At 43.6% G+C, this 72089-nt stretch overlaps 1 protein-coding gene across 1 annotated transcript; it reads right to left on the reverse strand.

Moving 5' to 3' along the window:
* Positions 1-2751: 2751 nt before the first annotated feature.
* LOC120989898 (5-hydroxytryptamine receptor 3A-like) lies at positions 2752-38450 on the reverse strand. The gene is made up of 9 exons (XM_040418338.1): positions 38227-38450; positions 26517-26751; positions 23201-23245; positions 19792-19901; positions 10017-10186; positions 8810-8967; positions 6108-6318; positions 4838-5068; positions 2752-3035 (listed from the first exon to the last, which is right to left on the reverse strand). Exons 1-9 carry the CDS (start codon positions 38448-38450, stop codon positions 2752-2754), a joined length of 1668 nt encoding a protein of 555 aa, XP_040274272.1.
* Between the last annotated feature and the right edge of the window lie 33639 nt (positions 38451-72089).

The following is a 72089-nucleotide window of genomic DNA, read 5'->3' on the forward strand; positions in this document are numbered from 1 at the left end:
ATCTGCCATAGCTTGTGCTGTTCACACGCCACAAACTGAAATCTACTCTGGCAATGTGCTTATCAAAAGATAATATTGCGCGGCACAGACTGTATCCACTGTGAATTGTACTAAATACATTTCTAGATAAGGGACCAATGGATTGAAATGGGGAAAACTAACTGATTGTTGGCGGTCCAACTGCTGGGACTGTTATCGATCGCGAGAGCTGTAGTCCCGTTTCTCCCATTCTGATGGATCGGCAGGTCGAGCATGTAACCTACCACTCCATTCATTCCCATCGGAACCACTGGAAACTGCTGAGCTCTGTTCTCTGAGCTCTCTGGTACTTCCATAGAAAAGCAATAAAATGGCAGGTTGCATGCCCGACCTGCCACTCCATTGGATTTGGGGAACGGAACCACCATTTTCATGATCGGTGGGGGTCCCATCAGGTGGACCCCCACCAACCAGTTAGTTATCCCCTAACCTGTGGATGAGTGAGCTGATGCATTGTGATCAAAATGTAGACAAATGGTCTTCACAACAGTTTATAAATGATGGCACCGTATACAGTTTATATATGATGCTGAGAAGCAATGGAACATGACACGTGAATGTAAGATCCATGTTCCCTTTTTTTATGTTTTTATTTGACATGTTACATGTGTAGCCAGAAAACTTCAGCAATAACTGCTGGTTCCCAGGAGCTCCTGGAGCTCAACTTGTGGCGATTAGCTGATCACATAGCCAATTTCAACATCAAAGTGTACGTACAGTAAGTGTTTGACAGTATACTATTGTAGAAAATGACCATTTAGCATTTAATATTTTTTTTTGTAAGTATTGATGAGCTAATGTTCAAGATTTGGATTCTCCATTGATCCACTATGACTGACCATGAAAAATCAACGCTGCTATCTTATATGCTTTATCAATCTTATATGCTTTCCTTAACAGTATCAATCTTATTCATACCTTCAAAATAAACCTGAAAACCCGCCTCTTCAGACAAGTCTACAACCTACAATAACCCTGCTGCCATTAGACCACCGTATGACCAGCTTTACCCTTGCCTACTGTGTCCTTTCTCCATCCCTTGTAGATTGTAAGCCCTCGGGGGCAGGGTCTTCCTTATTGCAATGTTTGTGTATTATGTATATGACCCCTTTTCATATGTACAGCGCCTTGGAATGAATGGTGCTTTAATAATAAATAATAATAATAATTGATAATTTGGAAATTTTTCATATTTTGAATGTTCAAGAATACTGTCATTTTTATGTATTTAAAAATAAAGAACTAAGGGCTCTTTCACACTTGCGTTGTCCGGATCCGTCGTGTACTCCATTTGCCAGAAGTGCCCGCCGGATCCGTAACACCGCAAGTGAACTGAAAGCATTTGAAGACTGATCCGTCTTCAAAATGCGTTCAGTGTTACTATGGCAGCCAGGACGCTATTAAAGTCCTGGTTGCCATAGTAGTAGTGGGGAGCGGGGGAGCAGTATACTTACCGTCCGTGCGGCTCCCGGGGCGTTCCAGAATGACGTCAGAGCGCCCCATGTGCATGGATGACGTGATCCATGCGATCACGTCATCCATGCACGTGGGGCGCCCTGACGTCACTCTGAAGCGCCCTGGGAGCCGCACGGACGGTAAGTATACTGCTCCCCCGCTACCCACTACACTTTACCATGGCAAACAGGACTTTAGCGTCCTGGCAGCCATGGTAACCATTCAGAAAAAGCTAAACGTTTAGCTTAAGGTCGGATCCGGATTAATGCCTTTCAATGGGCATTAATTCCGGATCCGGCCTTGCGGCAAGTGTTCAGGATTTTTGCCCGGAGCAAAAAGCGCAGCATGCTGCAGTATTTTCTCCGGCCAAAAAACGTTCCGGTCCGGAACTGAAGACATCCTGATGCATCCTGAACGGATTTCTCTCCAATCAGAATGCATGGGCATAATCCTGATCGGGATTCTTCCGGCATAGAGCCCCGACAACGGAACTCTATGCCGGAACAGAACAACGCAAGTGTGAAAGAGCCCTAAATCAGCAATGTTTTACTTGTATACAGTCTGCAATATGTTCATACAACACTGTATAGTAGATTTCTTTAGGCTTTATATTAGATATATGTGTCAAAAGTAGCGTATATGGTGATGAGCTAATGTTCAAGATATTGATTCTCTATTGACCCACCAAAAGGTGAATCACTGATTTGCTGTGACTGACCGAGACAGTTCAACGCTTCTACTCTACCTCTATTCATATATGCTTATCCTTAAAGAAGCACTCCCACAAAAATCTTTATTCCCTGGACCATTAAAAAGTCCCATGAAGTAAACTGTAGTGAAGATAATCTTACGACTGACTATATTTGTCAGTTATAACCTCCTTTCTGATCCTCAGCTGTGTCATGTGACCAGCACTCAGATCTCCAACTAACACAGGACTATAAATCCGTCATATCTCTCTTACCTATGAGACTGACGTTGAGGCTTCCATAGGAATACATAGAGAAACTTGCATCCTGTCCACATTAGGATGCTGTGTTATTTGGAGAGTCAGTGTTGGTCACATGACACAGCTGAGGGAAGGGAGGTTATAACTCACAAATACAGTTACTGCTAAGAATATTACCTTCATTACAGATTTCATCACGTACCTTTCTAACAGGTCAATCAGGTCTTAACAGTATCAATCACATTCATGCTCAGAAAACTCCACAAATTGATTTCTATAGGGAAAGTTAACTATAAGTGAAAATATTCTTAAGCCTGCTGCCAGTAAGACCACATAGTCGCCAACGTAACTGTGTACGCCAGCACTGCCACCAGATAGACACGGAAGAGAAGGACATCGAGGACATATCCAACTTGCAACCATTCCATGGCTATATCGTGGTATTCATCTCTTTTCTCTAGATACTGCCGTATAGATGCAATCTCATGGAGGATGCTGTCCACCACAATTGAGCTCTCTTTCATAGGTAGAATGGCTCCTTCTGATCTTTCATAATCTTTAGCATTTTCGGAGTTGTAATGGGTCAGTTTAGCTGTTAGAGACAAAAGCATTTGGTTAAAACAAACCAGTCTCCACACTTTAAAAAATAAAATGGCAACTATTATATTGGTGCTGAGACTTCCAAAAATTCTGAACTTTAAAGGGGTTGTCTCATCTCACACATTGGGGGCATATCACACATTGGGGGTATATCCTAGCGATATGCCACCAATGTGTGAGATGGGACAACCTGATAAGGACTTTTGGGACCCACACCTATCTCTAGAACTGAACTTGCAGAATAAAGGAGTGTGGACTGCATTCATTTCTATGGAAGTGCTGAAAATAGCCGAGCGGCGCAGTCGTCTATTTTCGAAGTCCCCTAGAAATTAATGGGAAGCGCTGGGGCTGACGGAAATAGCCGGGTCCACGCTCAGCTATTTTCGGCAGTCCCAAAGAAATTAAAGCAAGGTGGCCAAGCATAAGCAGTTCGCTCTCCTTCACTTTGAGGGCTCAGTTCTATAGATAGGTGTGGGTCCCAGAGGTGAGACCCACACCTATCAAACATTCGTGACATATACCAGCGATATGCCACCAATGTATGAGATGGGACACCCATTTAACATGGAGCATATATAAATTCTGCATGGATTTTGTCTACTCATTTTCAGTGCTTGACATTTTTAGCATTATAATTAAAGGGCTCCTACTACGAAAAAATATTCATTCACTTTTAGACCAGGCAAAACACAACATAAAATAATACTCTTGTGCCTAGATATTGCTGTCGGTCGGGAGGAATAAAGCTTCTCCATGTGGAGACTTCAAGTTGGCGCAGGGAGTCTGATTGGTCAGGCAGTTCTCCTTGGGAAAAAGGGACTGTAAATAAGCTGTTATCCCGGAGGACAAAAGCTGACTCTCTAGTACCACCTATTGGATCACTACATTATAAGTCAATGTCTGACCTTGGAACATGACTTGGAATATCAGTGAAAACTGAAAACCAGTATTTTCTATAAAGAAAAGACACCCATCTACAGACAGCTGTTTGGGGGGTTTTGCCCCTGGGCAGTAGAGACGAGTAAAGTTTTTGAAAATTCGATTCAGCTGCTTCGCCAAATTAAAAAAAAAAATGCTTTGTGACGAACAGGAAGCTGCGATAGCGCCGCTCCCCATCATTGCACCCCTCAAATGCCGCGTTCATACTTGATTGCGGCATCTGAGAGTAAAAACTGTGTAAAACTAACAGAAAAAAAAGTAAATCATACTTACCGCCTCCATTTGCTCGCGACGGGCTGTCCGCTGCAATCTTGCTTGAAGATCTGGCGGGAAATCTCACGTTGCCCAAGATGACATCGTTCCGCCGGCCGGTGTGGTGATGTCATACTGTATGTCACCAGGCACGGGATTTTGGAAGAGATTTTTAATCAAGATTGCGGCAGCCGGCCCATTGCGAGCAGATGGAGGTGGTAAGTATGATTTGTTTTTGTTTTTACACTATTTCAGGTTAAATCGATTTGCTACCACAAAACACGAGGGAATTTGGCTCCATGATGAATTGACTTTATCCTGAAATTCCACTTCATTGGATTCGATTCGCTCAACTCTACGGGGCAGTATACATAGTATCAATACTGCACCTGAGGCAACACAATAATAGACTATAGAGATGGTCACTGTCTCTGTGTACTTAGCAGAACAAGTGCTCTAGGAATACAAAGGACGCCTAGTAAATGTCAGGCCAACAGTGCACTCCTAAAATTAGGCTTTTGGCTTGATCTACAGACCAACACGACATATTACTATAGACTCATTTCCAGATTCCAATCATTTATGGATTTAAGTATACCTTACCAGTGCTGCTGTTCTCCATTTGTTTGGACATACTAGAATTGTGGTTATGAGATGCAGTAAACTTCTTATTGTTTCGGATACATAGCAAAACTGTAATCTTTTCCAAGACCAGTTTCTTTACCCATTCAGGAACATGAGGCTGAAGGTCTTGCTTGTGTACTAGTCGAACGATGAGTATAGTCTCTGTCAGACTGATGACCAACAGTGCCATACAGACCACAAAATATACACCTACAAAACAGGACCCAGCAGAAATATAAAAGAGGTAACAGAAGGGCAACGTATTACAATAGATACAGAAATACAGTACATATGGACATCAGGTCCATCAATAGCAGCTTCATGATGACATATAGGAGATTTCTTGTGCTAAGCAAAAAGTAGAGAAATAGCTAAATAGCATGCTGATTTGAGGACAACACTGCCAATAATATGCAGAATTTCATATCTCAAGAAGGAACATTTGAATTCCAAAATCAAATTGGACAATACTTGGCCATTCACCTAGAATAGCTTGTGACTCCACTCAACCAAGTGTGCATGTGTGTTCTGTGGGAAGTAGGGAGAAGCTGCTATCAGGTACCTTTGGCGGCTGCTTTTCTCTCCTGAAAAAAAAGGATCAGGAGCTGAAATACAACATGCCTGATCCTTCATCTGTCAGGAGAGAATTGACAAGATAATTGGTTAGTCTCAAGAAAATTTACTTTACTCTTAAGTGTATGGCCACCTTATGGAGTGTTTTTGGCTTCTTCTGGATCAACTATAATTTTAAAAGGTTGCCCTTTATGGACATATGTATCTATTCAACCCAAGTACCATGATAATGGTTGTGTCAGGAGCAGGTATTGATATTCTGCTAAATGCACTTTCATTTGTTTTTGCTTCAGCAGCAGATGTTCTATTTTTTCTTTCTTCTTTCTCTAATGCGCTCTTCTTCATTACATCTGTTTTCCTTTTATTACCTCCTAGACATTGATGTATCTGTTCAGATCATTAATTTTTATTGTGCTTCGACATCTCAATAATATTCAGACATAATTTTACTATTTGATTGTTCTGTACTGATATCGTTTCTAGCTGCAATAAAATCACGAAAGCCTTGGAAACATAATTAGACTCAGGGACACAATGGACCATGGTAGCTCAAGGAGAGAAACCAGGACGTTCAGCAAAGAGTTTAACATTTTCTCACTTCTAAAATGGGTTTATTGTCAAATAGTGAAACAGACTAGATATTTGTATAGTGGTCAAATAGAAAATCATAGGTTACCTATCAATGGGGTCCCAATGGCTGTAGCTGGCAGTGTGTCAGATACAATGATGAGAAACACAGAGTAGCCTAGAAGGAGAGTGATCTTGAAGGAAACCCTTTCTCCACTATCCGGAGGCAGATAGAAACCAATAATATCCATGACCATGAGGAACATGCTAGGAAGAAGTAGATTTACAGCATAGAAGAGGGGTCTTCTTTTGATAACAACCTGTGAAAAAAAGAACATGAGGGAAATTCGCTAAATTATTCATCGCAGTTTAATCTCTTTGTGCCCCCTGATGTAATAGTATGTTAGCAGGGCACGAGAAGTGTATGGGGCAGGTTCATCAGCTGATCACGCACCCTACATGGCGGGTACCAACTGTGTATTACAGACAACACCTGGCCACAATGACTGGGATCGGAGATAATACTGATCCTAGTCATTTAACCCCTCAGATGGAACGGTCAATAGCAAGTTAGAGAGAGGTGGCTATGACAGCCTGGGTTGTGAAGGCTCCCAGGCCTGTCATAGTGAGCAGCCTGCCAAGCACAGGGCATGGACTGACAGGCAGCCTGGCAAAATCTCATAGTATTATATTGCAGTCAATGGTACAAGCAATCAGGGCATCACATGTACAAGTCCCCTAAGTGGACTAAAAATTACACAAAAATTACACAAAAATATAAAAAATTCAAATCACTACCTTTCCAAATTTACATATAAAAATAAAGAAATAAAAATATAAATAAACATAACAGGTATTGCTGCATCCAAAAGTTTCTGAACTATTAAAATATAAAAATGTTTTTATTCCTTGGTATATGTCATAATAAAAAAAAAATAATATCCCGATTTGCCATTTTGCAGCAGTGACATCACTTTGACAACATGTGACCACTGCAGCTAATCACTGGCCTCTTTGATACAATGCTGAGGCCAGTGATTGGCTGCAGCAGTCACATGTTATCAACATGATGTCAACGTTGCAGCTGGGTTAACGGAGCCTTTGCCAGGAGAACCAGAGCGACAGGAAAAATATCTTCCTGTCTAATAGGACCCTAACTCTCTGAGGCTCTCTCTCCAAGGGTCCCATAAGCAGCTGTTTCAACTGTCTCTATGGAGAGTAGAGATAATCAGTTAAGATAATGATGTCCTACTTTATGATGGCACCATTGTACCAACTTTTTCAGGGATTTAGGCATGATGTCAATAGTACATAGAATTTAGTTTGCTCATGTGTTAATAGGTTTCTGTTAAAGGGATACTTCCGTCAGATATGGGTATTTTTTTAAATTCAACATTCTTTGAAAATATTTTTTCAGTAATTTTATTTTTTTCTGTTTCATTTTGACAGTACTGTGACATTGAAAATTAAATACAAAATCTGTGACAGTACAGAGGGATGAAACTCCTATACATTGTCAGTTTACTGCTTCTGTGAGGGGAAGGTGTTATCTGCAAGGTAATCCTCATCATAGTAGATGTAGAATTGGGATAAAAGTATGACTGTTGTTCACTTCATAGGCCTAGATAGAGATGTCCATAGAAGAGCATTGCATTTATCAGTGTAATGTGTGATGCTCTACCTGAGTCACTGATCGGAATGAATATTCGGAGAAAGTCAAGCGTGGCTGTTTGCTATGATAAATGTTCAAAGGAGGACATTAAAGAGCCAGGATAGGAAGTAGAATACATGGAGTGACTTCCCAAAAATATATCCAGAAAACCATTCACACAGTTTTTATTTTAATTAAAGAAATTTTTGGATGGAAGTGTCCATGAAGGGACACCAATTGGTGAAGATCACAATACTGCTAGGTACCAGAATTGTGGATGCAAGCAGTGATGCAGAGGAGGTGTTTTATATATATACTAACTAGACCATTAAGTGTGACAGGACATGTGTCCCTGATGCTGGTTGCCAATGGAGGGGTCTACAAGTCACTCTGCCTTGATGTTTACACACTGGGACAGGGCAACACATAGGGGCAGATTTATCATTAGCTCAGGTCAGAATAATGGAGTGAAAAAGTCCCAAAAAAATGCGCAATCACTAAAACTGCGCACAAATTTGCGACTTTTTTCTGCTCTGCACTATGCTCGCCAGTTTTCTGAAAGTGGGCGTGTTTTCTTATGTAAATGAATCTCTAGACAGATTTACTATTGGGACTATTTAAAAAGTCGCAAAAAAGTCGCAAAAAAATGCGCAATTTCACTCCAGTGAGGACCATGCTTATCTTATGAGACTTTTTAATAGAACATGCGACTTTTTCGTAAAAACGTGCGACTTTTTCGTAAAGATGTGCGACTTTTTTTAAAGCTGCTTACTGACGGATAAACTGCTACAGTCAAACCACATTTATTACAGTCTTAAAGGGCCGATCATAAATCTGACTTGGCTAAAACTGACTTTAGCCATATGTGAAAGTGGAGTGAGCTGTCAGAGTAATGATAAATCTGGCCCATAGAATTTTGCTCAGGGTATTGGAAAGCCTACTAGAAACTCAGAATTAGACACACAGGGGAAGATTTACCAAAACTGGTGTAAAGGAAAACTGGCTTAGTTGCCCATAGCAACCAATCAGATTCCACCTCTCACCGCTCCTTTGCTATGGGAAACTAAGCCAGATTTCCTTTACACCAGTTTTGATAAATCTCCCACCCAGATACTAAAAGGAAAGACTGTAATGCTGATCGAAACTCATACAGAACTCACATGGAACTTCATTTCTGCAAAGCTGTCCTCATGTTCCACAAACATCCGGTATTGGGACAACACATACAGCAGCTCCCACTCGCCTTTGTTCATGAACACACTCTTGTCTTCCTTCACTTCTTCTGGTGTCCTCCATAAAGACACATTGATGTCCTGAACTAGACAAAATTTGTCAAAGTGCCATCAGTCTGTAATACAGTTAATACTCACTTGGAGCACATTGTGGATATTTTGAGCTTGTAGACCTCCAGCTGTCATTAAATACACTCAGACTTCATGCACACGACCATATCCGTTTTGTGGTCTGCAAATCTCCTCCCCCTTCCTGCAAAATGACCTCTGCATATGCCTCAGAGCATGTCTAGAAAACTCCCGTAAGGAAATCAGGGAACATCTCCAGACTTTTTTTTTCCTATGGTCTATGGGGTTGCAGTGTATAATATATATATATAATCTGCCGACAGCAGCTCAGGTACGATGAACACCGTAATCATGTACAGAAAATTATATAAATGTACAATCAGAAAATTGTTAGAAAAGAAATAGAAACTAGACATTCCCTTTAAAACCCCTTCTACTTAATCTGCTAACTAACTTCGAAAGACCCACATTTTTTTAAATCTGGTTTATAAGGCTAATGGTTAAAAGTCCTATAAATATGACAAAACTTAAAAGGGTTGTCCTATTACGAGAGCTTATCCCCAATACCAGATTGATGGGGGTCCGACCACTGGGAGCACTGTGTTCCAAAGTTTGAACAGAGCTGCGGAGATGCGCTACCGCTCCATGTGACTCTGTCAGGCTAGCGAATATATTGGAGCATTTGTAGTTATCTCCTGCAGTCCCATAGGGTTGAGTGGAATATTTGTAGAGGAGTTTGGAAATATATGATGGCATGCACTTGGAGGGCATCTGTGTTTCATGGATCTGCGATTTTCCGACCGCAAAACACTTATGGCCGTGTGCATAAGCCCTAAGGCATATGTATCATTCAGTGACTAAAATATCCTACTGCCCAAAATGCCATCACTGCATCAATACAGAAGAAAAGAAAAAAGATAGCCTATTCTGTTCTTGGTCCACAATGTCCAACACTGTAGCATGTGTGTGATGATTTTGTGGGTGACGCAAATATGTTGCCTATAGTTCTATTATATGTATGACCTTTCTGTCAAACATGCAGATTGAGAGCAAATATGAGACATACTTGTATGTAGCCAGCTGGTGAAGGTCAAAGAGCAGTTCTGTAAGTCAAATGGGAAGTTGTAGATATTAAGGCTGCAGGCCGTCACCACTTGGATAGGCTTGTAGTTCTGCACCCGGCCTTCATGGTTGACGTAGACATAGGGAATATCCGGAGACTTTCCAACATCCACACTGAGTGAAATAAAAATATTTATTTTCTTAAAAAGACTTAAAATATCCCAGTACAACATGGAGGAGAGCGTCTATTTATCCACGTCATTGACTGCTTGTACCAAAAGTATATAATGCCCAAGTAAGGAGCAACAAGGCACTTAAAAGGGTTTCGTGAGATAACACCATTGGTGTCCTATATTTAGGATAGGTAATCAATATCAGATTGGAACATCTGGCAATTAGCTGTTTGAAGAAGCCATGATGCTTGGGCAGGTACGGCAGGCTCTTAATTTTTATCACTCTCTGTCTTTTTTGTAAGGGACTCTGTATACCACATGGTATGGAAAATTGGTTTCCTCTTAAAGGGGTTCTCCAAGAAAACTTTAAAACAGCCTCTAACAACCCATCCTAGAATGTGAATAGGACGGGTTGCTTCCAGCTTCCAAGCTGCGAGGGGTTGCAGAGCCTCATTTCACTACACTGAGCTCCACACACTACAGGGGTGACTGTCAGGCTGCTCAGCCTGATGGCATATCTATTGTAGAGCAGGAACTCTATTCTACAATATATGTTAATGATGTGATCTTATGTACCCCAATGGTATAGACATGAATAATAATGTACCAGACAGGATATCAGATCATCATATTGATAAATCCCAGTAGTGCATTTCTGTATCTATGTAAAATCATCATGTGTCAGTTAAGCGTTGAAGCCAATCATTTAGTTCTGTAGTCAGAGCAGCAGGCATTGAGGATAGCCTTGTATGAGTACTTAAAGGGAATGTGTTTTTGGAAAATGACTTGTTGTTTAAATTAAGTTTTTATGTTAAACATATTTTAAACAAATTTTTTGCAATGTTATTTAAAAAAAAAAATCTAAAATCCTGTAGTATTCACACTTTTCACCAAGCCTAATAATAAGTTTCACCTCTCAGTCTGTACAAATTACTTTTCAAGCAATTATGTTATTATCATTAAAGGTAGAATTTCAATTACAGATATCACTTATATATAGATAACACCAGATCTACCATTCACAATCGGTGATATAACAGCTTATCGACTTCCTGCTGACCTCTGCAGACAGAGGTCACAGAGCTTGCCTAGAGAACTCTCCCATAAAAGTCAATTATGTCCCCTCCTAACCATTGTGTCTATGGCCCATGGTGGCTGCTGTAAAGCATCTCTTTAAATACTGTTAACAACAGATAAGATATCAGCCTCCATAATTATGTACAGAAGGTAGAATTAAAAAAACTACAAATTAAGAAAATAAAAACTGATTAGAAAAAAGGATATATGTCACCACCTAGTTTTAAGTGATAGAAAAAAATATAGATTACTCATTCCCTTTAAGAGTACATTAAGAGCATACTCCCTCCCCCCCCCCCCCCCACACAGGTAGCCCAGGCTCACAACAGGCCAGTCACAGAGCTCCACATCATCATGTCATAAACAGAGCTGATTGGTCCTTCAGAAGCTGGCTTAGAAAAGCTTGAAGGAGTGTGACCTTGTTACTTGTCAAGATGAGGAAGCCACCACATTCCCTAGTCTCCACGTAGGAAAATATGCAGCAGACGGGTCATAACAGTTTGGTTGGACTTCAAGAGTTACATCATCAGCCCATAGAATGCTACAACACATCCCAGACGGCCTTCTCATGAAAATCAATTCTCTCGGTGCACGAATGCCCCGGAGAAAACTGACCGAAGTCCCAGGTGAATAAGGTCCAGCAGGTCAAATAGCATCCAATTAAAAATTCAGGGCCATATTTATTATCCACATCAAGAAATGAGTCTGGCAAAGACTTAAAATCCAACGAAATCTTTAATTTCATACTTACAGCAACACATTGTGGGAAGACAGCACCCCGAACTCTGTTTACGCGTTTCGGACAAATCACATCTTTAGTCGTCCTTTCAGTTATAACTAAGGAGTAAGGACATGTCATTTTTCTGAAATGTCAATGTCAATGAAGTTCAGGGTGCTGTCTCCACACAATGTATTTTGCTGTAAGTATGAAATAAAGATACTTTTGGATTTTAAATCTGTGCCGGACTCATTCCTTGATGTGGATTAGAAAAGGTCTTGAATCAGAGTTCCGAGCAAGATTGTCTTCCGGGATCAGGTGAGCTGGAGCACCTTTTTTGTTCTTGCATATTTATCATAGCTTGGCGGCGAACGCCTTGTCATTAATTAGGCGCAGCATCCAGCAGTCCATGTACCTGAACTGAACTCTACTCCAGCCCCTGGCTGGCGTAGACTTCAATATTCTTTTACTCCAGAAAACTGCCCCCTTTTTGGGAATGTGACGAGGCCGGTCGAAAAACAGTACTTGCACAAAATGGTTTTGTGCAAGCGCAGTTAAAAGAGTCGCAATCGTGCAGTTTGCAACTTTTTCTTGCCACAAAAGTGACCTATCTTTATGATATATGTGCCCCTGAGTCTTTATTATCCAAAGTTAAAACCTCCAGTTTGAGTCATGATAGAATCTTAACAGCTGTGGAATTTTCGAAAAAATTTAGCTCAATGGCCGTGCGTACAGTATATAAGACTCTCCTAATGTAAGGGATTAATCTGTGTCCCATATAAGCGAAAATAACAATAGTTCCAGTGAGGGGGTCTTCAATCCTTCAGTTCTGGGACAGTCTAACAATGTCTTGACTCCTATAGATTATATTCATTGCAATGTATTATGGAATTTGTAAAATCAGCCTTCCAATATATGTGATGATACTAGCAAAGATTTTTATATGCTCAAGCTTGAGTTTGACCATGTGGCCTCCAGGTCAGAAGCCCTCAATAAATTATAAATTTGAGGAGTTAGTGGAGAACGATCTGGTGAAATTAAGTAACTATACTCTTTGGAAATATAAGCAATGTGGCCTTGGCAGAAAAAAACTGCATTGAAACAGTTACGTATGTAAGAACAGGAGAGTCCAATAAAGGTGGATCTACTGCAATTACGGATGCTACATTATATAAAGAAATTGAATGAAATTGTTTTGACAGATATTACCACCTATTGGAAATTCGCTTCTGGTCCCACAGATAACTGTTTCAACAAATTAAGAACATTGTTGGATGAGGTTCATGAGGGTTTTTTTTATGAAAAATATTATCTTTTTGTTGATAGACTTACTACTCCAATTTTCCACTCACTGACTAGCATGCACAAGAACATTTTTCCTCCTCCCATGAGGTCCATTATGGCTGGTATAGGATCTTTGGGAGAACACCTTGGGTTGTGGGTGAATCATTGCCTACAGCAGTTAGCGATAAACTTTCCTGGGTACATCAGAGGGAAGAAGGGATGCAAATGAGCTCTTAGCAAGCTCTGCCTCTGATGCAACCAGAAGTAAGGTAGCTATCCTATAAAACAATGTTCAATCCTTTAACTAGGCCTTGGGACATGACTCGGATAATAAATAAGCCAGCGACTCATCTACAGACAGCTGATTCAGGGTGATTGCTCCTCATCAGTGTAGAGTAGAGAGTACTGGCTTAAATGGTTGAGAGGTCTAAGTCAGGATTTGTGGGGTATTCACCTTAATCAGCGTGAGGAGACTTATAGGCCATACATGCACCTCTGGAATTATGGTAAGAAAGCATGCAAATGAGCACTTAGCAAGCTCTGCCTCTAATGCTACCAGATGCTCTGCACTCATGAGGGGCAATTACCCTGAAACAACTGTCTGCAGATGAGGTGCAGGCTTTATTATCAGAGTCATGTCTGAAGGTCTATTTAAAGGGTTGACCATTGGAGGTGTGATCTGATACTGAGTCTCCACCATTGGGGTTCAGATGTGATATCGATGCATACATACTGTCAATATTACAACCTCAAGGCATGTCACTCCAATATGATATGCAGTGCATTATGCTGAAATGTGTTATGTGCTGGGTAAAAACACACAATGCAACAGCATATCTACAAACACATATAATCATGTAAATACAATAGTGCCATACTCAAAATAGAAAATGTACTAATGCTATGTTATAAATTTGGGATTCTTGGCAAATACATTTTGTACAAAATTATTTGTGCATGTCCGCCAATGTCAAGGTGATCTCTTTTTTTTTTTTTTTTTTAGGACAGGAACCTACACTAAATACTACCTCTGCATGTGCCATACTGGCTTCCATTAAATTCAGGGAATGCAGGTTCCACATGCATGGTAAGCCCATACTGTATTATACCTCTTTTGGTGCCACAATGGCCTAAATTTAATTCAGGGAATGCAGGCTCCACATGAATGCTGAGCCCACTCTATATTATACCTCTCCTGGTGCAAAATGGCCTCTATTAAATGGAGAGCAGGCTACAGTTAATACCTGCACTAATTAAAATCAGCCTATGAGACAGGATATTTAGGACTGCACGACTAATGAAGTCAGCCACACCTTCAATGCAGTCTGCAAAGAGGAAAATGGGGGTTAGTCAGCACATACCAGTGCGCAGGTGTACGTCGCCATGGCTGAAAGCACAAGAGCAAAAAGAAACAATCCAATAGTACTCTGCAAACACAATTAATAAAGTAAATACAATAGTGCCATACTCAATACAGAAAATGTACTAATGCTAAGTTATAAATGCGAGATTCTTGGCAAATACATTTTATGCAAAATTATTTGTGCCTGTCCGCCAACGACAAGGTGATCTCTTTAGGACAGGAACCTACACTAAATACTACCTCTGCCTGGGGTATTCTATGAATATGCACTCAGGTTTTATGCACTATGGATAAAATATAGGATCATTAAAACCCACACTGTGTCTGGTAACTAAGTGCATCAGAAACAGTTCACTTGAGTGAAGCAGCTAGATGTATAGTTTTTGATCATCAGCCAATATGAGTCATATGTAGTTACACCCCTTTCCTCAGATGACCCTAGCAGCACTCTGAGAACAGCTCCTATCTATGGATAGGGTGAGTATTGTTTAATACCACTGGGTAAATTAGAGTTTACAAGTCCTAGGTAAAAACTGAGAAGTACTGCAGCATCCCGATGGAGCTTCATGTCCAATCAGAGGTTAGAAAATGTCATATCATCCCTACGGGAATCTCAGATCCTATCCACTCAATAAAGCATGTAAATGACAGCTGTTCCTCCATCCCCCATGGGCACATAGAGTAAGTTTCTTTCTTTAGAATCTCCTTTTGCCGGTCACCGCTTCTGATAGGGAGCCGTCCTCCATCATTGACCTGGAATCTGAGGCAGTTACTGTCTTCATTGTGAAGTTTTTGCACAAGTTTGGCCATTGGTTGTATCCCTTTTATTTTCTATGTGGTCCTTAACTGTGTGCCTGAATTGGCAGGTAATTTTTCTGATATGGCTTTTTTTGGGCGGTCACAGTTAGTTAGACATACCACTCCTGTAGTTCTACAGTTGGCAAGGTCACGTTTTTATATAGTGGTCTCATGTACTAGCACTCATAAATGTGTTTCCAAACTTGTTGTACATGATCCACATCTGGATGTACCGTTAGGTTGATTACTAGGAGATGAAGGATACGTTTTTACAACTTTATCCTGCATATTTTTACCCCTACTGTATGTCACTGAGAGAACTTTTGGCAGTCCATCCATGGTGTCTGGATCATTCTTTATAATTTTTCATTATATGTTTAGCATTGCTGATTAGCTCATGATTTTTTTCATCTTCCATTCCTATTCTAGTCTAGTGATTCCATCTCCTTGTGTTTAATTCATCCTATTTTTGGATGATTTTTTTGAAGATCTTCTCTTTTGCAATCCTGCTGGTAAGCTTCTTCTAATATTTCTGCAGGAAACCCCCATGGCCTGAAATCTAGTCCTTTGATCTTTTGCCCTCTGTCTGAATTCACCCTGCCTCAAACAGCAGATATTGTCTTTTGGTATTCCTTTTTGCCTATTGTACTATGCAATTGTAAGAGACTGTAGGTAGCTTTTTCCTTTTTGTCGATAGTCATTTTAATCTCTTCATTTCAAGCTTTCATGATTTTTAGATGCCTAAGAAATTCTGCTTCAATTTAATTTGTGAACTGTAAACCCATATCATTTTGTTTCAGAGCTGTTACAAACTGTTCTGGGTTGGAGGTCCAAACTACTTTCAGTCACCAGCTATTGATGATGACCGTTCTTGATGTTGCTCACTAAAGACCACCTAATCCTCCCATTAGGCCAGGTATAGATTTGCAAAAGTTAGTGTACAGGGATTCCCCATAGAGGTACCACTAAGCAGGTCTTGAAGAATGAAGAAGTTGTGTTCCAGGACAAATGTCAAACTGAAGTTGTGTGCCCTTACTGGACAAAATTAACTTTAATTTCTTTATGTGCCTTACAGTGTGGGATTAGTGAATACAAGTCTCAATATCCAGACTAGCCAGATAATTTTTAGGTTAGATCACCTCTGGTCATTTGAGCATATCTACAGTGTCCTTTAATTTAGCACATAACAAATAACCAACTGAGGGGGGAACAAAGGGGTTCATTTGCTAAGCTGAAATACGCCTATGTTAGACGTATTTCAGGCGCAGATGGCTGTGCAATGGTTAGTTGCGCCACCATCTGCAACTTCACCCCGCTCACGCCAGGTCTAAAAAAGGTGGGCGGGGAAAGGGACGGGCTGGCCGACCTGTCTCATTAATCATTTTCTACATCTGTTTTAGACGTAGAAAGTGGTCTAACTGTAAGACAGCAAGGAAGCTGCCTTACATATAGAAGTGGCGGAGGATCCGCTGAAGTTATATAGAGGCCGGTGGCTCATCATAACTTCGGCAATCCACCACTAGTGCAGGGCTTTATTAAGATGGCATCTAAAATGCAGGTCTTAATAATTGCTCTTTAAAGTGTCCAAGAAAACCTTGTCACGCTCTTACAGCACAAAATATATATTAGCATAGTGCACTAGATATCAGATTAAAGCGATATGCCCTGAGGTTGTAATATTGACATACCCAATGGTATACATCAATATCAGATAGGAGCTCCGATGATGAAGTCTCGATATGAGATAGGAGCACCGATAGTGAAGTCTCGATATCAGATAGGAGCTCCGATCGTGAAGTCTCGATATCAGATTGGAGCCCCGATGGTGGAGTCTCCAAATCAGATAGGAGCCCTGATGGTGGAGTCTTGATATCAGATAGGAGCCCAGATGGTGAAGTCTCGATATCAGATAGGAGCCTCGATGGTAAAGTCTCGATATCAGATAGGAGCCCCGATGGTGGAGTCTCCATATCAGATAGGAGCCCTGATGGTGGAGTCTCAATATCAGATAGGAGCCCTGATGGTGGAGTCTCGATATCATATAGGAGCCCCGATGGTGGAGTCTCGATATCAGATAAGAGGCCCGATGGGGGAGTCTCGATATCAGATAGGAGCCCTGATGGTGAAGTCTCAATATCAGATAGGAGCCTCAATGATGGAGTCTCGATATCAGATAGGAGTCCCGATGGTGGAGTCTCAATATCAGAGAGGAGCCTCAATGGTGGAGTCTCGATATCAGATAGGAGCCCTGATGGTGGAGTCTTGATATTATCCGGTAGAATGGATGTTTTATCATTACCATCAATCTGTCATCACCTAACAGCATGTTGTTCTATTCAGCACACTCTAATATTATGGTCTTATGATGTAACACTTGATGTTCAGCCAAACTGTTATGACCCAGTTGCTGCATATTGTTCTACATACTGACTCACCACTGAGACTTCATCCTAGGCAACGTGGCGGCATCCTGATCGCAATGGTAACAAGGTCACATACCTTCATTCCGAGCCAATGAATATCCTAGAGGGCCCTGTTTTGCATTTTGCGGACAATTTACATTAGCACATACATGTAAAACTGCTCTAGAGGCTTACATGAGATGTCTGTGATAAGAAAAAAATAACTATGTTCCACAATAAAATAATTTCCATCTCTCAGGATTGTATAGCATTAAGATGCAGCAGCGCCCATAACCTGTGTACAGGTGCAGCACCGTTTCAGGAATAATGCAGACAAATTCTTATTCTTGTTTTGTTATTAGTACATTTTCTAAAACAGACATGTCAGGAAAAGCGACAGGTCCTGTTTAAAGGGTAAGTGTCATATTTTTTTTTATTTGCTAGTTTATTAAAGCTAGGCATGTATACCTGAATTAGTCTGTCAATGATTGTCAAAAGATCCGTAATTACCTTATAATAACAGTTTTTATTAATGTCCTCTGTCCCTTTCCACTGATCCCTTAAAAGACTGAGAGTTGCTAGGGCTTGTCTGTCTTCCTTTTAGTATAAACAGAAGACAGAGGGGCTGCCCCTCCACACTGCATGCCTGCATTAGGCTTCAGAGTGAGGAGGCGTGTCTCTCAGTAATCCAATCTGATTGGCTGGCAGGGAGCTGCTGGCTACAGCAAGTGTGTATGGGAAGTGAGATAAAGCAGTTTTAGCCTCAGAGAACTGGCAGAGGAGCCATCTTGAGAAGGTCCTCATATTGTAAATGTTTAAACAGCCGTAACTAAGGGAAAAACTCAAGAAAAACTGTGGTATGTGAAGAAACTAAAGATTGCTTTGTGCATAATGCTGCTGCTGCAGCAGTAACATGTGCTAAAAAAAAAAAAACATTTTTATGAAAACATGACAGTTACTCTTTAAAAGGCATATGTCAGCAGATTTTCCACCTATAAAACTGTCTGACCTGCTGCATGTGCACTTGGCAGCTGAATGCATCTCTGTTGGTCCCATGTTCATAGGTGTCCATATTGCTGAGAAAAATGATGTTTTAATGTATGCAAATGAGTTTCTGGGAGCAATGGGCTCAGCTCTCTCTGCAATGGCAATGCCCTCATTGATTCTAGAGGCTCATTTCCATATATTAAAACATAATTTTTCTTAGCAATGTGGGCACATATGAACACGGGACCAACACAGATGCCTTCAGCTGCCAAGAGCACATGCAACAGGTCAGCCAGTGTCATAGGTACAAATCTGATGACAGATGCCCTTTAAAGAGGACCTTTCATCAGGCTAGCTCTAGTCTAATTATTATCCTACCTTATATTGCGGCCCCCACTGATGCCATTGCACTTTTTTTTTCTACAGAACCCCCTGTTCGTCGGCTTTTGGATCATATATTTTGGTGCCTTATATTATAATAAGGCGACTCGGTTATACTAGGCGGAGACTTGTATTTTCCCTGGGAGTGGTTATCTTCTCCCTGGCTGTGAGCGCATCCAATCAGAGCTCCCCGCTCTTAGCCAGGGAGAATTAACCCAAGTTTTAGCGAGAATCGCGAGAACTTGAGCGTTTAGACATCCTTGAGCTCATTTTCCCTGGCTAAGAGCGGGGCGCTCTTATTGGATGCGCTCAGAGCCAGGAAGAAGATAACCACTCCCAGGGAAAATACAAGTCTCCGCCTAGTATAACCGAGTCGCCTCATTATAATATAAGGCGCCAAAATATACAGGGCTAACAGCGGACGAACGGGGGGTTCTGTAAAAAAAAAAAAAAAAAGTGCTATGGCATCAGTGGGGGCTGCCCTATAAGGTAGGATAATAATTAGATTGGAGCTAGCCTGATGAAAGGTCATCTTTAAGTAATTCTACAACCTGAAAGAAAAAAACTATATAATTAACGTTCTTAGGGTTACCTACAATTCATTGATCAGAATGTCGGGGACCCAGATCTTCTCAGTAGGGATGGAAATTTTTGACACATTTTCATACTTTTTTGGATCCCAAGTAAGAAATTCATCAACCCAAAACTGTTTAGAATACAAAGAAAAACCCTTCAGTCGACAGTATAAAAAGGTATGCTAAAATAGTGTATAGAGGGTGCTCTCACAGTGATGTACTGGATAATGGAGGGTGCCCTATCTAGCGGGTCACCCAATTCCAGTAAATAAATAGAATAGACAATAGCGGATATATAATAGGCACTCCTCCTTCTGATTTGTATGTCTAGCCCAGATGTATCTAGTTCAAATATTTATTTGTACAAAATATATACATATTATCTAAAAAAAACATGATTACATTAAAATAAATATAAAAATACCCATAAGGTAGATAACATGATTCAATTAAAACATTACATAGTATTCGGGGCCCCAAATCTATATTGCAATATTTGATGTTTAGCCACTGCAGTAATGATGCTCATATGATATGTGAACCATCAAATACCACAATCTAGCATAAAGAGATAAAGATGTTTCCTTAATGTTGGTAAGTATAAAAAAATGTCATTTTTTGAAGATATAGAATTGATAATAATTAAAGTGCAACATATGCCTGATTAGCAGTTCATACAGTAAATGTACATCCACTGCAGTCACTGTACTTCCTGTAGTATCCTGAAAAATGCAGCACAGTTTGTATTGATAGTCACTAGAGATGAACGAATTTGCGCTTATGAAATTCGTTCACACTTTAGTGGCAAAAGGTGAATTGCGTTATGCATTCCGTTACCACGGACCATAACGCAATTCTATGACGGAATGCATAATGGAATGCCTTTAGAGGCATTCCGTTGTTCATTCCGTCATAATATGCAACGTTATGCAGCCCATAGACTTCTATTATGACGGAATAAATAACGGAATGCCTCTAAAGGCATTCCGTTATGCATTCCGTCATAGAATTGCGTTATGGTCCGTGGTAAAATTCACTCATCTCTAATAGTCACTTATAGTCGCTGGTCTGTAGATAGAATAATACAGATTATGTAGCGCACCTTATGTCCAGTGAGCAACTGACATTAGCGTCTTGCCTTGTGCTCTCCCTCCTCCACTTACTTGGCTCCAGATGAACAGCTTCTAACACGGAGCTGTACGGGGCTACACAGGGCTAGCCAACTGCCCCACCTCCTCTTACCCAATCGATCTCTCAAAGTGATACCGCATGGAGCCTGGCGGTCTCCCCTTCCCTTTTGTTAGTTCACAGGTGGATTAACTTCTAGGGGGCTACTTGCTACAGCAGTCAGCTCCTCCACTCGCTAGATCATATAGCAGTGAGATTAGGCTGGATCAAAGTTCTCCGTGGGTAAAATGGATCTATTGTATATATAGATTCAACTTGATACTTGCATGCAAGAAAAAGGAACAATAAAAATAAAAATAAAAATAAATTCCAGACGCGTTTCGGAGCACTAGCTCCTTCCTCAGTGGCCAAAATGAGGAAGGAGCTAGTGCTCTGAAACGCGTCTGCAATTTATTTTTAATGTTCCTTTTCGTTGCATGCAGGTATCAAGTATACAACGGATCTATTTTACCCATGGAGAACTTCGTTCTAGTCTAATCTCACAGCCCTGTGTAGCCCCGTACTGCTCCGTGTTAGAAGCTGTTCATCTGGAGCCAAGTAAGTGGAGGAGGGAGAGCACATGGCACAACACTAATGTTAGTTGCTCACTGGACATAACGTGCGCTACATAATCTGTATTATTCTATCTACAGACCAGCGACTATAAGTGACTATCAATAGAAACTGTGCTGCATTTTTCAGGATACTACAGGAAGTACAGTGACTGCCGTGGATGTACATTTATGAACTGCTAATCAGGCATATCTTGCACTTTAATTATTATCAATTCTATATCTTGGAAAACTGACTTTTTTAATACTTACCAACATTAAGGAAACATCTTTATCTCTTTATGCCAGATTGTGGTATTTGATGGCTCACATATCACATGAGCATCATCACTGCAGTGGCTAAACATCAAATATTGCAATATAGATTTGGGGCCCCGAATACTATGCAATGTTTTAATTAAATCATGTTATCTACCTTATGGTTATTTTTATATTTATTTTAATCTAATCAAGTTTTTATTAGATAATATGTATATATTTTCTTGTACAAATAAATATTTGAACTAGATACAACTGGGCTAGACATACAAATCAGAAGGAGGAGTGCCTATTATATATCCGCTATTATAATAGTATAAAAAGAGCTGGAAAAAACTACCAAGTAAACAAAAACAGAAATGTAAGGCTAGTTTCACACTAGCGGCAGGGGACTCTGACAGGCTGTTCCGGCGGGTGAACAGCCTGTCGGATCCGTCCTGCCGGTAGTACACGCGTGCCCCCGGACTACCGGTACGGCCCCATTGTATATAAAGGGGGCGAGCATGTCGTAGTTTTATTCCGGCTGCCTCTCGGCATGTGCTGCCGTGCTGCCACCGGAACTCCGCCCCGGTAGTCCGGGGGCACGAGTGCACTAGCGGCAAGACGGATCCGACAGGCTGTTCACCCGCCGGAACAGACTGCCAGAGTTCCTTGCCGCTAGTGTGAAACTAGCCTAAGTAATAGTATATATATTTAAAGGGGTTTTCCAGGATCAAACTTATTTTTTTAAAACAGCTTACTCACCATTACTAGCTGAGTCTATGTTCCCCAGATGTTTGTAGGTAGCTTTTATACTGCAACATGGATCCTACAGTCCCCAACAGATTGTTTACATATCTGTTTATCTGTGCGATCACTTCCTGCCGCACTACACTGTGGGTCCCAGCGCAGCGCGGCATCTTCCGGTTTCTACATTCTAACATCGCGTCTCTGCACCCGCCCCCCTCATACATATTCATGCCTCATGCACTTTACATGGGAGGAGTTTTCTAACTAGCATAGTGATCTGCCTCCATTCATTATAAAGCTCCATGCCAGGTGACGTCACCGGGCCGGAGGGGCGGGGCTTAGCGCGATGTCGGCCAGCCTAGTCACCGCCCCTCCATCCACTCTGCATAATTACTTATGCTGCCAGTGACGTCACCGGGCTCCCTGAGCAGCAGAAGAGGAGGCTTTGCTCGCCTGCAAGGGACCCGGTACGTCACTGAGAACAAGAAAACAGTCACTTCCGCCCAAGAATTTACTGGATGAAAACGGGGCTTGAGAAATATGTGCAAAAGGTAGTACATGCCTGTTTGTAATGTGTAAGGCAGTCTAGTACTATTAGACCAATGTCCCCAATCCCAGACAACCCCTTAAATGAAAAATGTAAAGCTGTTGGCATTGTAGCTGAACATACAAACATAACTGATCATTCCATCATTTCTCGTTACCTGTCTATACCATATGTACGTTGTCAGGACTTGGTTCTTCTCATCCTACGAAGATAAATAATGGTTAAAATGAATTAATGATCAAATCTTGAAATAAAGAAGGCATTTCAAAGTAGTCCCAGTTAGCAGATTATTATTTTATACACTGCGTGCAGAATTATTAGGCAAATGAGTATTTTGACCACATCATCCTCTTTATGCATGTTGTCTTACTCCAAGCTGTATAGGCTCGAAAGCCTACTACCAATTAAGCATATTAGGTGATGTGCATCTCTGTAATGAGAAGGGGTGTGGTCTAATGACATCAACACCCTATATTAGGTGTGCATAATTATTAGGCAACTTCCTTTCCTTTGGCAAAATGGGTCAAAAGAAGGACTTGACAGGCTCAGAAAAGTCAAAAATAGTGAGATATCTTGCAGAGGGATGCAGCACTCTTAAAATTGCAAAGCTTCTGAAGCTGATCATCGAACAATCAAGCGTTTCATTCAAAATAGTCAACAGGGTCGCAAGAAGCGTGTGGAAAAACCAAGGCGCAAAATAACTGCCCATGAACTGAGAAAAGTCAAGCGTGCAGCTGCCAAGATGCCACTTGCCACCAGTTTGGCCATATTTCAGAGCTGCAACATCACTGGAGTTCCCAAAAGCACAAGGTGTGCAATACTCAGAGACATGGCCAAGGTAAGAAAGGCTGAAAGACGACCACCACTGAACAAGACACACAAGCTGAAATGTCAAGACTGGGCCAAGAAATATCTCAAGACTGATTTTTCTAAGGTTTTATGGACAGATGAAATGAGAGTGAGTCTTGATGGGCCAGATGGATGGGCCCGTGGCTGGATTGGTAAAGGGCAGAGAGCTCCAGTCCGACTCAGATGCCAGCAAGGTGGAGGTGGAGTACTGGTTTGGGCTGGTATCATCAAAGATGAGCTTGTGGGGCCTTTTCGGGTTGAGGATGGAGTCAAGCTCAACTCCCAGTCCTACTGCCAGTTTCTGGAAGACACCTTCTTCAAGCAGTGGTACAGGAAGAAGTCTGCATCCTTCAAGAAAAACATGATTTTCATGCAGGACAATGCTCCATCACACGCGTCCAAGTACTCCACAGCGTGGCTGGCAAGAAAGGGTATAAAAGAAGAAAATCTAATGACATGGCCTCCTTGTTCACCTGATCTGAACCCCATTGAGAACCTGTGGTCCATCATCAAATGTGAGATTTACAAGGAGGGAAAACAGTACACCTCTCTGAACAGTGTCTGGGAGGCTGTGGTTGCTGCTGCACGCAATGTTGATGGTGAACAGATCAAAACACTGACAGAATCCATGGATGGCAGGCTTTTGAGTGTCCTTGCAAAGAAACGTGGCTATATTGGTCACTGATTTGTTTTTGTTTTGTTTTTGAATGTCAGAAATGTATATTTGTGAATGTTGAGATGTTATATTGGTTTCACTGGTAAAAATAAATAATTGAAATGGGTATATATTTGTTTTTTGTTAAGTTGCCTAATAATTATGCACAGTAATAGTCACCTGCACACACAGATATCCCCCTAAAATAGATAAAACTAAAAAACAAACTAAAAACTACTTCCAAAAATATTCAGCTTTAAAATTAATGAGTTTTTTGGGTTCATTGAGAACATGGTTGTTGTTCAATAATAAAATTAATCCTCAAAAATACAACTTGCCTAATAATTCTGCACTCCCCGTATAACATATTATACAACAGAATGAGTAACAAAATAAGCAGAAACCATATAGGAATCTTATACAAGTATATATGTGATTGACTTCTAGATTGCCATCTTGAAGACAGCACAGGGGACAGAAATACTTTTCCGCCACCTACCGTAAATATTTCAATGATATGATGTCAAAAATTTGTGCTTATACAATGAAAGACATACAGTGGCCAATAGTTAATAAATAATAAAAGTTGCTTAGCCTGATGTGCCTCAAAATTATATATTTCATATGGCACCATCAACTGGCCAAATACAACACAAGCCTAGAAATGAAATGTTCCACATGGTGTGATTGTCCACGTGGTATTCCATGTAGTAAATGTGACTGGTAGATGCCAACAATCTATCATTGGTTGTACCAATGTCATCAAATCTGACATAACCAAATTGAATTGCTTGGTTACTCCACAATGCCCTCTCAACCACCCACAGTAACTTAAAGCTCAAGTCTCCTATGCTGTCCTTTGTTATCGGATCTGATTGCCAAATTTCCAGGAAACTTTATTCCCCCTACTCGGTGTATGAAAATGAGCATCTTGAAGTCAAGAGGGCAGCGGCCCCGACGCTTCAAATCAAGCTTGCACCCCTTGCCTCCTTCACTCTTGATGGAAAACTCTTTTTTACTTTTTTCAAGTGCGATGCACCAGATAGCTCGCAGTTGTGATGTCTTCTCACTTTTGGTGCCTGCGCAGTGCGCCCAGCTGTACTGTACCTTCAGAGGCTTATTGCACAGGTGATGACTGCCAGATGTGCCTGCTCCAGAGTGTCTGCTATAGATGAGCGAATTTATGAAAAGTTTGATTCGGCTGATTCGCCGAATTTTACCCAAAAATTTGCTTTGTGATGAATTACTTCGTCACGAAGCGCATTTTTTTGTAAGTGGCTGGTGCAATGACAGAGAGCGGCGCTAGCGCCGCCCCGTCATTGTACCCCTCAGATGCTGCGTTCATACATGAGTGTATATTTTGAAATTAACATAATATTTTTTTTTTAATCAAACTTACCGCCTCCATTTGCTCGCGACGGGCCGTCACCATGCACAGGATTTTGGCCGAGATCTTCTCAATCAAGATAGCAGCTGGGGGCCCGTTGCGAGCAAATGGAGGAGGTAAGCATATATATTTTTTGTTTTTTACACTATTTCAGGTGAAATCGATTCGCTAACACAAAGCATAAGGAAATTCAGCTTCGAGGCAATTCAAATTTATCCTGAAATTCTGATCGAATTCCACTTTGTGGAATTCAAATCGCTCTAGTGTCTGCTGTATGAGAAAAAAGTCAATTTTTTCTTAGACACAGAATCACTCAAAACATGCCGCAGTACCAGACACAGCCCCAGGACAACTGGTACACTGTTTGTGGAAAAACTCAGAAGAACCATACCAGGTTGAAATAAATTAAGTATTGTGTGAGCTCTTTTTTTATTATATCATATTTCAAAATGGAAAAAAAAAAAATCGCAGAATGCCTTTGCACTAGTATGATATCCCAGACATTACATTTAATATAATAATATCTGCCATTCATCACTAATATAGCTATAGATAAAGATATAGATATTTTACTACACTTACCACGCCTAATATAGCATATACCATGACGTCTATAAACACAGTGGTGGTCTGCCTCCAGTTGTGCACAGGTCTCACACCCTTCTTGTATCCCTCCATTAGGTCGTCAGAAAGACGCAGAAGGGCTGGCCTGGAGGAATTATCCATCCTGTGTGCTGCAAGATAGGAAATCCATAAAAGTCCTAACTTTACTAGATGTGAACATGGTGCTTTAAGTGCTGAACCTACAACAATTTCCCTAAGGGAATAAAAGGCCTAGAAAGTATGTATAAAAAAATATAAATTTTATTGAAACATACAATTATCACCATTAAAATTACATGATATATGGGACAAAAACATCAGACAGTGCAATAATGTCCAAAAATTGCTATACTGAGTAAAAGACCCCCACATCACATTACTCCCCCAAAAGGTTGATAAAGCATGTCACATGAATGGTGACCAAAAGACACATCAGGTCAGTATAATAAATTCCACAGGGCCATATACACTTCGGCATACCATAATACCTCAGTGGGGGGAGAAACCCCTTCACTCCCTAATTACTGTAGGACTAACGGGAGAAAGACCCTAACAGATGTCACCATAGTATAGCATGGTGCTTTCAGTGTGTTGTTCTTATCTAACAGAATGAAGCATGTATGTGTTCCACTCTTTCAAAGATACTTTCAAATTAGCTAGGACTTTATGAAGAGTTTGGTCACACAACAGTCATGGTAAAGTCCACGTCCATCAAAAAAATTCTGATGTGTTCAGACTCAAGTCTTCAACAAATTTCCCATATCATGAAATAATTAGGTTATATGAGTCGTGGTAACCTGTGATTTTACCATGACCACAGAGCCCGAGCCTTGAATTTATGGAATCATCTGTAAAGCTCATTATATTTTTTTGCCAAAGTACAACACATTGAAACCTCTCCAAAAGATCTCGTTTGAGTAGGCCACCTCTTTGTGTCTTTATATCCTATGTATACTGGCTTCTTTTTTGAGAGGACCACTCCTCAAAAGACCATTTTTCATGACAACTAGCATTTTCAGAATTCTATTATGACCCTTGGTATTCAGTTTACACAGACGCAATCAGTGGGTTTTGTAGCCGATTGGAGGTATGTAAAGCAGATCAGAATGAATGTTGACTAACATTTGTTCGTATATTTCGTATCAACTTTCTGGATCCAAAAATGTCATCAATTTTCATCTGTTTCCAGCAGTTTTTGACCTGTTATTGTCAATTTTTACCTACTGACTCCTGGTAGCAATCTTTGTAACAATCTTTTATACCGCATCCTGTGTCCTCATCCTTATCATAGATTTCAAACAAAAAAAGGGGAGCAAAAGTGACTTTCATAGAAATAAAAAATATACTATATGTCACTGTCACCGTGAGACCAACAAAACTGACCACACCTGATGCAGAACTGAAGCAAATGGCAATTCTCATAAGAAAGCACCAATTCTTTAGACTGATAAAGACCCATGTATGCATCGATAATAAAAAAAAAACACAAAAAATGATTCAATATGGATGAAATATGGCGATACCAGGATGATCACCCAATATTTCATGTTCTAGTACAATGGGACCTTGCTTATATGCAAAGAAGCTCATATACATAGGTGCAGTTCACAATGATATTATCATAAAGTCGTAGTTCTATATGTACTGTAGATACATCAATGACATTACCCGCACACTTTTTAATAGTTTAGTGACAAACTTGACTATGCTAAGTCTTTAAATATGTATAAACATGATACCTAAACAGCTACTTCACATATATAGACCAACTACATAGAATGGAGAACTTCTGAAGGTAAGAACTCACCTGCACTGAACATGAGGAGAGCAGGGACCAGCACACTGTGGTGGATCCAGCAGCTTTTTGGCACCATTTTGTCCAATAGCTTCAGATATAATATATGATGTAATTAGGCACCACGATATGTAGGTTCTACTCTACACCCTTCTGGAGAGCGTTTGAAGAGCTATATCTCAGATTGTCCTAGCTCCTTTGGCATTAGTCCTTCAGCTCTGGCGTAGAATCTTGCGTTTGGTTATTGCCCATATACACTTGGATTGGTGCTGCCCTGTAGGCCCAATGGAGGCTTTTGTGTTATATAGGTTTTGATTCCTATAATTAGTTTGTTCTACATGTATTTCTAGGTTTCCATCTAGGCTCCTTCGTCATCTTCAGTCTAAGTTTTTCACAGTTATATCCTAGACCACAAGTCTTTCTTGTCTTTAATCATGAAGAATTCCTTCCTCGCTATCTTCTTTCCTTGGTAAATCTATTGCTTGTCTGGATGTCCTTCCATCTCTTCTGCATCTTATTTTACTTGATGTTCAGTAACTTTCCTGGAGATGCTTTCCTGCTGTCAGCATCTGGCAGCTTGTCACTCCTCTGCGTGATGTCACCCTGTAATCTAAGGAGCCAGGCTGAACCTATTGCCCCCTGGTCCCTTGCCCATTAGTACTGTCATGTCCACTTAATGCTAATCAGGCAGGCGGATGGTTTTGCACAGAGCAATTAGTTACCTGAGATCCGATTAACCCTTCCTCTGTCTCATCTACCTTGCAGAAATGCGCATATGCAATTGCTTGGAGTGTCAGCCTTGAATCCAATAAGGCTGAGGTCAATAGTATAGGCAAGGTTTTGAGATGTTGCTTTTTATGCAGGAGACTTATGAAGGATGCACACCACAAGTCTGGGCTGGCTCCAACTTTTCAGTGGTTGCTTTCACATTGGGATATCTGAAAGATGTATATGCTATTTTCGAGGCATGGTAAAGGGTGGCATGTAGGATAGCCTTCTCATTACCAGGCTTATCAGTTTCATCAAAATTTCTAAACCTTTGCTAACCTCATCCAGCAGGTTTGCAGCTATCAGGGGGTAGCAGGACATATGCCCCAGGTGTAAGATGACCGGGGGGGTTTCAAACAAGCTACTCTGCCTGACCGTGATAGATACAGAACTAGTGCAGCAGCTAAAAGTGTGCTTCAGGTGGAGTAAAGACTAGTTAGAAGGTGTGAGCCATTTTGGATCTATGGCTCCTAGGCAGACTTAAAGGGATAATCAAATATAGGGGTTTGAGTCCGCACAACCTGCCTGCAGGTGCACATCACTATGGCGAAATACATACACAAACGGAAAATGCAAATGTGATCGCACACTGCATCCAGCACTCTGCCCTCCATGCTGGATGAGACATTGGTTTATATTTTGGCCAAAGCATAGTAAGCCACTCACCGCGTCAAGGTCGTCTCAATTGAGTGGTCCCTAACTCTTGTTCCTACCTGTTCATGGGCCATGACAGCCACACAAAATCCAGGGAATGCAGGTCAGCATGCAAGCCAAGTACACTTTGCTTGTAACCCCGTCCGGTGCCATTACAGCTTTCATCGGATCCAGGGATGCAAGTACCAACATGCATGCTGAACCCACCATATACTTCTCCTGGAGCCAGATGGCTAATGGTAGGTTCTATATAAGCAGACTCAGTTTTATACTGACTTTAAAACCAGCCTCCAGGACAGATTAACTGGTCAGGTGTGCTTGACTCAAAGGAGATCGCCACGCCTCAATTAGCCATCTGGCTCCAGGAGAAGTATATGGTGGGTTCAGCATGCATGTTGGTACTTGCATCCCTGGATCCGATGAAAGCTGTAATGGCACCGGACGGGGTTACAAGAAAAGTGTACTTGACTTGCATGCTGACCTGCATTCCCTGGATTTTGTGTGGCTGTCATGGCCCATGAACAGGTAGGAACAAGAGTTAGGGACCACTCAATTGAGACGACCTTGACGCGGTGAGTGGCTTACTATGCTTTGGCCAAAATATAAACCAATGTCTCATCCAGCATGGAGGGCAGAGTGCTGGATGCAGTGTGCGATCACATTTGCATTTTCCGACCGTGGTTTTTGTATCAGATGCCACGATCATGTATGAACGCTGTATTTGAGGGGTGTCATTGCACCCACTACTTACAAAGAAGTGCGCTTCGTGAGGAAATTATTTGTCACAAAGGAATTTTTTAGTAAAATTTGGCGAACAACTGATTTCAATGTTCCAATAATTCGCTAATCTCTAATTATAACATATTGGTAAATTAGACGAGTACATGGAGCCAGGAGGCACCCGCCCATCCAATGGAGAAAGAGACATAAATTGATTAGGTGGCCGGCCCACCACGTGTCTCCGGACTTTATCTGTAGCACTGGTGTCAGCACTCTTAGTAGCGGTAATTGTAGTATAATTAGATTCAGTCTTAAAGTGATCTGGGGATAGAGATTCGCTTCCTGAATTGTTTGTTTCTGATTGAGTTTAGATAATAAAATGCGTTCTTCATGCTAGCGTAGCTCTTAGAGTGTGGTAAATAAGACACGTCTGCCAGGATGTTTCATGCTAGGATATAGATTTACATAAAACATACGGCAGAAATATTAGCACAGTATTTCTTACACAGTATTGGACTCCAAAGGTCCTTCAGAATATAACCTCAGTGTCCATCACTTTCTGCTAGGGGCAATATTTTCAATGTTCTTCACAAATTACATAATTCAAAATGGACCGTTTTCATGCCCTTTCACTATATAAAATAATTATATAAGCAAATGCAGCACTGATTAGATGCAGTCCCAGACAAATTAAATAATAACAGGTGATTCACCAGTGACATATTCTCTGATTTGAGTCTTTCACTTTCAGGTTCATCTGGCCCAGACCACAATGATGGCTTCTATTAAGGACTGCAGACTTTCCTTTGTAGACAATTTGGCCTCTACTTCTACAGCCCATCCCCACCTATCACAGCCACACATCCTCCCCACCCTGCTACTTCTTTAAAGTATGTTGCAACAATGTTACCAAAGTGAAGTTAACCTTTAATAAAAAATAAATGCCTGTGGCCCCTTTCCTGGAAACTTCATCATAGTTATATTGGGTCCCAGCACTTGTAATGTCAGAGCACGAAGTGTCACTTTTATTGTAAGTGCAGTGTGGGCTTTTTGAATAGATCTCTTCTGATCGGAGCCCTGTGATTTCACTGCTGGGGCTCCGATTGAAAAGCAGAGGGAGCCGCATCCCTCTGGATTGCCTCACAGATGCCGCATTCGCTGTAGATCGCAGCATCTGAGGAGTTATACGACAGGGTTCGGCACAGTAGACGTTCCCCGTCATTGCGGCTGGGTGTCTGCTATATTATACAGCCGGCTCCCGCCACATATGCAGCGGGTTCACCACAGCAGCCACCATGATGTAGCGGTACATTACGGCCTTGAAGGCATTCAGATAGTAATAATAAATCTCCCTTTGTTTTTTTGAGGTCAGTAATGTTTATTTGTCTGCTGGTTTGCAATTTTCATCAGAAAGAGAGGTGAAGTATTATCTGCAGTACATTGCCCTGTGTAATCAGGGATGTGCTGCCACTAGTAAATGGGGGAGGCATGTGCAGTAAGCCGGATTGGACTAATGCACACTGGCGCAATAATATGCACTGACTGGGTCAGGTGTAAATGATAGTTAAGAGTTTTTGTTTGTGACGCCAATTGCAGCGTGCGCAGGTTACAGTCTCAGGGCCCTTTAAGGTGTTGCAACTCATGTACCAGATGAGGAATGCCAGAGTGGTATAATGTCTCTGTGTAGTAGTATGTATAGTGTCAACAGTGTCTCCTACCTTAGTACGGCTGGACTCCTGGATCCTGGCTCACTTGCAATAAATGAGTGTGTTGCTAGTAGGAGTAATTGAGGGACTTGGTAGCAATGAATGAGATCCAGACTTGGAATATAATTCAACTTGTCTTTACTGGAGGCAGCATTAATCCACATGAGATACAGCAATAGTCTTGGGTCCCAGCAGGTATTGGCAATATGTGGCAGGGATTACTATCTCTTCTGCTTCTATCATATGCCAGAAATCTTCTGCTCTGTCTATCTTCTGCTGTGTATGTGACTGACTAGCTGAGGAGGAATTTGGCTTCTCCTGGTCTCTGGATGGTACTCACAGTTATGCTCACAGGGAATGGCTCTTCCTGGAGTTCTGGAGATGGCTGCTTGCTTGTCACCAGTTGAGGCTGAAGGCTCAGACTGGGAATGAAGATCTTTGGTCTCAGCCGAGACTCGATCCTGGGTTGGGATCCCTAGAACTGGGAGCTCCTACCAGCGCAGCCTTCCCCTAGCCGGGGTGGCTGGCACACTAAAACTAACTTCCTTTCCTCCCCATGAGGCAGGATGTGGGAACATTCCACACCTCCTCAAAGAGGGGGGAGCTAAACTGGAATGTACTATTCCAGTCTAGATATGCTAAACTGTTGCTAAGGTCCTGCTAAACATTGCTGCCACCTGCTGGTGTACATGGAAATTACAGCAAATACATGTAACAGGCTTAGAAAATGCACATTATTAAGGATGTGATATTGACTTACACAAGATGACAGTACAGATACACTTAACAGGATGTAGCGGGGAAAAAGAGTTTAGTAACATAACTCTGGGATGTTACACATGATTGCAGTAGAAGTTGATCCTCCCCCATACACTTTGCATCAGCCTGTGTAATAAGCTAAGGAAAATGAGCGCCAGTCATCCAGTGGAGGTTGTAATACAGCCTTAAAGGGGTTGACCCATGAAACATATTCTACAGTTTGCAGACCAGCTCCTGGATCAGAATACATTTGTAATTGCATTTAGATAAAAATTTTGTATAGCCCCTGAGTTATTCACTGAAATCTATCTGTACAGCGCCACCTGCTATTAATTTCTCTGTCCATCTCACAGAGGTGGACACACATGTTTAGATCCATCGTCCAATTCCCACTAGCTGCAGCAGGACTCCCCCTGAGAAAGGGCATGCCCCCTGAGCTGTCTTCTTGAAATAAATCTAGCAGGACAATTGCAGCAATGAATGGGCAGATCGCTGGAACCATGTGAGGTACAGGGTTGGCTTTGGAAGAGATTGTCATGTTCTATATAATGTCTGATTTTCATTTTTTTACATTAATCAAGGGATTATCCCTTTAACGGAAAATGCAAATGTGATCGCACACTGCATCCAGCACTCTGCCCTCCATGCTGGATGAGACATTGGTTTATATTTTGGCCAAAGCATAGTAAGCCACTCACCGCGTCAAGGTCGTCTCAATTGAGTGGTCCCTAACTCTTGTTCCTACCTGTTCATGGGCCATGACAGCCACACAAAATCCAGGGAATGCAGGTCAGCATGCAAGCCAAGTACACTTTGCTTGTAACCCCGTCTGGTGCCATTACAGCTTTCATCGGATCCAGGGATGCAAGTACCAACATGCATGCTGAACCCACCATATACTTCTCCTGGAGCCAGATGGCTAATGGTAGGTTCTATATAAGCAGACTCAGTTTTATACTGACTTTAAAACCAGCCTCCAGGACAGATTAACTGGTCAGGTGTGCTTGACTCAAAGGAGATCGCCACGCCTCCAATATATGCTACAGAGAAAAAAATATAGGGGTTTGAGTCCGCACAACCTGCCTGCAGGTGCACATCACTATGGCGAAATACATACACAAACGGAAAATGCAAATGTGATCGCACACTGCATCCAGCACTCTGCCCTCCATGCTGGATGAGACATTGGTTTATATTTTGGCCAAAGCATAGTAAGCCACTCACCGCGTCAAGGTCGTCTCAATTGAGTGGTCCCTAACTCTTGTTCCTACCTGTTCATGGGCCATGACAGCCACACAAAATCCAGGGAATGCAGGTCAGCATGCAAGTCAAGTACACTTTGCTTGTAACCCCGTCCGGTGCCATTACAGCTTTCATCGGATCCAGGGATGCAAGTACCAACATGCATGCTGAACCCACCATATACTTCTCCTGGAGCCAGATGGCTAATGGTAGGTTCTATATAAGCAGACTCAGTTTTATACTGACTTTAAAACCAGCCTCCAGGACAGATTAACTGGTCAGGTGTGCTTGACTCAAAGGAGATCGCCACGCCTCCAATATATGCTACAGAGAAAAAAATATAGGGGTTTGAGTCCGCACAACCTGCCTGCAGGTGCACATCACTATAGCGAAATACATACACAAAAATAACACAGTGTAAAAATAAAATAAAAAAATTATACATACCTGATTCATTCGCAAGATCTGGTGTGAAATCCCTAGTGGCCCAAGATTACATCATCACGCCGCCCAGTCTGGTGACGTCATACGTCAACGCGCACAGGATCTTCAAGCAAGATGGCGGCGGACAGCCCGTCGCAAGCAAATGGATCAGAAAAGTATGATTTTTTATATTTTTTTTATACTATTTCAAGTTAAATCGATTTGCTACCACGAAGCACAAGGAAATTCGATTTCGGTTTCCCCGGGCGCCAAATTGTAGGGGGCGCCAGGCAGAAGGCAGTAAAATGAGGGTGATGGAAGCCTATGGCTCCCATTCCCTCCGATCCGCCTTGCCTAAAGCTTTATATCACCGAGACCTCCTGCGCCGGGTCTCGCGAGATGACGCAATGACGTGATGACGCGGCGCAGGAGGGCAGTGTGATGTGTTCCTGACCGCCTGCGCCGGGACGCCCAAGCAAAGACTACAAGAAGTGATGAAGAGAGGTGAGTATTATTATAAAAAAAAAATTATGTAAGTACTGGGGGCCATACTGGGGACGCGTCAATTTTGACGTAAATTTTTTTCCCTTAGTCCTAACAGCAGCACAAGTGGGGATTTGCCCCTGTGAAGCTGGTCAGGACAGGTGGGATTTTTATTGAACAAAAAATCTCTGCCAAGTATCATTAATTAATTAATTGATGCCACCCCTATATAACCCGCCCCCTGTCTGGACGGGGTTGCTTTCTTTAACAAGTAATCCACACAACCCAAAGGGTGGGAAATTTGTGTGCTGCTGTTAGGACTAAGGGAAAACAAATTTACGTCAAAATTGACGCTTCCCTTTCGTCCTAACCAGAAGCACAAGTGGGGAAGTAGCAAGGACCTCACACAAATTTGGGAGGGCAAAAATCTACGTGTGAACATACAGTACAGACCAAAAGTTTGGACACACCTTCTGATTCAAAGAGTTTTCTTTATTTTCAGGACTATGAAGGCATCAAAACTATGAATTAACACATGTGGAATTATATACATAACAAACAAGTGTGAAATAACTGAAAATATGTCATATTCTAGGTTCTTCAAAGTAGCCACCTTTTGCTTTGATTACTGCTTTGCACACTCTTGGCATTCTCTTGATGAGCTTCAAGAGGTAGTCCCCTGAAATGGTCTTCCAACAGTCTTAAAGGAGTTCCCAGAGATGCTTAGCACTTGTTGGCCCTTTTGCCTTCACTCTGCGGTCCAGCTCACCCCAAACCATCTCGATTGGGTTCAGGTCCGGTGACTGTGGAGGCCAGGTCATCTGGCGCAGCACCCTATCACTCTCCTTCATGGTCAAATAGCCCTTACTTTGAAAGTTTTCCCAATTTTTCGGCTGACTGACTGACCTTCATTTCTTAAAGTAATGATGGCCACTCGTTTTTCTTTACTTAGCTGATTTTTTCTTGCCATAATGAAAATTCTAACAGTCTATTCAGTAGGACTATCAGCTGTGTATCCACCTGACTTCTCCTCAACGCAACTGATGGTCCCTACCCCATTTATAAGGCAAGAAATCCCACTTATTAAACCTGACAGGGCACACCTGTGAAGTGAAAACCATTTCAGGGGACTACCTCTTGAAGCTCATCAAGAGAATGCCAAGAGTGTGCAAAGCAGTAATCAAAGCAAAAGGTGGCTACTTTGAAGAGCCTAGAATATGACATATTTTCAGTTGTTTTACACTTGTTTGTTATGTATATAATTCCACATGTGTTAATTCATAGTTTTGATGCCTTCAGTGTGAATCTACAATTTTCATAGTCATGAAAATAAAGAAAACTCTTTGAATGAGAAGGTGTGTCCAAACTTTTGGTCTGTACTGTATATACCAATAAATAATTTTCCTCACTCTAAGGGAGCGCAGCACTTAGAACAGAGTGTCCAAAGTCAGCTCCTTCTGCTCGCCTTGAAACTATACGGTAGTGAGAGATGAAAGTGTTCTGTGAACTCCAAGAGGCGGCAGCGCAAATCTGGTCTAAAGGAATTAACTTCCTTTCAGCATACGACGTGGATACTGCCCTGGTCGAATGGGCAGATACAAATGACGGCGGTGACAGATTTTGTGACAGAAAGGTCAGACGGATAGTGTCCTTGATCCACCTACTCAAAGTGGGCTTGGAGGCTTTAAGCCCTCTGTTTCTCCCTGAGTAGGCTAGAAGGAGATTCTCAGATCTCCTGAAGTCCGCTGTTCTGTGCAAATATATTTTTAGAACCCTTAGAATGTCCAGGGTGAGTAACTTTTCCTCCTCTGGAGACGTTGGAGCAGGGGAAAACTTCGGTAATGTTATCGTCTGGTTAATATTTGCAAATGAAGGCACCTTCGGCAGAAAGGTTGGCAGGAACCTCAACAGGACACTGTCCTGGAGCAAAGTTAGGTATGACTCTGCCGCTCCTAGAGCTTGAAGTTCCCCAATTCTTTTAGCCGAGGTAATGGCTAATAGAAAGGTGACTTTGAGAAATAGGGATCTCAAGTCTACCTCCTCTAATGGCTCAAAGGGGGGAACACACAACCCTTTTAGCACTATTGCTAGATCCCACTCAGGGGTCGGTCTCAGGATGCTAGGTTTAAGTCTCTGACTTAAGGAACCTCCTGATTAGGTGGCCTTAAGAAATCGGCCTACCAATACATGCCGACAAAGCAGAGACGTGAGCTCTGAGTGTAGATGGGCTTAGACCCTTGTCTAGACCATCCTGAAGGAACTGTAGGATCGCAGAGAGAGGAGGATCTGAGGGAACTACCTCTCTCTCTCAGTACACCATAGAATGAAAATCTTGCATATCCTGGAGTATTTCCTGTTTGTGGACACTGCCCGGGAGTGCGAGATTGTTCTCAAGACCTACGCAGATAACCCTCTAGCGTCTAGAAGGGACCTGTCAATCTCCAGGCTGTCAGACTGAGCTTCCTCAGATCTAGACAGGGACCTGTGTCCTGATACACTAGGTTCTGTATTAGGGAGAAGTTTCCAATATGTGCCTTGACTCATCTGCATGAGCTGGGTGAACCAAGACCTCTTTGGCCAGAATGGTCTGATGGCTATCACTGAGGTCTGGTCTTGCTTGATCTTCATCAATACCCTTGGTATCATGGAAATTGGAGGGAACACATAAGCCAGCCTGAACCTCCAAGTTATGGACAGAGCATCTATCGCTACAGGGTTGTCCTCCTTGTAAAGGGAGCAGAACCTGTTCACCTTGGCGTTCAATCGAATTGCCATCAGATCGATCTCCGGAGTACCCCAACGCTGGACAATCCTGGAAAAGATGTTCTCGTTCAATGACCATTCCCCTGGAATGGAAAGGCCCCGACTTGCACTACATTGAGGTCTCCTCTGATATGAACCGCCACTAAGTGGGATAGGTTGGTCTCTGCCCAAGCGAGAATTAGTCCCACCTCCCTCAGGAGAGTCTGGGATCTCGTTCCTCCCTGTCTGTTTAGGTAAGCCACTACTGTTGTATTGTCGGTCCGGACTCTCACCTCTTGACTGCGGATGAGAGGAGCAAAATGACTGAGGGCTAGTCTAACCGCTCTCAACTCCCTCAAATTGGAAGAGAGGAGTCTCTCCTGAGGACTCCAGGTACCTTGTACTGGATTGTCCTCCAGATGGGCTCCCCAACCTAGAAGGGAGGCATCTGTGGTCAACGTAATCCAACGCGGTTGGATCAAGGACCTCCCATCTGCTAGGTTCCTCCACCACCTGAGTGAAGAACGGGCTTTTACAGACAGGGAGTGCATCCGGTCCAAGTCCTTTGGCTTGCGACTCCAAACCGTTAACACTTCTTCCTGAAGTGGGCGTAGATGCCATAAGGCCCACGGAACTGCCTCCGCAGATGCTGACATGTGGCCTAACATCCTCATGAGAACCCTGATAGACACCCGTCTGGGTGGAAGTAGAAACTCTGCCGCTTTTATTACTCTGTCTTTCCTCTGTGGCGACAGGAACAGAATCATCTGCTGTTAATCGATCACAAAGCCTAGGAATGTTCTCGTGGTGGATGGGATCAACTGTGACTTGTCCCAGTTTATAAGCCAACCTAGAGTCTGCAGAGTGTGGAGAGCTTGCTGGAGGTGAGTCTGCAAGACGACTCCGGAGGCGGCTTTTAGCAGCCAGTCGTCTAAATAGGGGACGACCTCTAACCCTAGAAGCCTTAAATGCGCGACAACAAGAGCCGCCACCTTTGCAAAGGTGTGCGGGGCAGAGGAGATGCCGAAGGCCAATACAGCAAATTGGTAGTGCTTCACTACACCGCCTATAGTCACCGCAACTCTGAGGTATTTTTTGTGCACTGGATAGATGGGAACATGAAGGTAAGCATCCTTCAGATCTATTGTCACCATCATATCTCCTGGGTTCAGGATGTTTAGAACTGAACGAATGGTTTCCATCCGGAAACGCTTCTTTCTGATAAAACGTAAAATAGCGTAGGTCGATGATCATACGCCAATCCCCTGATGGCTTTGGGACCAGAAATATGGGAGAATAAACTCCCCAACCTTGCTCGCGCAGAGGAAGTTCCTCTAGTGCCCCCTTTTGTACGTACTGCCGTACCGAATCCTCCAGGACTAACTGCCTGGTGGGAGTCAAAACCCTCGTCAGGACAAATCTCTCCTGAGGTAGGGAAATAAAGTCGATCTTGTACCCTGATGTTATGACTTCTAACACCCATGGGTCTGGAATTTTTTGATTCCAAGAAACTTGAAATAAACTTAAACGACCTCCAACTGGAGGAATGAACTGAGGGTTTGGGGCTGGAACAGCGGGTAGGGACGGGAAGCCGTCGGGCTGCTGAGAGTCATGGTTCAGCTCTGCGGTTTCCATGACCGCGGCCTCTACCTCTTTTATTTCCTTCAGGGCGCCTCTGGGTCCTGTCTCCCCTCTGGAACCTTGCTGGTCTACCTCTTCCTCGACCCCGAAAGGACTGTTGAGGAAGGGACTTCCCCTTTTTATCAGCGAGGTCCTCCATTAAGCAATCCAGCTCAGAACCGAAAAGCCTGCCTGGCTCATAGGGAAGGGAGCAGAGGTTAAATTTTGACGTGTTGTCCGCTGCCCATGGTTTGAGCCAAAAAGGGACGTCTGCTGGCCGAAGAAAGTGCCATAGATTTAGCAGCTAATTTTAGCTGCTGCTGGGATGCGTCAGCCAAAAAATCTATCCCTAACAAAAGGGTCTTGAACTGATCTTGGATATCGTCTCTGGCAACCCCCGAATCCAGACCAGACTGGATTCTGAGTGTGCGGGCACGGACAAATTTTGAGACTTCACTGCCGGCTATAGCCACAGAGGCAGAGGCGGCAGCAGCAGTGTAGTTCGTCTAAGCGAGCATTCTGCTCGTCTGTCTAGGGGGTCTTTTAAATTACTCCCATCATCAGAGGGAACTAAAGTTCTCCTAGAGAGCTTAGATATTGCCATATCTACTTTAGGAGGCGAAAACCAACCCTGCGAATCTTCCTCCTGCAGGGGAAACATTAATTTTAATCTTTTAGTCAAGACCGGACCTTTTTCCGGGTGTTTCCATTCTATGGCCATCAGTTTTTTCAAAGACTCGTCCACTTTGAAGGCCCTTGGCCCCCTAGAGATGGATTGTGGAGCTTCCCCATGCTCAACATCCTGGTCCCTTGACCTGATGGAGCGTAGTAACCTCTGAGTTTTATCGGCCGGAAAAAGAAAGGGTGCGTCCTCATCATCAGAGGAAGAATTATCTTCTAAGGAGATGACTTCTTCTAACATGGGGACTGGCCCCGGAAAGGCCTCTCTAGGACTGACCGCGCCTTTTATCTGTGCGACGGAGGTGTCCATGAATTCTTTCATCCAGGAGAACATCTCCACCATAGTAGGCTCTGGATTCGCTGGTCTGGGTCGACAACCTGGGCAGCGGTGGAATTCATATCCATCAGGTAAGGGGGTGCTACAGTTAGAACAAGCCAGATGTCTCTGCTTGTGCGTAGACTTCCCTAGGAATAATAACAATACTGTTAATATTAGGTGCAATTCAACTCGCCTAAAGAAAAAATGACCTCCACCTTACCAAGAGAGGGCATAGAGGGATCTGGATTAGTCGACATGCTGGAGAGAGACAAAAACACCACTCGATCCACACGTCAGTTGCACACAAGACTGAGTGCAACTCTGACCTCTAGCAGCTGGAGGTTTAAATAAGGCGGTAGGCGGTAGGGCACGCCATTAGGGGCCATTATATATTATAATTATACAGAGAGGCTATTAATAATGGGCCCTCTGTCTCTGTATAATTCTAATATGTAATGGCCCCCCTGTATAATTATTATATATTATAGCCCCACTGTATAACTATAATAACTATAATTTATAGTTATACAGTGGGGCGATAATATATAATAATTATACAGGGGGGGGGGACTAATATATAATAATTATACAGGGGGGCCATTATATATAATAATTATACAGGGGGGCTATTATATATTAGAATTATACAGAGGGGCCATTATTAATAGCCTCTCTGTATAATTATTATATATAATGTCCCCTCTGTATAACTATAATATATAATGGCCTTCTGTATAATATATAATGACCCCTTTGTATAATTATTAATTATTATGGCCCCTCTGTATAACTATAATATATAATGGCCCCTCTGTATAATATATAATGGCCCCCTTGTATAATGATTATATATTATGGCCCCTCTGTATAACTATAATATATAATGCCCCCCCTGTATATTATATATAGTGACCCCTCTGTAATATTAAGATATATATTGGCCCCCTCTGTATTATTGTTATATATATAATGCCCCCTCTGTATAATTATTATATATAATGACCCCTCTGTAATATTAGGATATATAATGGACCCTTTGTATAATTACTATATATAATGACCCCCCCCTGTATTATTATAATATATAATGGCCCCCTCTGTATTATTAGGATATACACTCACCTAAAGAATTATTAGGAACACCATACTAATACGGTGTTGGACCCCCTTTTGCCTTCAGAACTGCCTTAATTATACGTGGCATTGATTCAACAAGGTGCTGATAGCATTCTTTAGAAATGTTGGCCCATATTGATAGGATAGCATCTTGCAGTTGATGGAGATTTGAGGGATGCACATCCAGGGCACGAAGCTCCCGTTCCACCACATCCCAAAGATGCTCTATTGGGTTGAGATCTGGTGACTGTGGGGGCCATTTTAGTACAGTGAACTCATTGTCATGTTCAAGAAACCAATTTGAAATGATTCGAGCTTTGTGACATGGTGCATTATCCTGCTGGAAGTAGCCATCAGAGGATGGATACATGTTCTCATTCTGTTTACGCCAAATTCGGACTCTACCATTAGAATGTCTCAACAGAAATCGAGACTCATCAGACCAGGCAACATTTTTCCAGTCTTCAACAGTCCAATTTTGGTGAGCTCGTGCAAATTGTAGCCTCTTTTTCCTATTTGTAGTGGAGATGAGTGGTACCCGGTGGGGTCTTCTGCTGTTGTAGCCCATCCGCCTCAAGGTTGTGCGTGTTGTGGCTTCACAAATGCTTTGCTGCATAACTCGGTTGTAACGAGTGGTTATTTCAGTCAACGTTGCTCTTCTATCAGCTTGAATCAGTCGGCCCATTCTCCTCTGACCTCTAGCATCCACAAGGCATTTTTGCCCACAGGACTGCCGCATACTGGATGTTTTTCCCTTTTCACACCATTCTTTGTAAACCCTAGAAATGGTTGTGCGTGAAAATCCCAGTAACTGAGCAGATTGTGAAATGCTCAGACCGGCCCGTCTGGCACCAACAACCATGCCACACTCAAAATTGCTTAGATCACCTTTCTTTCCCATTCTGACATTCAGTTTGGAGTTCAGGAGATTGTCTTGACCAGGACCACACCCCTAAATGCATTGAAGCAACTGCCATGTGATTGGTTGACTAGATAATTGCATTAATGAGAAATAGAACAGGTGTTCCTAATAATTCTTAAGGTGAGTGTATAATGGCCCACTATATATCCTAATATTACAGAGGGGCCATTATTTATTATACAGAAGGGGCCATTATATATAATAATAACTAATAATAATAAAACTCTGCATAGATGAGACGCGGCTGAAAGAAGGTATCATGGCGGTCTTATCTCCGAATGAAGACGCTGAGGAAAGTCTACATCACAGGAGATGTCACTGGATGGATGCGGTATGTGGTGCTGTATTATACTGTATATTTTGTAGTGATGTATGTAATGTCCAAACACATATTTGTTATACGGTAGGGTTGGGGGGTGGATTGAGAATTTGGCCCACCCTGCCGCATCCTGGCCCTAGAACACTGTGCGTGTTCTGAATTCTGGGGCCTTATACCCATCTACTACATCATCTGTACTTAGAGAGTTACCACCATGTTATCTGTGGTGTTATATAGGACTGCTACATTATCTGTAAAAGGGGCGTGTCCACAGGTTGGGAGGGGGGGGGGGCGTGCAATACATGGCTCGCCCCGGGTACTGGCAACCCACGCTACGCCACTGAGTGTAGGCTGACCTTGTACACATACCTAAGCATGTAATAGACCCAGGGGCGTTGCTAGGATCTGAAAACATCCGGGGCACAAGCCCACTGTGTTGAAATTGCACATTAAAGGCATGCTTAAAGGGGTGTTCTGGTTTACGCAAATGAAGTGCAGTACTGCAGACTGCAGTCATTATACACTGCTCAAAAAAATAAAGGGAACACTTAAACAACACAATGTAACTCCAAGTCAATCACACTTCTGTGAAATCAAACTGTCCACTTAGGAAGCAACACTGAGTGACAATCAATTTCACATGCTGTTGTGCAAATGGGATAGACAACAGGTGGAAATTATAGGCAATTAGCAAGACACCCCCAATAAAGGAGTGGTTCTGCAGGTGGTGACCTGACCACTTCTCAGTTCCTATGCTTCCTGGCTGATGTTTTGGTCACTTTTGAATGCTGCCGATGCTTTCACTCTAGTGGTAGCATGAGACGGAGTCTACAACCCACACAAGTGGCTCAGGTAGTGCAGCTTATCCAGGATGGCACATAAATGCAAAATGACCTCCAGCAGGCCACAAATGTGCATGTGTCTGCTCAAACGGTCAGAAACAGACTCCATGAGGGTGATATGAGGGCCCGACGTCCACAGGACGTTTGGCATTTTCCAGAAAACACCAAGATTGGCAAATTCGCCACTGGCGCCCTGTGCTCTTCACAGATGAAAGCAGGTTCACACTGAGCACATGTGACAGACGTGACAGAGTCTGGAGACATCGTGGAAAACGTTCTGCTGCCTGCAACATCCTCCAGCATGACCGGTTTGGCATTGGGTCAGTAATGGTGTGGGGTGGCATTTCTTTGGAGGGCCGCACAGCCCTCCATGTGCTCGCCAGAGGTAGCCTGACTGCCATTAGGTACCGAGATGAGATCCTCAGACCCCTTGTGAGACCATATGCTGGTGCGGTTGGCCCTGGGTTCCTCCTAATGCAAGACAATGCTAGACCTCATGTGGCTGGAGTGTGTCAGCAATTCCTGCAAGACGAAGGCATTGATGCTATGGACTGGCCCGCCCGTTCCCCAGACCTGAATCCAATTGAGCACATCTGGGACATCACGTCTCGCTCTATCCACCAATGTCACGTTGCACCACAGACTGTCCAGGAGTTGGCAGATGCTTTAGTCCAGGTCTGGGAGGAGATCCCTCAGGAGAGCGTCCGCCACCTCATCAGGAGCATGCACGGGCGTTGTAGGGAGGTCATACAGGCACGTGGAGGCCACACACACTACTGAGCCTTATTTTGACTTGTTTTAAGGACATTACATCAAAGTTGGATCAGCCTGTAGTGTGTTTTTCCACTTTAATTTTGAGGGTGACTCCAAATCCAGACCTCCATGGGTTAAAAAATTGGATTTCCATATTTTTTTTTTTTGTGTGATTTTGTTGTCAGCACATTCAACTATGTAAAGAACAAAGTATTTCAGAAGAATATTTAATTAATTCAGATCTAGGATGTGTTATTTTTGTGTTCCCTTTATTTCTTTGAGCAGTGTATAATACAACATTCGGTAACTTTCCAATATCTGCTATGTTTTATTTCCTTACCACTGCAGAAATCTTTGCTTGGGCCCTTTAATATTGAAGGGAGTGGACCCTGGGAAACCCCAGAGATCAGCCCCCCCCCCCCACCCCCCTTGTACTTGTTCCGCTGATCCGCTACTTGCAGGCTGCGCTGGCATGAGTTCAGTCACTTCGGTGCGCAATCCCGTATATAAAATGTTTTATTTATTTTCTCTCTCTCTTTCTCTTTGTCATTTTCTTTTTCTCCATAAATTTTGTCTGAATTAAATCAACAAAGAATCAGATCCACCATAAAATTTTACAAAATTCAGGTTGAATCTGATTTAGAATCAATTCTACTCCCAAACTAGTCCCTTTTTTTGCACACACTAGAGTCAATTTACCATTAACATTAGATCATTGGGTGTCGGATCAGTTTTTTTAATGTGCTGCAGTGCTCCTCATGTAAGTGTTGCAACCTTTTTGTGGTTTACATTGTTCCATTCACTTGACCAAGGATTCAGATACAGGATAGGGATAGGCCATACATTTTTAAAACCTAGATAACCTCTTTTAGGCTATGTTCACATCTCCAGCAGGTAAAGCCTGTAATCTGTTCCGGTAGAAGAACATATGACCAGAGTTACCGTATCCGGCATAGCTAGATACCACTGCACACCAGATGCCTGCAGCTGTATTTGCCCGGCAGAAAGCCAACATTTATGTCAGAAACCTGTTCTGTAGTGTAGTAGGGCAATTGGGGTTCACAAACTAAGTTTTCTATCTCAGTCACACACATAGGCTTGTGACGTTCCCTAGAGATAATTTCATCTAGACATAGCAGCTCGTAATTAGAAATGGGAATGTATCAACTGTACTTGTGATATATGAAACTACATATCACCCATCTCAAATAAAACCTTCCATCAGGCTAGGCAGGCAAATATTTGGTATGCAAAGCTAGCCAAAATCTGCCCTGTCCAGTTTGGTCATGTAGAAGGTAATTTAATTTGTGTGGAAGTCCTGTCTTTTTCTCGGTAGCCACATGGTCCCTCGTTGACTATGAAGCTCTTTCCTAATGCTGTTACCACTTTGTCACAGTGGTCAGACCCTCATAAATCAGACCGTGGTGGCATTGACAAGTGATAGGATTGTTCTCATCCATAGGCCTCATGCACACGGCCGGATCCGTTTGGCTCAGTTTTGTCAAGCCTCCAGAGCGGAATGGAGGCGGAACGGAGGCAAACTGATGCATTCTGAGTGGATCCTTTTCTATTCAGAATGCATTAGGGCAGAACTGATCCGTTTTGGACCGCTTGTGCGAGTCCATGACAGATCTCAGAAACGGAAAGCCAAAACGCGAGTGGGAAAGTAGCCTTAGTATTGAGAGTTTGATCTCATTATATTTCCATGGTACGTTTGTCTGTTAGTACTGGTATGAGGCGTACTTATTATGTAGTTCAGTAAAATATATTGCGCTCTCACGCTTCTTACCGTTACCTTGGTATGCTTGCCTTATCACACGTAGTGATGAGCGGCAGGGGCAATATTCAAATTTGCGATGTTTCGCAAATAATTGGGCGAATATTCATCATATATTTGCGTATTTGAGAATTTGCGATTATTTTCTTGATTGCAAAAATCGCCAATGTAATATTCGCGCAATGCGCGCAAAATACAGGCGTGAGTCACTTTTGCTACATTTTTCAAGCTGCTAGAAGTTTCCTGAGACTGGAGAAAATGGTTGGCACGGCAGAACATTGCAATAGCTTTACATGCAGATAGAGTTCTCCAATATATTCGCAATTGCGCAAATTGGCAATTAATGATGCGCATATTTTTGAGCAATACGTGCAACTTCACATTTTCGCAAGTCTGACTACATATTACTGATTGGTGCACTAAGTATTGTTGTGACATCACAGCACTATGTGTGCAGCATGTATGTATGTATGGACAGCAGAACCTATCACACTACCTTACACCCTGCACTGGAACCTGTCAGCTACACTATATCACTATCTAATCTATACTGATCTCCTACTAACTATCTGTAGTATATACAGTACAGACCAAAAGTTTGGACACACCTTCTCATTCAAAGAGTTTTCTTTATTTTCATGACTATGAAGGCATCAAAACTATTAATTAACACATGTGGAATTATATACATAACAAACAAGTGTGAAATAACTGAAAATATGTCATATTCTAGGTTCTTCAAAGTAGCCATTTTTTGCTTTGATTACTGCTTTGCACACTCTTGGCATTCTCTTGATAAGCTTCAAGAGGTAGTCCCCTGAAATGGTCTTCCAACAGTCTTGAAGGAGTTCCCAGAGATGCTTAGCACTTGTTAAACCTTTTGCCTTCACTCTGCGGTCCAGCTCACCCCAAACCATCTCGATTGGGTTCAGGTCCGGTGACTGTGGAGGCCAGGTCATTTGGCGCAACACCCCATCACTCTCCTTCATGGTCAAATAGCCCTTACTTTCAAAGTTTTCCCAATTTTTCGGCTGACTGACTGATCTTCATTTCTTAAAGTAATGATGGCCACTCGTTTTTCTTTACTTAGCTGCTTTTTTCTTGCCATAATACAAATTCTAACAGTCTATTCAGTAGGACTATCAGCTGTGTATCCACCTGACTTCTCCTCAACGCAACTGATGGTCCCAACCCCATTTATAAGGCAAGAAATCCCACTTATTAAACCTGACAGGGCACACCTGTGAAGTGAAAACCACTTCAGGGGACTACCTCTTGAAGCTCATCAAGAGAATGCCAAGAGTGTGCAAAGCAGTAATCAAAGCAAAAGGTGGCTACTTTGAAGAACCTAGAATATGACATATTTTCAGTTGTTTCACACTTGTTTGTTATGTATATAATTCCACATGTGTTAATTCATAGTTTTGATGACTTCAGTGTGAATCAATTTTCAGAGTCATTAAAATAAAGAAAACTCTTTGAATGAGAAGGTGTGTCCAAACTTTTGGTCTGTACTGTATATGAGTTAACTATCTAATGTAATTACACAGTAAAGCACAGAGCACAGCAATAACACTGCTCTCTCTCTCTCAGAACTCCATATAACTAAAGAAAATAGCTGCTGGGGAGGTTCTTATATAGTAAGGGGTAGGCAACTTTCCTATTGGCTGCTAGGGATGTTGCTAAGCTCAGACAAAGACATTGCAGCCTTCTCATTGGCCCACAAGCAAGAAGCAGGGAGGGATCATCTGTTCAGATGAAAAAAAAATAGAATATTCGCAAATACGAATATATAGCACTATATTCTACATCTTCGCGAATTCTGGCATAAAGCGCCTCCCAGTGTGTCAGTCTGAGGAGGGAGAGCGAGACTGTTTTGTGAAGCAGAGGCTCTGTGTGTGGTCTCAGTCAGGAGGACTGAGGGGCCACAAGGCTTTGAATAGCCTGAAGTTTTGGGGACCTAGCGACGCCTAGATAACGAGGGTTGCACGCCCAGAGCCCGGAGGACTACTGGGCCACACTCCCCCAAAAGGTACTGGAGTTGCCACAGCCTGGAGACTGCTGTATTGTTGTTGGCTGAGGAAAGCCGCATATAATGTCCATGTGTGAACTGTGCTCTACGGGTGAGGTAGGGACATATTTTGTTTAGGTTAGTGCCTAGACGGGCAGGAGTTTATTTGTGTTTGAAGTGTTGGCGGTGCAGGAACCTCACCCCACCCAGTGATGTATAACTGGACTATATTTTATGAGAAGAGTGTCAAAATAAATGCACAGTTTGGACATAAAAATCTGTTGTCTGGCGAGATATCTGTGAGTGTGACCCCCTGTAAAGAGACGATCCCTTACAGTACATACGTGGCTTTGTCCGTATATGCTGCTTGATCCCCCTCTATTGCTCCAGGATCGCTGAGACTTGCAATCCGTCCCCGCGCTTGTGCCGGCACTTTGATTAGCGCATGCGTGTTATAGGCCTCGGGACGCCAGATTCTGCTGCTTTATCTAATTCGCAGAGTATATATCATTCTTCTGGCACACAATGTGCGTTTTTTACTAGACGCGTTTCGAAATTAAATAGTTTCTTCCTCCTTTACCACTGAGGAAGAAACTGTTTAAGTTTCGAAACACATCTAGTAAAGACGCACAAGAAGTAAGCTGTGGTATTTGAAAGACAGATTTTTCCCGTACATATCTGTATAGGAATTGAAAATGGCAGAAAAAAATGTGCAAAAATATATTTAAAGTACCGGTACCGTATAAAAAAATATTTTAAAAAAATGTCATAAAAGTAAAAATCATTCTGCCTAAATCTTTTCTTTGAAAATTATTAACAAGGAGTCCTATGAGTCAAATAAAAAAAAAGTTGCAAAAATGATTTTGTTAGCCCCTCAAAAAATACAAAATAAATAAAAGAGGTAGGAATGCTAAATCACCATTTTAAGTCTGGTCATTAATGGGTTAAAGGGGTCATCAATATCAGAACAGTGGGGGCCCCCACCGGCCAGCTGTTTTCTGCAGCCTTCACAGCTGGGACTAGCCCTTTGAATTGAGGCAGAAGCACGGCTCCACTCGAAGTACTGGGATCAGGCTATGTCACTGCAGCAAAGCTCACTTCTAACTAAAGCCTGGAAAGTGACAATGGTTTATATTCAGGGAGAACAATGTAAGGAATAGAAACTGATCATATTTCTCTTCCATACTTCTCCTGTAGGTCAGTCACATCAGAACAATGTTTTAGTGACAGCAGATCTTGTGAATAACCTGATTAACCCAGTGAGAAATATACCCCATAGTAATCTGACAACTGCATCTACATGTCGTAATGTTTCCGCCTCTTGTCGCAGTCATCTCCATCTTCCATAAGACGAGAACCATGGATCCTAAATGCCCAGAGATTATTAAAATAGATTTTCTCTGTTGGTGTCTGGTGCATAATGAACTTGGGCTAAAGTATCAAATTCCTCCTGAATTGGATTGCCATAATGAGATTTTATTCCACTACTGTAACGCACCGATCTATAATTGCATTTCTGGGAAGTAGAGTAGACTATATGAACAAACGCCATCATCTGAATAAAGCGATACAGTGGATGTCAGACGCCCCCTGATCAATACAATTAATAAGGAAGTAATACTAAGGGGCTTAATTAAACAGAAAACAAACCAGATTTACAGAAGTGTAGTATATCCGCCACTAGATGGCGCCTGGGATGCAATGAGCAGGGCATAATCAACCACTAGATGGCATTGTTTTGTTGCTGCAGATAAAATTGCTGTATCTGCTACCAGGAAAGGCTATGCTATCTCCTGATCTGTCTTGAAGGGCCCATCATGGTATGTATGACGGAAAAAATAGAGCTCCGCAGATATGAAAAGAGCCTTAGCCCTGTAACTCACTGACACTTCTGGCCGCAGAACATGTCTGATCATCAGAATTATGTACATTCAGAATTTGTCTATTCTTATTGTTATCATCAACCAGTACTGACAACTAAGCACACAAGGGTCCTCTCTAATTTATTTAACTCTTATGGCGCTGAGCCACTCAGTACACAGGTCTCATGTCAGATTTTCTCAGGGGTTTCAGCAATTATCAGCACATCAGGAGCTCACTGTATACGGCTTTACTATTCAATAGCTTGTTCTATTTGCAGAAAGCTCATAGGCTCCCCCTAGTGGAGGTTGCAAACTGTCTTAATTTAACTTTTAATATTTTACAACCATTATAACCGATTCAGAGACAGAGAAGTGGGCTGGCATAGTTAATTAACTGTGCCAGAAAGATTTCAAGCACATCACCGATACAGAGAAGAGGAAGAAGTGCAATGAGCAAGGACCGGGGTATGCACTCTGCCGCCAAAAATGCAATGGCTGGGTCCGGTGTAGGTGATAGTTTATAGTTTTGTTTGTGACGCCAATTTCAGAGTGCGCAGGGTACTGTAGCAGGGCCCTTAAAGGTGTTGTAACTAACGCACCAGGTTAGGAATGCCAGAATGGTGTAATGTCTCTGTATGGTAGTAGTAATGGTATCAACGGTGTCTCCTACCTGGGTACAGCTGGACTCCTGGATCCTGGCTCACTTGCAATAAAATGAGTGTGGTGCTAGTAGGAGTAATAGAGGAATTTGCAGCAGCAATTGAGATTCAGACCCTGGGTAAAGTTTAAACTTGTCTTTACTGGTTGTAGCTTTCATCCAAGCAAGATACAGCTTTAGTCTTAGGTCCCAGCAGGTATTGGCAATGTGTGGCAGGGATATATCTTCTGCTTTATCATGTACCTGGAGCTTGCAGGAAAGGACGTCTACTTGCTAGCTCTATACTATGGCAGAAATTTGGCTTCTGCACTTTCTATCTTCTGCTGTCTGGGGACTGACTAGCTGAGGAGGAATATGGCTTCTCCTGGGGTCTCTAGTCTTTACTCACAGTTATCTTCACAGGGTATGGTTCTTCCTGGAACTGGAGTTGTCTGCTTGCTTCTTCCAGCTGAGGCTGTAAGGCTCAGGCTGGGGATGATGATCAATGTCTCAGCCGAGACAAGATCCTGGCTTGGATCCCTATATCTGGGAGCTCCTAACATGCCCACCCTACCCCTAGCAGGGGGTGAGCTACACACTGACTCTAACTTTCTTCTCCACCCATGAGGCAGGATGTGGGAGCAACCCACTTTACTCACAGAGGGGAGCAAAACTAGAATTCGTGATCTCCAGTCATTATTTTCTTGATTGCGAAAATCGGCAATGTAATATGCGCGTGGCTCACTTTTGCTACATTTTTCAAGCTGCTAGAAGTTTCCTGAGACTGGAGAAAATGGTTGGCAGGAACTTTCGTGACTGTAAGGAAGAACTCCTGTTCACTGTAAGTAATTTTACATTACAGTACTGTTTTTGATTACATTTCGCATGCATGGTAGAATAATAGCTTTATATGTGTCACGGAACCATGAACCAGACGTACAACAAGAGATAAGTGAAAATAAGAAGGCTTTATTGAAAATAAAGCTGTAAAGCAAAAGTCCAAACGGATGGTGAAACCGAGCAGAGTCTTTGCGAAGCCAGAGGTCAGGAACCAGAAGGGTAGTCAGACGAAGCCAGGATCAGGAACCAGCAGGGTAGTCAGATGAAGCCAGGATCAGGAACCAGCAGGGTAGTCAGACGAAGCCAGGATCAGGAACCAGAAGCAGCAGCAGTCTTAGAAGCATGTGAACACAAGGGGACCAAGCAAGGAACTGAAGCCACAGACCTCCTATATATATGAGCTAGGCATCCAGAAACCCAGAAACCAAGATGGCCGCCAGCACATGTCAAACGAAGGAGAACAGCAAGAAGGTAAGACCATGACAGTACCTCCCCCTCAAGGGCCCCTCCTCCGCGGAGCACAAAACGGTTTCTGAGGGAAGCGTGCGTGGAAGGCTCGGAGCAAGGCAGGAGCATGGACATCTGCGTAGGGAACCCAGGAACGCTCCTCTGGACCATAACCACGCCAATGGACCAAAAACTGCAACCGACCGCGGACCAGGCGTGAGTCCAGGATATTGCTCACCTCATATTCCTCACGATTGCCCACTTGGACCGGACGAGGCCGAGGAACCGAGGAAGTGAAACGATTACACACCAGTGGCTTCAACAGGGAGACATGAAACACGTTGGAGATCCGCATGCCAGGAGGAAGCGCAAGGGCATAGGCTACCGGGTTTACCCTGCGAAGCACTCGGAAGGGACCAACAAAGCGAGGCGCCAGCTTGGGAGTGGGCACTCGAAGGTTGAGGTTGCGGGTGGACAACCATACACGGTCTCCGAAGGAGCAGGCGCTCGTCTGCGATCAGCCTGGAGTCTCTGGCGCTGCGCAGAGACCTCAAGGGACTTCTGGATCTGTACCCAAGAAGCACGTAGGACGGAAAGGTGATCCTCCACAGCCGGAATATCCTGGGGAGAGAATACCTCCGGTAACACGGCAGGTTGGAACCCATAATTGGCCATGAAGGGAGACGTCCCAGAGGAAGAGTTCACCGCCGTGTTCCTGGCAAACTCAGCCCAAGGCAGGAGGTCAACCCAATTGTCTTGGTGATCGGAGACATAGCAACGAAGGAATTGCTTCAAGGCCTGATTGGATCGTTCTGCGGCCCCATTGGACTGCGGGTGGTAGGCCGAGGAGAAGGAGAGATGAATCCCCAACTGGGAGCAAAAGGCGCACCAGAACCTGGACACAAACTGACTCCCCCGATCCGACACAATCTCCTTGGGCAAACCGTGCAACCGGAAGACCTCCCTGGCAAAAATCGTGGCCAACTCTTGTGCAGAGGGTAACTTCTTGAGAGGAACACAGTGGCACATTTTGGAAAACCGATCCACAATCATGAGAATGACCGTATGGCCTCGGGATGCAGGGAGGTCCACAATGAAATCCATCCCCAGGTGTGACCATGGGCGCTCCCCGGTGGCTATGGGTTGCAGAAGGCCCAACGGAAGGTGCCGAGGGGACTTACTCTGGGCACAAACGGAGCATGCCGCTACATATGCGGCGATGTCGGAACGTAGGGAAGGCCACCAGAACAGACGTGAAACAGCCCAGGACAGCTGATTCTTTCCAGGATGCCCCGCGGTCTTGGAGTTATGGTAGGTTCGCAACAACCGAGTGCGCAACTCCTCAGGCACAAAACATCTGCCGTTGGGTCTCCCAGAGGGAGCACCAGATTGAGCCACCAAAATCTGCTCACCCAGGGGAGAGGTCAGGCTGGTGCGAATGGCGGCCAGGATCTGATTCGGAGGTATGACCGAAGTCGGAATCGACTCCTCCCTGGACAGCTCGGAGTACTGCCGTGATAAGGCATCCGCCCTGATGTTCTTGGAACCGGGTAGGTAGGAGACCACGTAATTAAAACGTGACAAGAACAGAGCCCATCTGGCCTGACGTGGTGTCAATCTCTTGGCCTCAGAAAGGTAGGTCAGATTCTTGTGGTCCGTCAGGATGAGAACCGGAACCACCGAACCCTCGAGCAAGTGCCTCCATTCTTTAAGGGCCTGCACGATGGCCAATAACTCCCTGTCACCAATCTGATAGTTGCACTCCGCGGAAGACAGTTTCCGGGAGTAAAACCCACAAGGAAGCAGAGGACCCTCTGGTGTTCTACGCTGAGACAGAAGGGCGCCTACTCCCGTCTCAGACGCGTCCACCTCGAGGACAAAGGGCAACCCAGGGTTGGGATGCGACAGAATCGGAGCCGACACAAAGGTGGACTTTAGGGCCTCAAAAGCTCGGATGGCCTCGAGCGGCCAGACCTGGGAATTACTGCCCTTCCTGGTCAGATCCGTGAGAGGCTTGGCCAGCATGGAAAAGTCCCTGATGAACTTCCGATAATAATTGGCGAAGCCCAAAAAGCGCTGCAGGGAACGAAGACCACTGGGCTGGGGCCACTGTAAGACAGCCGAAACCTTCTCAGGATCCATGGAGAACCCCTCAGCGGAAATGATGTAACCTAAGAAGGTTACCTGGGATCGGTGAAATTCGCATTTCTCAAGCTTACCGAACAGCTTGTTCTCTCGTAACCGTTGCAACACTCGTCTGACATCCAGAATGTGGGCCTCCATGGATTCAGAATATACCAAGATGTCATCCAAATAGACCACCACACACTGCTGCAACAGGTCACGGAAAACATCGTTGATGAATTCCTGAAAGACTGCGGGCGCATTGCACAACCCAAAGGGCATAACCAAGGATTCGTAATGACCGGTCCTGGTGTTAAACGCGGTCTTCCACTCATCGCCCGCCTTGATCCTTACCAGGTTATATGCCGCCCTCAGGTCGAGTTTGGTAAAGACCGTGGACCCTTTAAGGCGATCGAACAGCTCGGAAATCAAGGGTATCGGGTAAGCGTTCTTGATCGTGATGCGATTGAGACCCCTGTAATCGATGCAAGGCCTCAACTCACCGCCCTTCTTTTTCACAAAGAAAAATCCAGCCCCTGCCGGGGACGAAGATTTGCGAATGTGTCCGCGTGAAAGCGCCTCCCTCACGTACTCCTCCATGGCCTCATTCTCCGCTACCGACAGTGGATAGACTTTGCCACGAGGAGGAACGGCACCAGATTGTAACTCTATGGCACAATCGTATGGGCGGTGCGGAGGTAGGGCAACCGCGCGCACCTTATCGAATACATCCCGGTACTCCTCGTATTCAGGAGGCAACAGAGAGTCCGAGGAAGTACACAGCAACTTGACAGACCCATGGATGCAACTAGCCCCACACTGCGGTGACCACGAGAGGATCTCGACCGATCTCCAATCGAAAGTCGGATTATGCTTCTGGAGCCAGGGGTACCCCAAGACCACCGAGTAGTGTGGAGACGAAATAACCTGGAGGCAGACCGACTCTCTGTGAACAGCACCAATGGCTATCCCCACTGGAAGGGTCTCATGAGTCACGTGTGGCGGCAGAAGGGGTCTGCCGTCTATCGCCTCAAGAGCCAGTGGGGAACCTCGAGCCTGCAGAGGAATGGAATTGGCGGCAGCGAACACACTATCAATGAACAAACCACCAGCACCAGAGTCCACCAACGCCTGGGTCGTCACCGAGCCCCCGACCCAGGAGAGGACAACAGTGATCAGTGGTTTGTCAACACGGGAAACCGGGGACGAGGAGACTCCACCCAAGATCTGCCCCCGACAGGATCTCAGGTACGAGCGTTTTCCCGGACGGTTCGGACATGCCAACCGAAAATGCCCACCGAGACCACAGTACATGCATCGGCCCTCGCGTCTCCGGAGTGCCCTCTCCCCCTCGGACAGGCGAGCAAACCCCAGCTGCATGGGTTCACCCCCAGACAAGTCATCCCCAGGAGGCGTGGGAGGAGAGGGAGGCACGGGTGGGACAGCAAACGTAGGCACCAATCTGTTAGAAGACCTCCGCAGGTTCTCCTTAAAGGAAGGTCTCTCCCTGAGTCTGGTGTCAATCAAAATCAGGAAAGAAATAAGAGACTCGAGCTCAACTGGTAGGTCCTTAGCTGCAACCTCATCCTTCAAGGCATCCGAGAGACCATGAGAGAAAGCAGCGACCAGAGCCTCATTATTCCAGCCCACCTCTGCTGCCAGGGTACGAAACTCAATGGCGTATTCAGCTACGGATCTTGAACCCTGTCTGATGGACATAAGGAGCTTCGCAGCAGAGGCGGCACGAGCCGGCACATCGAATACCTTCCGAAGAGAAGCAACAAAACCGGAAAACTCTGCAACCACCGGATTGTTGTTCTCCCATAAAGGGCTGGCCCAGGCCAAGGCCTTGTCCGAGAGCAGCGAGATCAAGAAGCCCACCTTTGATCTCTCAGTGGGAAAGGCATGTGGCAGCAACTCGAAATAAATGCCCACCTGGTTAAGGAAACCTCGGCACTGAGTTGGCTCTCCCCCAAAGCGCTGTGGAAGAGGGGCAGAACCGGTCATACCCCGAAACACCGCAGGCGCAACAACAGGTGTCGGGGTAGACTCTGGCGCAACAACCGGAGCGGCAGTAGGAGCGAGCCCAGGAGCGACAACCGACCCATCGGCAACGGGAGCGAAATGAGCCGTGCGTTCAAGCAGGGTTTGCAACGCCACAGCGAACCGACCCAACAGGTGATCCTGCTGATCAAGTCTGGCAACCAGCGTGGGTAGCGAGGATGGCCCTGTACCGTCAGAATTCATGGCTTGGTCCTAATGTCACGGAACCATGAACCAGACGTACAACAAGAGATAAGTGAAAATAAAAAGGCTTTATTGAAAATAAAGCTGTAAAGCAAAAGTCCAAACGGATGGTGAAACCAAGCAGAGTCTTTGCGAAGCCAGAGGTCAGGAACCAGAAGGGTAGTCAGACGAAGCCAGGATCAGGAACCAGCAGGGTAGTCAGATGAAGCCAGGATCAGGAACCAGCAGGGTAGTCAGACGAAGCCAGGATCAGGAACCAGAAGCAGCAGCAGTCTTAGAAGCATGTGAACACAAGGGGACCAAGCAAGGAACTGAAGCCACAGACCTCCTATATATATGAGCTAGGCATCCAGCTCCTCCCAGTGGGAAGGAGGAGCCGCAGGGTGGAAGGCTACAAGAAACCCAGAAACCAAGATGGCCGCCAGCACATGTCAAACGAAGGAGAACAGCAAGAAGGTAAGACCATGACAATATGCAGATAGAGTGCTCCAACATATTTGCGATTGCGCAAATTGGCACTTATGATGCGCACATTTTTTGGCGCAATACATGTAGCATGTATGTACACTAATCCCTATCACAGCACAGTAATTCCTATCACACTACCTAACACCCTGCACTGGAACCTATCAGCTACACTATATCACTATCTAACCTACACTGACTATCTCCCACTAACTATCTGTATTATATATGTATGACAAACAAGAAGTATTCCTGGAGATTTCACGGCTTCACCGATGCATCCCCAGTGTAAGGTCTCGATACCCACCAGCAAAGCGATTTCCTTCAAGAGGAACAAATCATAGTGCAATACCCAAATCTTTTGTTAAAAGTATGATTTATTCTACTCACAATAAAATGACTTGCATAGAGCATGTAAAATGGCCCAACCCGGGTTTCGCCTTCGCTTCGTCTGGGGCGTCACAATCTGATCCGCCCGAACTTTGATCTTATGCGCTCAGTGTCCTATGTCATTTCCGGTTTCCCGAATACAAGTTAGTATACAATCACATAATATTCTTGTATATAAAATAGAATACATTAAAATCACTTACATTAAGAGGTATAGAACCACTCTGTGACTAGCGCAGAAACTCCTGGCATGGTATAACATATACGCTTGCCTTAAGGAGACAACAAAATCGTGCATTCACCGATTCATACCTTGTATCTAAAATACAAATCAATTTTCAGGTTCGGGCGGTGGGCAATGGCTTGCCATATTAAAATACATATATATATATGAAGGATATGGAAACTTCTACTCTACCTTAAAACACCTAATACATCCCCATTACCTTAAATACTCTACTATCCCACCTTATACATTCAGAGGAGCGGCTTATGAGTATTAAAGGTCTCTTTAATAATAATGTTATTTTAATCCATACTGACTGCTTTCATGTCCCATTCGATATTGAGGCCTTTGGGTTGTAGGGTGTTAAGTTCATAGATCCATTGTGCTTCTCTCTTGTTTCACCGCATCCCCACCTCTCCAATTCTTATGTACATATTCAACTCCAACAAATCTCAATCCTGCAGGATTTTTATGGTGAACTCTTTTAAAATGTGCGGATACACTGTGGGTTTCAAGACCTCTTTTTATATTCCCTATATGTTCACTAATCCTGGTTTTGAGTTTCCTTAGGGTTCTGCCCACATATTGTAGCCTGCAGGGGCCCTCTAAGACATAGATTACCCCTGCAGACTCACAAGATAATTGTCCTCTCACTTTCATTTCTTTTTGGTAGGAACATGAAGAGATGATATTTTGTGTCCTGCATTTTTTGTCTGCCAAGGATCTATTCTTGCAGCCGGAACATAAACCGCACCGCACAAAATTATTTTTGGTGGTAACTTTAGTTTTTTTCTTCAAACACCCCTGTACTATTTTATTACGTACCGTAGGGGCCCTTTTGAAAATAAACGGTGGTTTATCTGGAATCATTGGGCCAATAACCGCATCATTTTTCAGGACTCTCCAATTACTCCGGATTATTTGCTTAATCTTAGGACATAGGGCTGAATACGTGGTTTTAAACGCCCACTTGTATTTGTCAGTATTTTTGTCTCTATCCTCCTTTTTGACACTATTGTTTTCACCAATTGTCCTTCTCTGATCTTCTAATAACTCCTCATTATACCCCTTTTCTCTGAACCTATTTAGAATAATATTGCTCTGTACCTCATAATCTACCTGACGGGAACAATTCTTTTTTATACGCTGGAACTGGCCCTTAGGGACCCCTTGTAACCATGGGCTGTAATGACAACTAGTTGCATCGATGTAACCAATCCTATCCGTGGGTTTAAAAAAGTTTTAGTTGTTATATGCTGATTGGTTATTGATATTTCCAGATCGAGGAAATTAACACTAACCTTGCTGGTATCCTCAGTAAATTTGATATTCCAGTGATTACTGTTAATATACTTAATAAAGCGCATGAGAGAGGACTCATCATCCTTCCAAATGCACAGGCAATCATCGATGTATCTTCTCCAAAGAATCAACATCCCTCCCACTCCTTCTTTTTGCATGAGTGGGGTAATGAAAATTTGTTCCCAATAAGACATAAAAAGATTGGCAAAACTGGGTGCGAATTTCGCACCCATCGCCACTCCAGATGTCTGTAAATAAAAATAATCACCATACCACAACTAGTTATGGGTCATAGATTACGAATATATAGCACTATATTCTATATCTTCGTGAATTCTCGAAGTGCCGATATTCGCGATAAAAATTTGCGATTAGAATATTTGCGAGCAACACTATTGCACTATTGATTTATGCCAAGTTTGTTGAAAGGTTAGTGATCATTTAACTCATATTTAGGCCTCTTTCCCACGGGCGTGTGCATTTGTGGATCCACAATACACGTGCGCCGTTCCGTGGGCATTCCGCATCAACGATGCGGACCCATTCACTTCAATGTGTCCACAAATCCGGAGATGCGGAATGGTGCGGAACGGAGCCACGGAACGGAACCCTACGGAAGCACTGCGGAGTGCTTACGTGGGGTTTCGTCCCGTACTTCCGTTCCGCAAAACGATAGAACATGTCCTATCTTTTTGCAGAATGGCCGGATCGCGGACCCATTCAAGTGAATGGGTCCGTGATCCGATGCGGCTGCCCCACAGAACCAGTGGCTAACCAGTGGTTTAACTAGAACTGACTGGTCCTCACAAATCTTTCTAGAACTTCCCTTTCTGGCAGGAAGCAGGATCAGCTCACTCCTAGCAAGAGGGGAGGATCAAAGTGATTAACCCTGTCCCTGCACACCATACCTTCTTCATGCTGGTGTACTTAATCTTACATTATAATACATCATATAACAATTGCAGATGCCCCCAGGTCTGGGCTACCGCAGTGCTACTGTAGGGAATTTGTATGCTTGCTTGTATGCTTCCTAACAAATAAAAATGTCTACCATTTGGCATTGGGAGTGCATTCACTTTGAAGAAGCAAGAAATGAACCGCCTTGTATTATATTCTGATAATCCTCTGCTTTCTAATTATATTTTACATTGAAATGCAGAGAGCTCCTCTCAAGAACGAAGGCATGTAACACAAAATGAAAGAATATCCCCGAGAGTCCGAATGTTAAACTATTTAAAGCAATCTATGAAAAAAATAGAATTCATGAGATTATTTTTGCCAGTTGTGAAGAATTCCATCTAGGAGTCAGCTGCGGCTGTCAGGACCGATAATAAATAGTTATAAAGTGCCAAGATGCAGGTCCCGGTGCTAGGCCTGGAGGTGTCCGCTGCAGCAGATGATAGCCTGTACAGAATTACACGTCATTTATCATTTATCGCCATACACCTGATGTCCACCACTATGTGTGCCTCCTATTCAGATGGGAGATTTATTTGAATATAGGCCTGTTCATGTGCATAAATGCAATATAGGCTCCCGATTTGTTTCAGAAGATGAAGAAGGGAGGGGAAGCAGTATCTCCATATAACTGTGAGCACAGCCATGGGCCAGAGAAGACCATCAATATAAATACAGTGGCTCCTTCCTATTCGTCAATTCCAATATGAAACCATGATCAATGAACATAAATTTTGATTGAAAATAAAGAAATTTACAAATTAGTTAGAAAATTATGTGTGAAAACATGGAAATATTGGAGTATATAATCATAAAATGACAGCTCTGGCTAGAGGTTGACTGTGTCTTCACCCATTTCTTCAATTCTTCACCAATGTCTTCATCTGTTTGTTACTTGTTTTATGCATGTCCATTACAGCAAAATGGAGAATTGCGCCCCTAGTGGTCTGAGATATTCAAGTCTGTAAACGTTTTGGCAGCTGCACAAATAAAAATGACAAAAGTGATTTTAATAGGGTATTCCAGGATTTTAATATTGATGGCCTGTCAATATCAGTGGAGGTCCCAGCACCTCCAACAGATCAGCTGTTTGAAGAGGATGTAGTGTAAGATATGCAGCACTACATATCTCTTACATCCAGTGACTTTGATGTAGATGTTGTCTTTCCTCATCTTCTCCGTTCAGACCTCCATGATGATTACTTTCAGTGTCTCATCTCATCAGACATCTTATTTTCCTAATTTTCCATCATCCTCCCACCTTCTGAACACCCCATCCTGCCACTCCCAATACTGTCCCAGCTGTGCTCCCCAATACTATACTGCAGAAACAGTTCCCCTAAAAATACTAGTACCACACAGATAGTGCCCCTTCCAATAATTGTTGGCACGCAGTGCCCTAAAATATAACTGCACCCAGCAAATAGTGTCCCTGACACTAATAGTGTAAACAATGCCCCCCAAAAATAATTGCTTTAAGCTGATACTGTGCCAGGGGGCCCCCACAGTAATAGTGCTCCCAAAAGTACCACCAATAGTGATAATTTTCTGGCATAGCGCAGTAGTAATAGTGCCCCTACAGAGCCCCCTAATGTCCCCACTGTGGCCCAGAAGTGATAATGTTCTCATAGTGCCCATACTAGTATTTATGTTCCCCATAGTCCCCCCCAGTAGTTAGAAAGCTCACCATAATGTCTCCCCCAGTAGTAATAATTCTCCTTATGTGTGATAGTAGAATAATGCTCCTGTATAACGTGCGCCAGTACAAAAAATACACCTGTTGTGTGCCAGTACAAAAAATACCTCTTCTTAGTGCCTCCAGTAGAGCCCATGATCTCATAGTGTCCCAATAATGAGTTCCAATGCCCCCTTGTGTGCCAGTACAAAAAATGCTGCTATATAGTGCCCCAGTAGATTCCCCTATAGTGCTCCTTTCCCACCTTACCTATAGTGCCCCCATAATGTGTGCCAGTATAAAAAAGCCCATTATAATGCCCCAGTAGATGCCCCCATGGTGCTCCTCTCCTCCCTTCCCCGTTTTTGCCAAACAGCATGATGCAAAGGACTGTATTCTATTTGATGTACATGCTGCAACTGGAACCAACATCAGTAAAAGCTGTGAGTTGTATCCTACCACTGTCTACTTCATTCTTACCATTGGTTGTACCACCATTAACGGTACTGGCTCACGACTTATACCATCACGGGACTCAGCCGCAACAAGCACACTAAGGACCCCTAACATCAAGGGCACCTCAACCTCCATCTTGGCTGATGCTTCCCTATCACAGAGCGTGCCCCGGAGGATTTCGTGCTGTTCAGCTCAACAATGTGCTGCCAGCCCAGAGAGGCTTTCTGCTAACCGTGAGTAAACCGATGAACTGTGTGTTATTGTTTGGCCCCTCATCGGCCCACCGTGCACCTCACGTGTTGCCCCTGCGGTACTGGCTAGATGCAACCTCACCTAATTGGCGGTGCGGACCTGTGCAGCACTCACCAGAGCCCCACAACCTCTTCAAAAAGCTGACTGGCACGGGTGCCGAGAGTTGGAACCCCACCTATCAGATATTGGTCACCTAGCCTGAGGGTAGGCCGTCAATATCAAAATCCCTGACAGCCTCTTAAAACATTTATTGTTTATTTCTACGATTTACTAACTATTTGGCAAGTCACTTACTTAAAAAAGCATTGTGGGCAGTGTCTGTCTGGATGCCAGGATGGGAGGAGTGGAAGTGGCTATGATGGTGGTAGTAGTACTCACAGTCCATGGTGGCAATTTTCACCCTGGCTTTCACTAAGTAGTGCAAAGTGAAAGGAGAGCACACTCTTGTTTTCCCACTGACTTTCTGAGGTTCCTGCCTGATGGTATTTGGGGTGTCCATGATATTAGGTGATTGGCAGGGTGCAAGACAGAAGTACAAATTCAGAGTCGGCGGGTGGATCATGGAGTTAGTGATCAAGCCGATTGGTTGTAATAAATAAAGTCTATCTTTACTGAATTGATGAAGAGTGTAGAACTACATATAGCAGTAAAGGCACCAAAGTATATCACCATGTAGTTCTTTACCCAATGACTGTGTATGGGCAGCAGCAATGATGGCAATAGTAGTACTCTCTGTGCTGTTCCAGCCTTTATTCTTGTATTCTACAATTGTTGTTTGCATTATATTATCATTTACTATGTTGTGTAACGCTGCCACCCTGTGTTTATTCTTATAATACCATTTATAGTGTGTTATGTAAATTTCCATTGCATTGCTCTCCTCCCTCTTTTGTGACATCACATCCTCTGTAAGGTCCTTCGTACTTCCTCTTTGTGGCAGACCTTCAACCTGGTGAGAGCTATTCTTTTTGACCTCTAATATCCTCCCAGCATACCCTCATTTCCCTGCATTCGTTTTCAAGGCAAATCAATAAATGATCAAAGCTTCACCATTGTATTCTCCTCACTGGATCATCACATGCAACTGGTGCCTATATCTGGAGATATTAGTGAGTTCAGCTATCTACCATTGCTTGTACAGGGGCTATCACTCACAACCAATCAGGGGATAATCTCTAACGTACATCTGTGGCAGAATAGTCAAAAAGAAGCTTAATCTACAGTCTTGCATGTCTACACACAGTCTGCCAGCGAGCTTAGAGCTGTCCGCCATCTTACACGCACGTGGCTTCATAAGCACAGTGCACAAGCTGGAATACCCTCTTAAAGAGACAGTACCGCTTAATTAGGAATAACATGTCCACAAGAGGCTTAGTGGATCTCTCAGTAACTTAACATACAGAAAGTCCCCCTGCTCCCAAAAACTCAGATATGCAGGAAGCAGAGTCCATGTTAACTGAAGAACAAGCAGTACGATCTAAACGTGTTATCAAGCCAACACAAAAGATTAGAGAGAACTTTGAGACGACCAAAGAAGAGTTCAGTGACAATTTAAACGATTTATGGCAGAGAACTGAACACTATATAGCAGCTCTTTTACGATATAACAACGACCCAACAAAGTTAACCACAACGTTGAATCGCTTAACTAACTCCTATGTCCACTATCAACGACTCTCTGCTAAGTACATCACTTTCCTGAGCGACTCTGATTTTGACGAAGCCTCAGAGGAGCTGAGTGAGAGAAAGAATCTCCTTGAAGAGAAGGATGCCCTAGTACAAGATGCTAAGAGCAAGGCAGAACTCCGCATCACACATTTACAGGAGGCGAGATCCCATCGATCAACTTCAAGTAAACATACCCTTTCATCTTCCAAAACCTCTCGTTCCGGAAGGTCAGCCTTGCATGACAAGCTTATAGAAGTCCGGGCAGAAGCGGAGGAAGCTAGCGTAAGAAGTTCCTTTGCTAAGAAGGAGGCGGAGATTACAAAGAAGAAAGCAGAAATGGAGGCTGAGATAGAAGCCCAGCTAAAGATCCTCCAGACAGAAAGGGAAGAAGCAGCTACCTTAGCTAAACTAAAGGTCCTCGAGCAAGCATTAGGCCAAGGTACCGGCCCAGACTGTTTCGTTCCAGGAGAAGAGGAAGACCCAGCCGACCGCACTGCCAGGTATGTGCTAAGGCAACCATCACCTACTCCTCCTGCTAAATCGCATGTACCGACGCCACTTCTAGCTCACCAACTGGGCGAACCCACAGAGTACCAGAAATCATCACAGCCCAGTAATAAGGTAATATCTAACACCAAGCGGGCTGATCATCCAGAGACTAAACCGCAGCTTAATCCTTATGCCACATCATTCCATCCTGATCAATCTCAACCTTATCTGCCAGAGCCCCCACATGCTCTAGAGACACCACAATGCAATACTGCAATATGGAATGGGAGATCAGACATGTCAGACTTTGCCAAATACATGATGCGCAGGGAGCTGATTAACATTAGTCTCTCAAGGTTTGATGACCGTGCCGAAAACTACAGGGCCTGGAAATCGACCTTTAAAGCAGTAATCGGTGACATAAACCTCACTGCCATGGAGGAACTTGACTTGCTCATCAAATGGTTAGGCCCAGAATCTGCAGAACGCATAAAGACATTAAGAGTGGTTCATGCAGGCCACTCAGAGGAAGGTCTCGCTGCAGCATGGGAGAGACTTGAACAGACCTATGGCAGTCCAGAAGCTATAGAAAGTGCCTTATTCAGGAGACTTCAAGCCTTCCCAAGGATAACTGGCAAAGACAATCGCAAACTCCAGGATCTGAGCGACCTACTAAAAGAACTTGAATTGGCAAAAATGGACCCACGTCTGCCAGGACTGAGTTACCTTGATACCGCACATGGCGTTAATCCAATAGTGTCGAAACTACCACATGGCATGCAAGAGAAATGGGCAGACCAGGGCTCCAGATACAAGAGAGAACACAATGTGTCTTTTCCCTCTTTCTCTTATTTTACCAGATTCATCAGTGACCAAGCTCGGAAGAAGAATGACCCCAGCTTTGACTTCACTGAATCCACTCTACCTGCTTCATCCTCATGTTCAAGGTATGACAACACCACAAATAAACGTAGAGACTTAAGGGGGACAGTATCCGTTAGGAAAACCAATGTTCCACTCATTTCAACCTGCACTACTAGGAAGGAATACCCTGTCCTCAAAGAAAAGGACCCTAACCGCATGTGCCCCATCCATAAAAGACCTCATCCTTTAAAGGAGTGTCGTGGGCTCAGGGCAAAGACCTTTCAAGAACGCAGAGAGATACTCAAAGAGCTTGGAGTGTGTTACAAGTGTTGTGCCTTATCTAATCATATGGCGAAAGACTGTAAGGTTATTATCAAGAATGCAACAGTGACAAGCACGTTACAGCAATGCATCCTACCTTGCCTTCAGACAACGCACCATCTCAAGCTGCAACCAATGCCGTCGCACTTCATGGCGGGGAGCCACCGGCTCAAGAATTAGCTACAACTACTATTTCCTCTTCCTGTATGGCGATATGTGGCAAGGAGGCTGATTCTAAGTGCTGTGCAAAGGTGTGTTTGGTCAACGTCTACCCAGAAGGGCAATCTAAAAGAGCCATCAGAATGTACGCAATTATTGATGAACAAAGCAATAGGTCTCTGGCAAAACCTAAATTCTTTGAGATTTTCGGCATAGCAGGAGAAGCAGCACCATATACACTCAACACTTGTTCTGGTCGTGTAGAGACTTATGGCAGAAGAGCCACTGGATACCTTATCTCCTCCATTAAAGGGAACGTTCATATACCCTTGCCAACGTTAATTGAATGCGACCAAATACCAGATGAAAGAGATGAAATTCCTACTCCAGTAGCTGCATATCATCATTCCCACTTGAAACATCTAGCTAGTGAGATCCTCCCTATGGACATGAATGCTGACATCCTACTTCTGCTTGGGAGAGACATTCTGAGGGTCCACAAGGTGCGTCAACAATGCAACGGTCCTGATAATGCCCCATATGCACAGAGACTCGATTTAGGCTGGGTAATCGTGGGCGATGTATGTATAAATAAGAGCCACAAACCATCTCAAGTGAACTCCTTCAAAACCTTTGTGCTCAACAATGGTCGCACATCTCATTTTAAGCCATGTGTTCATCATTATGAGGTGAAGGAAAGGCTTTCTAACCTCTTAAAGACACCAGACATCATTCCTACCAGTTATGACAACTTAGGAAAAACTGTGTTTTGTACAACACCAGACGACGACAAACTGGCCTTGTCCATGGATGACAAAGAGTTTATTAAAATAATGGACGATGAATTCTTCAAAGATGCATCTAACCACTGGGTTGCACCTTTACCTTTCCGTGCTGTAAGAGCCAGACTCCCTGACAACAGGGAACAAGCACTCTCCAGATTCATCTCCTTGCAACGTACGTTAAAAAACAAACCAGAAATGAGAAGTCATTTTGTGGCCTTCATGGAAAAAATATTTCGCAATGATCATGCAGAGCTGGCTCCACCCTTACAAGAGCATGAAGAATGCTGGTATCTTCCATCCTTTGGGGTATATCACCCACGGAAGCCGAACCAAATAAGAGTGGTATTCGACTCAAGTGCCAAACATAACGGCGTATCTCTGAACGACGTCCTTCTCACCGGTCCGAACCTGACCAATAATCTGGTGGGAGTGCTCATGAGATTCAGAAAGGAGCCAGTAGCCATTACTGCTGACATTTAACAAATGTTCCATTGCTTTATCGTGCGGCAAGATCATAGAAACTACCTCAGGTTTCTTTGGCATAGAGACAATGACACCAGCAAAGAAATGGTTGAATGCCGCATGAAGGTGCACGTGTTTGGTAACAGTCCTTCACCTGCTGTTGCTACATATGGCCTACGTAGGGCTGCCTTAGATGGAGAGTCAGAATTTGGGGAACATGCCAGAAACTTTGTCGTGAGAGACTTCTATGTGGACGACGCACTCAAATCCTTCCCTACAGCGGAGGAGGCCATAGATCTGCTCAAAAGGACACAAGGTATGCTTTCAAAGTCTCGTCTAAGGTTACATGAGATAGCCTCTAACTGCGCTGCCGTAATGAAAGCCTTCCATCCCAGTGATCATGCCACAGAATTCAGAGATTTGAATCTAGGGATAGACAATCCACCAGTACAGAGAAGTCTGGGCCTGAGGTGGGACCTAGCAAATGACTCCCTTGGATTTCAAGTTAACTGTGCAGATAAACCATTTACTAAACGGGGAGTTCTCTCAGTGGCGAACAGCCTATATGATCCCCTGGGCTTTGTGGCACCTTTGACTGTCCAAGGCAAATTCCTGTTAAGACAGTTCTCAGAGTCTGTATCTGACTGGGATGCCCCACTGCCCTCTGACAAACAACAAAAGTGGGAGTTGTGGAAGGAATGCTTGCATGCATTAGACAGTATTCACATACCAAGGTGTTACACTCCAACATCCCTTACAGCCACTCGGAAGAGAGAAATCCACATCTTCTCAGATGCGTCTACTGAAGCCATCGCAGCTGTTGCTTATTTAAAGGTAATAGACTATTCCAGTCAAGCACATGTTGGATTTCTGTTTGGAAAGGCAAAATTAACTCCAAAACCTGAGCACACCATTCCTAGACTCGAACTTTGTGGGACTGTGCTAGCCGTAGAGATTGCGGACTTTATACAACGTGAGCTGGATATTCAGGTGGATGACATTAAATTTTACACAGACAGTAAGGTTGTCCTGGGTTACATCTACAACCAGTCAAAACGCTTCTACGTTTATGTCAGTAACCGCATCGAAAGGGTTAGAAGATCCTCTAAACCTGAACAGTGGCACTATGTTCCATCTCATCTCAATCCCGCAGATTGCGCCACCAGACCGGCATCTGGAAGAGTCTCTGCAACTTCTTCTTGGTTGACAGGTCCAGAGTTTCTGCTGAACCAGATTGAAGAAACTCCTACCCAAGACATCTTCAGTCTCCAGGACCCTCATGAAGATCCAGAGATTCGGCCTGAAGTTAGTACCTTAGTCACCAAGTCTGAAAGGAGCGCTGGCTTGGGCTGTCATCGCTTTGAACGCTTCTCTAGATGGTCAAGACTCATTCACATCATTGCAAGGTTAGTCCACATTGTTCATTGTTTTCATGCTGAGAAGCATAACACTGACTGTCGCAGTTGGCACCTGTGCCATAAACCTCTAACGGCAGAAGACATTATTCTAAGTGAATTGCTTGTGATACGTAACGTACAGCAGAGTGCCTTTAAAATGGAACTGAAATGTATACATGACAAGCAAGATATACCAAAAGGCAGCCCCATTGTCAACTTGAAACCAGTAATTGATGATCGTGGCATGCTGAGAGTTGGTGGTCGCCTAAACAAGGCTAAGCTAGAGATTGCAGAAATGAATCCCCTTATTATTCCTGCCAAACACCACGTTACTACATTGCTGATACGGCATTATCATGAAAGAGTCCAGCATCAAGGCCGACATTTCACTGAAGGCGCTTTAAGAGCCGCAGGTCTTTGGATAGTGGGAGCAAAAAGACAGGTTGCTCATATTATTCACCATTGCATTAAATGTCGCAAGGCGAGAGGAAAATTACAACATCAACAAATGTCTGATTCGCCAGTTGATAGGACAAGCACCGAACCACCGTTCACTTATGTTGGTCTGGACGTCTTTGGGCCATGGACAGTCACTGCACGTAAGACCAGAGGTGGTCATGCAGAAAGCAAACGATGGGCAGTGTTGTTTACATGCTTAAGTGTACGTGCTATACATATTGAAGCAATAGAATCCATGAACACTTCTAGCTTCATCAATGCTTTAAGACGATTCCTCGCCATCAGAGGACCAGTAAAGCAAATAAGATCTGACTGTGGAACCAACTTCATAGGAGCCTGTCGAGAGTTGCAAATTGACTCTAAACCAGTTCAAGACTACTTAGCCAATAATGGTTGTACATGGATCTTTAACCCCCCGCATGCCTCTCATATGGGCGGTTCATGGGAAAGAATGATAGGCATCACCCGCAAAATATTGGACTGTATGCTGATGGACTCAAACTTCTCAAGGCTCACCCATGAGACTTTGACTACCTTCCTGGCTGAGGTATCCGCTATTGTCAACTCAAGACCTCTTGTACCTGTATCTATGGATCCAGAATCCCCTGCCATTCTTACTCCAGCAACTCTTCTCACTCAGAAGTTTGGATCTGTTCCTAATCCACCTGAAGAGTCTTCTTCTAGTAACATATATCTGAAACAGTGGAAGCACGTTCAACATCTGGCCAACTGTTTCTGGAGCAGGTGGAAAAAAGAGTACTTAACGCTTCTGCAAGCACGTAGAAAGTGGCAACAGGTCAAGCCAAACTTACAGATAGGAGATCTTGTACTCATGAAAGACCAGAACGTGGAAAGAAACTCTTGGCCCATGGGACTCATCTCAAAAGTCTTCATCAGTGAAGATGGCAAAGTTCGCAAGGTGGAAGTGACTATCGCAAAACAAGGCCATCCCAAATCCTTTATCAGGCCTGCATCTGAGATTGTTCTCCTCTTACCCGTAGAGGAATGATTCTTTACTTGAGGAACTTTATTCCTGGCAACCAGAAGACTCAAGGCGTTGGACTGTTCCAGTTCACCATTTCCAATATGTTCTTTTGTTTGTTTTTTGTCTTTCAGGTTCCAACATTTCATGGACATTTTGTAGTTGCATATATAGTGAAATCCAAGGATTTCAGACGGGGAGTGTGCTGTTCCAGCCTTTATTCTTGTATTCTACAATTGTTGTTTGCATTATATTATCATTTACTATGTTGTGTAACGCTGCCACCCTGTGTTTATTCTTATAATACCATTTATAGTGTGTTATGTAAATTTCCATTGCATTGCTCTCCTCCCTCTTTTGTGACATCACATCCTCTGTAAGGTCCTTCGTACTTCCTCTTTGTGGCAGACCTTCAACCTGGTGAGAGCTATTCTTTTTGACCTCTAATATCCTCCCAGCATACCCTCATTTCCCTGCATTTGTTTTCAAGGCAAATCAATAAATGATCAAAGCTTCACCATTGTATTCTCCTCACTGGATCATCACATGCAACTGGTGCCTATATCTGGAGATATTAGTGAGTTCAGCTATCTACCATTGCTTGTACAGGGGCTATCACTCACAACCAATCAGGGGATAATCTCTAACGTACATCTGTGGCAGAATACTCTCTTTTTTTGCAGTCTCTCCAAATAACCACAAGTGTGCTATTCTGGTCTTGCTAACCATTTTTGTAATTCCCAGGTTGATAGGTGACGAATTTAGAGCTGGATGACCAGTCAGTCTCAAAGTGTGGTGGCCATGAACCATTTCCACAGCAGTAAAGTCTTTTACAATAATCAAGTGAATACCTTGCTGATGTTATCTTGCATGGCCTTGATAGTTCTGGACCTTCTAAAATAGCTAGTCTCTTTCCTTCACCTGTACTCTGATGACCAAGTTGCATGTTAGGCAGCTGTAGATACTACCACTCCCATCCTCTTCACCAGCTCCTTAGGGTCTCACTGCAGCACCACAGAGAAAACAGAGATAAAGGTACTCTGGATTTGGGCCTTGTCTGCAGAAGCTTACACATGTAAGTCTCACGTGTGCCCCCGGACTGGCGTTCGGTCTCCATTGACTATAATGGGGGTGGGGGCGGAGTTCCGGCGGCAACACGGCAGCGCAAGGCAAGAGTCAGCCGGACTAAAAGTACTGCATATCGTACTTTTAGCCCAGCTGCTTCTCGCCGTGCGCTGCCGTACTGCCGCCGGAACTCCGCCCCGCCCCCATTATAGTCAATGGGGACCGAGAGGCAGTCCGGGGGCACACGTGAACCAGCGACAGGACGGTTCTGACAGGCTGTTCACCCGTCGGAACAGCCTGCCAGAGTCCCCTGCCGCTAATGTGAAAGTACCCTAAGGTATACACAGTGGATGAAGAAATAAGTACTTTAACAGGAAATCACAGCATAAACTTTTGCAGTTGTCCTCTGGGGAACTGCTGATGATGGTAATTAAGGTCTCTTTCACTCATCAGTGAATCACTGCCATGTGCTATCTGTGTTCTACATGGACCAGTCACATATCTATTGACTTTAATGTGTGTACTCACATAATAGTGGTTTTCTATAGACCATAAGTCCGTGGTGACACTATGGAAGCATGCCCTATTTTTGTCCGTAATTACTGATCCCTCACGCACATTATAGTCTATGGGTCCAGAAAAAACACAAACACAACACAGATGCCATCCATGTTTGGTCAGTGGTTTTCATGGATAGTTTTTAGGAGATGCTTTAGAAATTTGTTTTCAGCCTAGCAGTTTCCATGGAATATGGATTACACAGGAGGAAAAAAAATGACCAAAAACACGGATCCTTCACAGACATCTTCACAAATGAACCACTGACCATCTTGTCACAGATGTTATCCTGGACATAGATATGTTAGAGGCCTAAAGGGGTTCCCAGGATAAGGGTCCATTCACACGTCCGCAAAATGGGTCCGCATCCGTTCCGCAATTTTGCGGAACAGGTGCGGACCCATTCATTGTCAATGGGGCCGGAATGTGCTATCCGCATTTGCGGATCCGCACTTCCGTTCCGCAAAAAAATAGAACATGTCCTATTCTTGTCCGCAATTGCGGACAAGAAAAGCCATTTTCTATGAAAGTGCCGGCGATGTGCGGTCTGCAAAATGCGGAATGCACATTGCCAGTGTCCGTGTTTTGCGGCAATTTGCGAATGGACCCTTACTGTGGTTTTTAATAGATATGCTTATGGAGTTGCTTACCTCATGTACATCTTCCCCATGTTTTTTCTTTTTCAGTTTTGACTCTCCTGACCCATTTTCTTCATGTAAACCAATCCCTCCGGTTGGTCTCCATCCTGCATGTAGCACTTCCTGTTGCTGTATCCAACCAAACCCACAATGCACTTCTACTTTCTCTGCCA

Source organism: Bufo bufo, chromosome 1 (assembly GCF_905171765.1).
Source record: "Bufo bufo chromosome 1, aBufBuf1.1, whole genome shotgun sequence".
Taxonomy (NCBI): Eukaryota; Metazoa; Chordata; class Amphibia; order Anura; family Bufonidae; genus Bufo; species Bufo bufo.

Bases quoted from the DNA above. Each gene is read 5' to 3' on its own strand.
- LOC120989898 (XM_040418338.1), bottom strand. From the start codon at position 38,450: ATGGCATCTACGCCCACTTCAGGAAGAAGTGTTAACGGTTTGGAGTCG. The intron at 26,752-38,226 runs GTACCTGGAGTC...TTATTCCCTTAG, and splicing joins GGAGGACAATCCAGTACAAG to GGAAATTGTTGTAGGTTCAG. The intron at 6,319-8,809 runs GTGAGTTCTGTA...TTTTTTTCACAG, and splicing joins TTGCAGAAATGAAGTTCCAT to GTTGTTATCAAAAGAAGACC.